Below are 72,089 nucleotides of genomic sequence, written 5' to 3' on the forward strand. Positions count from 1 at the left end.
CACGGTCGATGGGAAGAACAAAGCTAACAAATCTCAGGCCACCACTTCTAAGACTAATCAGAAGGGGAAAGGTAAAATACTACCCCAAGCTAATATTAAGAAGGATAATAAGTGTTTCTTTTGCAAAAAGAAGGGACACGTAAAGAAAGACTGTATCAAGTTCAAGAAGTGGCTTGAGAAAAAAGGTAATCTATCTTCATTTGTTTGTTATGAATCTAATATGGTTAATGTTAATATTAACACCTGGTGGATTGATTCTGGTTCTATAATCCATATTGCAAATTCTTTGCAGGGTATGCAAAACCTAATGAAGCCAGTGGGAAGTGAGTTGAGCATCTTATCAGGTAACAAGATGGGCTCGTATGTGGAGGCTATAGGAACATGCACCCTAACTTTAAGTAGTGGTTTTGTTTTAGTTTTAGAAATGACCTTTTATGTACCAAGTTTCTCACGAAACTTTATTTTTATTTCGAGACTTATGTCGTTTGGTTTTTCCTTTACTTTTAAAGACAATTCTTTTAGTTTATTTTATAAATCAAGTTGTGTTGAAAATGGTATTTTATCTTACGGTCTTTATCGTATTTACTTACAAAATGATGCTACTAATAGTACAATGCATATTCATACTGGCATTAAGAAGTATAATATTAATGAGGACTCTTCTATATTATGGCACCGAAGATTAGGTCACATCTCTATAGATAGAATTAAGAGATTAGTAAATGACGGAGTACTTAGTACTTTTGATTATGCTGATTTTGAGACTTGTGTAGACTGCATCAAGGGTAAGCAGACAAACAAGTCTAAGAAGAGTGCCAAAAGGAGTTTAAACGTATTAGAAATCACACATACTGACATATACTGTCTAGACATGGATATGCCCGATCAGAAATATTTCATCCCCTTTATCGACGATTACTCACGATACATGTATGTGTATTTGCTTCATAACAAGCATGAAGCAATAGATGCCTTCAAAGTCTTTAAGGCTGAAGTAGAGAACCGATCCGGGAAGAAAATACGAATAGTGAGATCTGATAGAGGTGGTGAATATTATGGTAAGTACACTGAGAGTGGACAAGCACCTGGTCCTTTTGCCAAGTTTCTTCAAGAACATGGGATTGTTGCCCAACACACTATGTTTGGATCTCCAGACCAGAATGGTGTTGAAGAAAGAAGGAACCGAACATTGATGGGCATGGTGAAGAGTATGCTTAATAACTCCAATCTTCCTAAACTTTTGTGGGTTGAAGCACTAAAGACGGCTACGTATATATTAAACTGTGTTCCAACCAAAGTTGTCCCAAAAACACCTTTTGAATTATGGAAATGATGGAAACCGAGTTTGCGACATATACGTGTTTGGGGATGTCCGTCTAAGATAAGAATATATAACCCACAAGAGAAAAAACTAGACCCAAGGACAACTAGTGGTTTTTTCATTGGGTATGCTGAAACGTCTAAGGGTTACAGATTTTACTGTCCATCTTACACTACTAGGATTGTGGAATCAAGAAACGCCAAGTTTCTTGAAAATGACATGATCAGTGGGATGGATCAGTTCAGGGACTTAATTCCTAATCATGATCATACAGAAACTCAACCTTCCACGTTTTCAGATAGATTGGTAATAGTTCATAGCACTCCTCAATTTCAAATAAATGTTGAACAACCAACCGCTGAAGTTCCACAAGTTGCTGAGAATCTTCCAATGGATCAACCAGTTCAAGAATTACCTTGAGTTCCTAAACAAATAGTTGAACCACAAGCTTCTCAGGGAGAAGATGGTCCAACATTAAGATGATCTACTCGTGAAAGAAAATCAGCAGTTCCTAGTGATTATATAGTGTATCTACAAGAATCTGACATTGGAACCGAAAATGATCCTGAAACGTTTTCACAAGCCATGAATTGCAAAGAGTCTGATTCATGGGATGATGCTATGAAAGAAGAAATGAATTCCATGAAGAGCAATGGAGTCTATAATCTTGTAGAGTTGCCTAATGGAGCGAAGTCCATTGGCTGTAAATGGGTCTTTAAGACCAAAAGAAATTCATCAGGCAACATTGAGAGATACAAAGCGAAACTCGTTACTAAGGGGTTCACTCAGAAAGAATGAATCGATTATACGGAAACCTTTTCTCTTGTATCTAAGAAGGATTATATTTGTATTATTTTGGCATTAGTTGCACATTTCGACCTTGAGTTGCATCAAATGGATGTGAAAACAACATTTCTTAACGGTGATCTAGAAGAGGAGGTTTACATGAAACAACCTGAAGGTTTCTCTTCTAGTGATGGCGAGCATTTGGTTTGTAAGCTTAAGAAATCCATATACGATTTAAAACAAGCTTCCCGTCAGTGGTATTTCAAATTCCATGAAGTAATTTCTTCATTCGGTTTTGTTGAAAACCATATGAACCAATGTATATACCAGAAGATCAGTGGGAGTAAAATTTGTTTTCTCATTTTATATGTGGATGATATTTTGCTTGCAACTAATGACAATGGTATGTTGCATGAGGTGAAACAATTCCTCTCTAAAAACTTTGATATGAAAGATTTAGGTGAGGCATCTTATGTCATCGGCATCAAGATCCATAGAGATAGATCTCGTGGTGTTCTAGGTCTATCATAGGAAACCTATATCAACAAGGTTTTGGAAAAATTTCGGATGAAAGATTGTACACCAAGTGTTGCTCCCATTGTGAAAGGCGATAAGTTGAGTTTGAATCAATGCCCGAAGAATGACTTTGAGAGAGAATCCATGAAAAATATTCCATATACTTCTGCAGTTGGGAGCTTTATATATGCTCAAGTCTGTACAAGACCTGACATTGCATATGCGGTTGGGATGCTAGGACGATATCAAAGTAATCCAGGTATGGACCACTGGAGAGCTGCAAAGAAAGTCATGAGGTATCTCCAAGGAACTAAAAACTACATGCTTATGTATAGACAAATGGACAGCTTGGATGTGGTTGGCCATTCTGATGCAGACTTTGCCGGTTGTGTTGAATTTCGTAAATCAACGTCTGGGTATATTTTTATTATGGCTGGTGGAGCTGTCTCATGGAGAAGTGTTAAGCAAACTTTGACTGCCACTTCTACAATGAAAGCTGAGTTCATCTCCTGTTTTGATGCTACTTCGCATGATGTATGGCTTAAGAGTTTCATTTCTGGGCTTAAAGTAGTGGGTTCTATTTCTAGGCCTTTAAGGATTTTCTACGACAACTCAGCTACTTTGTTTTTGGCTAAGAATAATAAGATTGGGAGTCGAAGCAAACGTATCGACATTAAGTACTTAGCCATTAGATAACATGTTAAAGAAAAGAAAGTGGTCATTGAGCATATCAACAGTGAGTTGATGATTGTTGATCCTTTGACTAAGGGCATGCCACCATTGAAATTCAAGGATTATGTAGAAAGAATGAGACTTGTTTATACTTTGTAATTGTATATATACATTCAGATTATTGGTGAAACTCTTATATATATATATATATATTCAGATGTTTTCTCATATTTGTGTGCACTTTAATTTATTTGAGAAAATGTACTTTATTCTAGACCTAGAATAAACATAAGGTTTATTCATTAAGTATTGTTACCACATGAGGAACTTGGAAAGTAAAATGCATTGCAATACATAGTTGATATTACTCGCATTTAGATGACCTATCACTATGATTTGTGTATTTTGTTTTCTCAAGAAAGTTATAAATTAACATTTGCACCAAGTGGGAGAATGTAACGTCTTTACGTTACATATTGCACATTCGCACCAGTTAATGAAACATTTTTTACGAACGTACAACATGTAAGGTTATTATGTTAAAAGCGTAGTGCAAATGTAACGTTTAAATGATAAACGAACGTGGTGCAAATAATGGCAATAATGGGAAAAGAGAAGTCGTTTTGATGGTAGACAACTATATAAGCCCATTGTTTTGGTCCTCTCACTACTCTCTTTTGCTCACACACCATCTAAAATTGAGAGAAAAAGTGAGAAAAGTTATCTTGCTGAGTTGGGGCATCAAGGTGGCCGGACATGGGTTCAGCTTTGAGACAAAAATTATCTTGCCAAACAACAAGGACAATGGCCGGAGGTAAGTCAAAGTTTTGTTTTGCATGTTTAGATGCATGTCTTGGGTTTATCGTATCTACTAACATTTCATTCACTTTAGATTAGATTGGACCCAATCCAGTCCATTTATATTTTAATTGGACTGGATTGGATTGCAGTAGGTGTTATATATATATATATATATATATATATATATATATATATATATATATATATATAGTTTTCTCAAGTAATTTTAGCGATTCATTCACTTTGGATTGGATTGGACCCAATATGGTTTGTTTGCATTTTAATTGGATTGAATTGGATCCAATCTAGTACATTTGCATTCTAATTGGATTGTAGCAGGTATTGTAGTTTTTTTTATATATATATTTTGTTCGATTTCTCATGTTATTTTGGTGTTTAATTCAATTTGAATTGGATTGGACCCAATCCGGTCCATTTGCATTTTATTTGGACTGGATTGGACTTGATTTGGTGCAATCCATTTCTAAATAAACCAATATTGGATTGGACCAAGTCCAATTCAATTGACAGCCTATACACAAACTAAGATGGTTTAGACATTGTGTTGGTAAAAAGACCACATTTTTGCATAAAATGATATAATATGCGAACACCCTAACATCATGTGTCAACCTCTTCAGCATCTCCTAGCTTCATGCCACATGAACCATACAACTGTAATATAAGGCCTTGTTTAGTTTGTGGGAATAGGGGTTTGGAATTGGAATCATAATGAGTTATTTTGGTTTCAACTGTTTGGTTGGGTGGAATTGGAATCCCAATCCCATTCTTGGTGGAATGGTATTCCCCCGTTTGAAAGAATGACTATTCCCTCTCTTTCCCTTGGAATGAGATCCCATTCTTGTTTGAATCAAACAGATTATGGGTATAGATCATTTTGATTCTGATTCCGACTGTAAACCAAATGGACCCTAAATCATTGAGGAAGTTGAAATACATTGCCCACTTATAAATAATTATTTCTAAGGTTCTGGGCTTGGATTGGATCTTATTCTGACAAGTGGGGCTGTTATCAGATGGGACTCAGACTGGATGCAGCAAAATCCACATATGATCTGATTACTAAGAACTTGCATCTGAATCTGATTTGAAGTTCAATTGGATTTAAAGATTTGGATTTGGTTTCAAATCCTAATGGGCTCGGGTCAGATTCAAATTTAATCCGATTCCATTATAAAATTTCTAAAATGTCTGAAAAATTAAAAAATTATATATTTTTCAAATTTTATATATAATAAATTAATATAAATATAACATACTATATATACTATAATATATAGAATATATTTTTATAGTTTTAAATATAATTATATTAAAATTAATAAATATTATAAAATAATCGAATATGAGTTCTGATTTTAATTAGATCAGATGAGGTTAATTCCGAATCCAAGATAATGGGAGTTTCGAATATCATTAATAGGCCTACAAGGTCACAAGTAAGCAAGAGAAATTCCCAACTTGGGAAACCGTTCACAAATATAATACTCGAATTTGCATGAGAAATAGGACCGTAACAATCAGAAATATAAAAATTGGGTACGGTCTCATCGAGACATTTATAGTTTTATACAAATAACCCAAAAAATAAGACGGCAAAGGGAAATCTTCAGCAAAGGCTAGAGCCTAGAGGTGCGGCAATCCAATATATATTTTGGACAATCCCATCCTTAGAACTTTGATAGAATATCCAAAAGAAAGGAGACTACGAAGACATCGATGTTTGCATGAAGGTTTTTGGGTTGAGCATGTTATCATGAGTTGGGCACGTTAGCAATTGTATTCTGATTTATTTTGAATAAAAATAAAAGCATGGTCGTAAATTGGTGAATTGCCATAAATATGTCCAACCCGGAAATTCTCTCAAGAGCTGTTGGCCCCGAACAGCCCAAGTTAGTGCTTCGTCCAAGAAGTAAAGAGTTGCTTTCCGTGCTAGTGAGTTTGGAGGAACGATTATTAAAACTTAGGCTTAGTTGAAAAGAATACAAATATAAATATATGCAGTACAAATATATATTTGTATTTGTACTCTTTCCATCTAAATTGAATCTTAGCATCTTTTTTGTATTGGGTATATCAATAGTTTCTTTTTTGTATTTTTTTAGTTTTTTTTTTTTTAATCTAGTTTAGAGGGACCAGTTTTAGGTTCGTCCACCCCCTAAACCAGTCAAAACTAGAGGTATAAATCGGGTCATGTTGCCTATGGCCTGGCACGGTCTGACACAAATTTGGACCGGCCCGGTACAATTGGCACGACAGTCCGTGGGCCATGCCAGGCCTTGGGTTTTAGGTCCACGGGCCGACACAACCCAGCCCATAGCCCGGCCCATATATATTTTATATATAGTTATATAATATTATATAAATTATAATTATATAATAACATATAGTATATAATATATTAATAAAATAAATACTTTTTAATTTTATTCTACTAATTTATTTAATTATTGCATATATAAGCGATTTTGTACACAAAATTCATATAAAATTAAAATTTTAAGTTTTTGTCAATTTTTTTTTAAATAAATAGCTTTGGCCCGATGCACGGCCCAACCTGACCCAAAGCTTGGCCCACGGGCTAGCCTGGCTGGCGGCACGGACCCGCACTAGCCCGGGCCAACCCCCAAAATTTTCACTAGGGAGGGCGGCATAGCCCGCGGGCCAACATGGCATATCCCGCACTTTGCACGGGCTGCCCATGGGCCATGCCGGGCCAGCACGGCACGGCCCACTTTATACCTCTAGTCAAAACCTCGATACACTCAACCGGCCCATTTTATACCTTTAGTCAAAACCCCGATACACCCTCTATAGAAACGTATCAGAAAGCTCCCAATATAATACGTATCGTGCCGAGATAAGTATCGATGCTTTGAACTCCGACGGGTACACAATAAGAGCATTACCAATACCAGGAAGACCAGTCAAAGAACAGGCATCCTCTAGTGTCACAGAAACTCGCCCTAAGTGGTAATGAAGCTATGGCTATGAGACGGTCACCGAGACACCAACACATTCATAGAGTCGAACTTCTTGTTGATTCCAGAAGTAGCCAGATGTCAACTACTTGCCAAAAACCCAAGATTGTAATTCTCTTGGCAAAAGCAACATAAAAGCAGGCTGTCCCAAGTGGCATGCAATATATCTCAAATCTAAGAAGCAAATAGCAGATTTTGTAGGGTTAAAATCAAACGAATAATTGTGGTCAGACCAACAAAGATTAAGGTTTTAAAATTGGATTCAGAAATGAAATTGTTTTGATCACCAATTTTTGAGTCAACGGTTTGACCATCTGGGTTGAATGGTTGAGGCATATATATATATATATAATATATATATATATATATATATATATATATATATATATATATATATATATATATGTCTCATTAAGAAAGAAGTGGGGGTAATTGTCGGCTAGGAATGGAAAGAAAAGATAGTGAAGAAAAAAAAAAAAAGGAAAAAAGAGGAGGAAATGCTCACTGATGATGTTCACCGGCGGCGGTGGCAGCAGTGGTGGGCTGGTGGCGATAGAAAGCAGTGGCAACATTTCTCCCCACCCTTCCCTCCCTCCCTCCCCTCTCTCTCTCTCAGTGATCTCAGATCTTAGAGATCTCGTCTCAGTCCCTCCCCCATCTTTACACCACTTTTTTTTCTTTGTTAATGATCCTTGAAATGAAAAATTAAATATTCTATAAAATCGTGAACTACTATTTGGGTCAAACAGTTTAGTAGTGTAATTGTTCGAATTAACAGTTCTCTAACCATTTCAATAGTTCTTTTTTTTGTTTTTTGCAAAATAACCGTTCAAGGCTAAAATGGACCCGATGACTTGACCAATTCTCAGATCAAATGGTTCAACTGTTCGACTCAATCCGATTTTCAAAACAATAGAAAAGAAGCTTAATAACATTTGCATTTTCACATGACCCATTTTCCTAAAGAATTTCTATAAACAATAACAGGATTCAATGAGGCAATATTGGAGCTTAAAACGTTGGTGAAAATGGCAAAACTAGGTAAGTGAACCATGGAGGGCAAAGATGATATGAGCAAAGAACAACAAACAAAGGCTTGCAATTGGCAAGCAAACACACTAAGAGTTCAGAAATGGTAAAATAATCACCCCTTTTTTTACATATTTTAATGATTACATCAATTCCCGTACCATCAGCCTTTAACAGAAAAAACTTGCTCATTAGGCTTCGGACATTACAGCTTCCTACAGCAATTTTAAATGCAAGGGGACTTTGAGAAATTATCTGCCTCTCTCTTTAACCAATGGCATGTAATGTTTAGCAGAATTTAGTCCAGAAACCTTGTAACTTCAACCCTAACAATACAGGGGAATAATATTTCAAAAATTCTTTAAACATTTTGGGGATCAATGATCAATCTTTTAAAAATCTCCATATAATTTTTGGGGGCTATTTTTTTTTTTAAATTAAACCTTTGAGGTTAATTTTTCAAAAACCTCTACAAAATTTTCAGGGCTAATTTTTCAAAAACCTATGTAGAATTTTGGGGGTTCAAAAAACCCCTTCAAATATTTCTTTTGGAAACTCTACCTCCATGTATCGTTTCCAAAATGAGGTCTAATAGTAGAGAATAGAGGTCAAAATCATTAGTCCAATCTTTTCCCTTAACTATAGCAATCAACCATAATCAAGCAGTGGGGATTAAGAAGCAAAGCAAACGTGCTTCACAACAGGTATCTTAATAATGCAATATTGACAGTCCCGTAGGATCAGGTGAGATCCACTAATAGAGGATATAACCTCGTAAAAGTAGTGATTCTTAAGGCTGTGTTTAGTTGCAATGTAAATAAGCATGTACTGATACAAAATTATGGCAGTGCAAATGATCTGAGTGTAAATTCTGACTTATTTTTGTTTCAAATTTTAATTTATCTTGTTTGATTTCAGTAGAAATGAAGTAAAATAAATTAAGACATGAAGTAGAATAAATTTTAATTTGCATTTTTTACATTTATACTGGTACAAATAAATTTATACTGCAACCAAACACAGTCTAAGGGGCTAAATAGGCCCAATAGTAGGATCTTGCCTAATGAGAACCTTGCAGACTTGATCAGAGAATAATTTTCCTAGATCAAGCCAGGTCAAACCTCATGAGGCCAAGATGAGGATCGTGGCACTAGGAAGGCACTCAGGGTGTCAGGCACATGATCACTCCCTTAGGGAAATCACGGCTGGTTGTACATGGTGGTCATACAGACGCGTGTCATTCCTTGAATGGTTCTTAGGCTCAATTTGGAAGGAGTACAAATGCAAATTTATAGAGCGCAAAACCTTATATCTTATATTATTTTGTATGTATTTGTATGGTACATATTTGTATTTGTACTCCTTCCAAGCTGAGCCTTGAGAACGTAGTTCAATGATCCTGAGGTCCCTTCAGATACATGCCTTAGGGCTCAATTTAGAAAGAGTACAAATACAAATTTGTAAAGTGCAAAACATTGTATTTTGTATTATTTTGTATGTATTTGCATAGAACATATTTGTATTTGTACTCCTTCCAAACTGAGCCTAGAGAATGAAAGGTGGGATTTATCTCCCATATGTCTGTTAAGGCTAGGAATATTGTGGAGTGTGAATCCTCATACACATAGCATGCCCTTCCCATTTCTATAAATAGGGAAATAACCCTAATGATATGTTTGATTTGAAGGAAAATGTAGGAAAAGGAAGGGAAAGATAGGAAAACCTTTACAAACCTTGCATTGGCTTCCCTGTCTTTCCCTTCCTTTCCCTACCTTTTCCTTCAAACCAAACATAACCTAAGTGAAGGACCTTCTTCCCCTTATCAGCTCTTCCCTATCTTCTATGCCAGCGGCGATCTTCCTCTCAATTCAGGACTAGCAAACTACCCTCATTCAGTTTGCTTACATGTTGAACATGGGACTGAAATGATTCTTACTAATACTTGAACCTTTGCTTATCACTGTTTAATTTTATTCGTTGGGTATTCTCACACAAATTGGATGCCCTATATCATTGTTTAGTTTTGTTCACAGTGTAGATGGGCCTTAAGGAACCTTAGGGCTGTATGTTCTTTTCATTATTAGATGTTGTTTCTTTTCCTTTAATAGATGTTGGGCCTTAGCCCATAGTTGTTAGTTGTTTATGGTTGTTTTAGAAGTAGCCATTCTATTACGGGCTCATATGTCATTGTACACATTTTGAAATTGACTAAGTGTACCCCTAACATTTGAAAAATGACTTAAAATATTCCTAAGATTTTTGACAATAAGATATCACCTTTAAATATGGATGGAAAGATTGAAATGTCTATTTTACTCTTCCTTATTTTTCAAATTTTAAAACATCTTTCAACATAAGTTTCCTTCTTTTTATTTTGTTTGCAAAAGCTTTAGGTTTATTTGAAGATTTCTGTTCAGAAAAACCAAAGGGAAGTAATTCTTGTAATTTAGATTAAACCCTTTTCTTCTATTCATATGAGAATCAATAAGAGATAGTTATAATCCATCCATTTCCTTTCCTTTAGGCTATGTTTGGTTTGAAGGAAAAGGTAGGGAAACTAATACAAGATTTGTAAAGGTCTCCCTACCTTTTCCTTTCCCTACATTTTCCTTCAAACCAAACATAGTCTTACATATTACTTCTATTCACTCTCATATCCCTCTGTCCCTTTTGGGTCATTGAAGAAGACCTCCAAAATGAGTTGTGCACATAAGACATGATTGCATTGATCATTCCTGGTGGGTAGGGGGTCAGTATGGGTTGGTTCGTTTCAGTTTCATGGCAGAACCTGGAACCTACTCTATATTGGGGTAGGTTCCTAGTTTTTGGAACCGGAATCTACCCTATGAAGGTCGGTTCTAGCCTTGGTGGTTTAAGGGTCAGTTCTAGGGTCTACCCATGGAACTTGTTCTTTCTTTACTCCCCTGTTCAAAAAGAAAAAAAGAAACATGTTCTTTAAAAACATGATTTTTAATAAAGATAATATATAGTTTAAAACTTATATTATCCTTATTGATTAAATTGAGTATCTTAATATGTAGATTATCATAATATGGTTCAAAACTTATAATTTAAATTTAAATTTTGTAAACATTAACTTTTACATTACTTATCGTACACATTCAAATATTAAAATGAAAATAAACGATCAAATAACTTAAGTAACTCAATGGTCAAGTGAGACCATAACCTTTGTAATCATGCGTTTTTTGTTTCAAATCTTCACACACCCAAGTGTATTTTGGGGTTTATTTAAAGGCAAGTTTGATTCCTAGGTAGGTCCCACCAACGTTGGTTCTACCAAGGCTAACTAAGGTCGGTTTGTTGGGTCAATTTGAAGTCAGTTTCATTCAGTTCCGGGTAAAACCTACTCATTTTATCACCCTACTGGTGGGTGTGATGGTTACTATACAAAGTCAACAATAAAAATAGGGGTGCAAATCGGGCGGAGTGGGCTAGGTTTAAGCTCAACCCATGCCCAACGCCAAGAATTGGGCCTAAGGGCAACCCGAGCCCACACACATTTCTTGCTTAGATCATGTCAATTGACTTTTACATTTTTAGTAATATGAGCAGTGGTGGAGGTTTACCATTCTTTGGAATGTTACATTTGGCATTCTCTTTGCCAAATTTGTGTTCAGTTGTTCACTGAAAAGACAATTTTGAAGACTCACTCTTCACTCTGAATTGCCTAACCACATGCTCCTCTTCGGTGATGGTAGAAATGGGTTTTAATAGTTAGAGATGGTAAAGAAGGAAGAAAGGAGGCAAAATTAGTCTTGTGATATTATAAAAGTCACATAATGTCATATATGAACGGAATGTAACGGAGAATTAGTAAATATGTGGGATATTGTTAGAGAACTTGGTGATAATCGTAAGTATATTTTCAAAAATTTAGGATACAATTAATCAACTTTGAAAAACTCAGGAATAGTTTAAGTTTCCAGCTTAACTCAATTGAGTTTGGGAGGAATATAAATGTAAATATATAGAGTGCAAAACCTTATATTTTCTTTTATTTTGTATGTATTTACACTATATATATTTGCATTTATACTCATTCCAAACAGAGTCATAGATATTTTAGTCGAGCCAAAGCAAGACATGCCCAAATTTATCTATTTTTTGTTTGATCGTACCACTAGCCATGGTTGAAGTTGAACTTGTCAGTGTTGATCTGGGTGCAAGAACAAGATGATCCGGTTTGTTGATAATATCAATGGTTTTTTTTTAAAACAAAATAGGATGGATCACAATTGAAGTGGAATTGGAATTATAGCCGATTCTTAGGTTGAATGGTTCGACTATTTAGGTTAGCAACAGTTAAAAAATGTTAATAATTGTCACTATGCCTCCCGTGTAGGTTGATTGTCTGCATCAAAAACCTCTCATCCATTAACTCTCCTTCCTGTCACATCATATGCGGTTTAAGTATTTTAAAATTTCAGTTTCGCCCTTTTACTTCTTTCTTAGTTTGTTATATCTTGCATCAACAACCTTCCCTCATCAAGAAAGGGCAACATTTTTTGGATTAGTGCCCTGTTGTTTTTCTTTTTCACGTTAGAGAGTTTTCGTACATTTAAATCGGTATTATGTGTTTGTCTTGATTTGATGTTTCTTAATTATTTGTTATTTATTGTGTTGTTACCCTACAATGACAAACAAAAGTGATGGAGGACGATTTGACCCAACCTATGAAACGGTGACACATAGACACTGAATCAGCACGAGTGACAGTTCAACGTTGTAGCCTGGTATGACCAAGTGATGGACCTACAAAGCAGCTCACGAAAGGAGAAGCTTGCCGCAACGCGAGCCCCGAGTTCCCCGAGCTACCTTTGAAGAGATACTTCGAGGCAACTTTAGCTAGCGAGCTAAAGTTATTAGCTCGTCCTAGCTCCCAAGCAGACAAGTCATCCTAAGGACCAATCCTACTAAAGGTAATCCTGGAGTGTTCCAAGCTCGCTAGAAGATAGCTCGTGAATAAGCCGCATGAGCGCTCCTCAGGAAACTTCTGACTAACTGACCATACCAGTCAGACTGCGCCATATCCCTTACTGACGGCGCAGTCCCAGTCCTTTTGACAGTCTGCATCCACGTCTCTCAATAGGCAAAGGCGTGTCTTCCACTTTGGAGACGTGTCACACACCCGGGCGAGACGTACGCCACAACGACCACCTACGCAGCCACCTGCGCAGCCCTGATAGGTAACGGCTGTGGTAGGAGCCCAGTGGCGGTTATGCCCGACCTGACGTGAGTGTCCCTATAAAAGCCCCCAGGGAAGAAGAGAAACTTCTCCTTGAAACTTCTAATCTCTTGAATATAGTGAGAACGCACTATCTGCACTCTTAGCCTTCGTCTCCTTTTTGCTTCTCCTACAGAGTACTAACTTAAACATCGGAGTATCCCCACTGGGTAAACTCCCCGAGGATTCTTCTTCTTCCTCATCTCAGGTACCTTCTAGGAGCCACGTGAGTGCCAGCTAGGAGTGACCGGATCGCGCTACATCAAAAAGTACTGTACAGTGTTTTTAAAATTGGATCGGACAATATGTTTGGACTGAAAAAACTAGGACCAGTCACCTCACATGTTTTATTTCACCCCCAAACCATTTTTTTGGTAAAAACCATTCACTTGATCAGCGAACCACTATCTGAGCTTGAATCGTCAAATTGCCAATCCGGACCATTCGACATGGGAAACGGTCTCTTCTCTACCCCATCTGGTTTTAAAAACCTTGGTAATGTAAGTCTCAGAATACTTCATTTTACCATTATAAATGAAAAAATAATATTTTCAAGTGACCCAAAACTGGGTTTTATATTGCTTCCAAGTATTTTGTTAACCATTTCATTATATTTTCAAGACCTACAAATTGGAATTCAGATTAGTTGAATGCCATAGTAGTTCACTAGGCTGTGGAACCAATGATGAGTTTCCATGCCAATAATAACTTAATGGTCCCACTACTGCAAAAGGTGTGGGTCCCCTGTATTTTGTTACTAGAACCTTATCATTGGTTCCACAGCCCGCTGAACAGCCATGCGTTTAGTTAAACCTTGCTCTACAAATTGGTATCAAAGCCCATAGTTTGGATTGGGCATGAAATTTGCATGTGGTGACTCGTGTGGCTCTACTGGTTCTCCATTGTTGAATGGGTTGGATGGGAGTCGCTGGTGAGTGATTTCAAGAGTTGTATGTGGTTTCCCTGACGTGTGCTTTTTAATTGGACTAGATTTGGTCCAATCCAATCCAGTCCAATGTGAATCCATTATAAATGGACCAGACCCAATTCAATCCAATGAATATTTTGGACCATTTTAAATCGGTCCAATTCAATGTTTGGATCAATCAATATGTTCAATTTTGTTTTAATTTAGACTGGTTTCAACCCAAAAACGGTCCATTGACACCTATGTTCTTATCTTATATCAACGGACCACGTATTAGCTCAATCCAACTCAATCCAATATAAATTCATTAGAATGGAGCAGGTCCAATCCAGTCCAATAAATATTTTGGACCATCGAATCTGGAGTGGTCCAATTCAATATGTCTTGTTGGTCTGTCTAAATTGAATTTGGTTTGGACAGGTCCAGTCCAAAACCATTCCATTGACATTCTTATTTAGATAGGTAACAATTGGTAGTAGGCTCCCTATAGTCGTGAACATGAGGTCGACGTTTGTTCGAGGGAGAGTAGTTAAAAGACTCACACCCGAGGTGGAGATTTGTTGGGATGCACGTGTGAGTCATGAAGGGGTGAAAGAGTCTCACGTTGAAGAAACACAAGACTTATATAAAGAGTGACCAATAATTGAAAATCGTTTTTATGGTAATAAGAGGAAACTTTATTCACTATCACAGCTTAAGGCGTGTACAAATCTTTGAAATAAAGTTGCTCAAAAGGATTAGACCATAGAGTGAAATGGCTATGTTCCTTGGGGACATAGCAACTTTGGCTACAGTGCTGGAAATCAGCTTGGGAACATCACCTTGAAGAACTATTAGTATCAAACCATAGGTTCTTGAAAGGAGAAAACTCTGTAGTCCCCTTTAGGCTGTTTTTGGTTTGAAGGAAAAAGTAGGAAAAAGGAGGAGAAGGGAAAGGTTTTCCTACCCTTTCCTTCCTTTCCCTACCTTTTTCCTTCAAACCAAACATAGCCTTAAGGTCTTGAGCAGTTGAAATAGAGTCCGTTTCTACCAGAATTTTATCAAGTCCACTCTTGAGAGCTTCAAAACAGCTCATCATGGTCTCTGCATCCAAGATGGATTGGCAGTGAATATGAAGTCCTTGAGCCCCAAACATTGCCTCACATTTAGGGGTGTCAATCGACCGGTTTTAGTTTGGATCCAATCCGATCCAAACCTTGTAGAATCAGATTTGGACTGTCCAATATAATTATTGGATTGAGTCAATCCAAAATAAATTGGCCATATTCTTATTGGTTTGAATTAGACCTAAACCAAATTTTCAAAAATCCAATCATGAGACCAAACCTTTGCCCAATTCGAAATCAATAAAAATTGAAAACATCATAAAATCACTTTTATAAAAGTACTTTCGTAAAAGTACTTTTATAAAAACTCATACAAAAGTACTTTTATGGAAGTACTTTTATAAAGACACTTCTACGAAACTACTTTTATAAAAACACTTGTACGCAAGTACTTTTATAGAAGTACTTTTATGAAAATACTTTTATAAAAACACTTCTACAAAAGCACTTTTATGAAAGTACTTTTTTACAAAAGCACTTCTATAAAAGTACTTTTATACAAGTCTATGGAAATAATTTTTGAAAAATATTTTTACAAAAGCACTTTTTCGAAGTACTTTCAATAAAATGCTTTTGTATAAGCACTTTTATGAAAATATTTTTATCAAACTATTTTTACAAAAGTACTTTTATATAATTTTTGATATTTCATTCAGTTTGGATTGGATCCAATCCAATCCATTTACATTTTAATGGATTTGATTGTATTTGATTTCTATTGAATTTGGACCGGATTCAGTCCAGTCCATTTATAAGTAGACTAAATCCGTCCAACTGACACCTCTAGTCACATTGCCCTGTTTTGGTCCCTTGCCATATAGGCTATGTTAGCCCAACTAGAGCTAATGTCAACTCTAGTGTTGTAGTTTATTTTGACCCAAGCTCCCTATTTTGATCCCTTGCGATACCTCTCACCACAGCAAATAGCTTCCACTCACCATTGATAAAGGGCCTCTACATCACCCCTAAAGTAAAAATTTTACGCCAACCATAAATGTAATGCCACCAAATGCAAAGGATACTTTTCATCATCAATCATCAACCATGTAAGAAAGCAGGGCTGCAATCGGATCAGATTCAATAAAATTTGATTATTGAAAACTTGTATCTAAATTCAGTAGAATTTAAAGACCTCATATTTGAATTCGAATCTTAATGGTCTCTAATTAGATTCCTATTTAATACCACTCTGCTTTAATTTTTTAAAATAAGAAAAAATAAAAGATTAATTACTTCTCAACTTTTGTATATAATAAACTAATGTAAATATGACATATTGAACTTATATATATATATATATATATATATATATATATATATATTATATATAAATTCACATATAATATACTTTTTATAATTTTAAATATAACTATATAAAATTAATAAATATTATAACATAACTGAATTGAATGAAATTAAGTCCAAATTCGACCTAATTATTAATCAGACTCAGATTGCAAAATCCATATCCAATCCAATTACATCATTGAAAATGAGATAATCGTATTGGACCTTAATTTTTGGGTATCATTGATAGTTATGTAAAAAATAGGGGTGTTCAAATTTGGTTGATAAACCAAAATCCGAATTGAATCAAATCAAATAAGCAAGTTCGGTTCAGTTAATTTGGATATCAATTCGATCGCTTTTTGTTTTTCAAAAAATCGATTTTTGGTGTCGGTTTGGTTTGGTTGAGATTATCAACCGAACACCGAATTAGTGTTTATTTAATGTAGTATATTAATTATTTATTGTGATCTATTTAATACTTTAAGCTAATTAATTATTATATTTCCCAATGACCAATTTGAAATTTTCTCATTGGGCTTTAATTGTTTGTGAATAACTTTTAATTAATAATTGTTAATTAAAACCTAAACTAATCATTAATTGTTCATTAATTATTAATTGTTTTTGAAAAAATGCCCAATTCGCTAATTCCCCATTGGCATAGGGCTTTCGGGATAGCTTTTAATTAATACTAGCTAATTAATTAAAATCACTAGGTTTTCGGGTCATTGTAACTTTTAATTTATAACACTTATTAATTATAAATTATTTATTAGTTGTTAATCAATGATTATCATTTATATGGAATTAGGGCTCAACCGAACCAAATTCGAATAAGGTCGGTTTGGTTTGATCAGAGAAAATGATCGAATCAAATAGTCAGTTAAATCCTCAGTTCTAACCGAACAAAATCAACCAATTGTACACCCCTAGTAACAAACCGCTATGAAATATAACTCCCATGAGCGAGCTTGAATATACTATCCACAAGTTAGTCCCACATCTCAACCCACAAGACATAACAGCTGCACATTCTCCCTTTTCATTTGTAGGGAGATGCTCCCAAGACACCAACAGTGATGTTGGTTGGGATGGGGGAACATTTAATGCAAGGTTCAAAACTTTGCAACATATTGGACCGTATCGGCTGATACGTATCGTTCCATTACAAACCTGATACACGAAACACATAGAAATGATTTGTAGTGTTCCTTTTCATATGTATCAGTTTGTATCGGACTGTTTCGGGTCTGTATCGGCCGATACGGTTCCAAAACAGTCTGATATAGCCTAATACAAGTCCCCATTTCTCTCATTAATTAGTTAATTATTCCTATAATTAATGCATAATTTTAATTAGTCCTATAATTCAAACCTTAGTCGTTACGCCCATTTTCTTGCTATAAATTTATGCATTTTTATTTTTAAATAAATTCCCTTTTTCTTAGTGTATGCTTATCAATAAATGTTAGAATTAATTATTAAAATTTATGCATTAATAAATATTAAGATAAATTATGTTTATTATTTTAAAATTAATGTATATCATTATTACATTTTAGTTTTTTTTTTTTTGTTTTTCACATTTAGTAATACCATCATTTGCCTATAGTTACTAAGTGTGTCTCAATATCTCGAATTTTATATAGACCATTAAATTACATCTTTTTTAACTTTTAAATAACTTATTTACAATTATATAAAACTTGTAGCTATCCTTATTAATATAATTTTTAGGATTTATTTGAATTTTTTAACATATTTATGCATATCTTGATTTTTCGTCTGTATCGATACATATCCAAAATGTATCCTGATACGTTTCTTAAAATTATCTTTACCTTTACACTTTGATTTTGTAAGCGGCATATCTGGAGTGTCCATGCTCACGTACGTATACGCGAGCTCATAGGCTTTTGGCGACTCCTCAAAACCTTAGACGAACTTTTTCTTAGAGGTTGATTTGCTCCCCCATTTGGATAAGGCCTTTCGATCCACCACCCCTCTCATCCCTTGATTGCGGTGTCTAACTCTGAATTTTGGTAATGGAGGAAGATAGAGAATTCTTGGAGTTCTGGTACCGAGAGCCACTGGGATCTATCGCTAGGATGCTGGCTGATCCACCCACATTCAGCAGTTGTACGAACCAAAACCTCAACGATTGCCTGTGCAAATTGAGAGAATTTATTGTATCTTCTAAGGTATTTATGCGTACAAGTCCGATGCCTCGTTGTTCATTGCCGCTAGAAACCGAGGACTTGGGAAACAATACTGTCAAGTTTCATGGTTTGCTATGCGATTTTTGTGATCTTTTTGCTAATAAGATTACACTTGTAATGGATCTCAGCATAGAAGGGGGGGTCAGATCTACTGAAACATCTTAAAGATGTGATTTCCGATCTAGAGGCAATATTTGATGAGACTGAAGCTCAATTCTTCTGGGTTAGATCCTCTAATCTTGAAGGTCAATTGGTTTTCTTCTTTGAATCTAGCTCACCAGATAGGATTAGCAAGCTCACTTCGAGATTTAAGTCTCTTGTTGACTCAACTGGAATCAGAGTAACAGACAGAACAGAAAGTTTGCGGTTTCCTACTGAATTCTCCAATAAAAAGAATAAAGATTTATTCAAGTGTTGCCTTTTCTGCATATTGTTTCCAGTTGGCTATGAATTTGAGGAAGAAACGTTAGTTCAGCAATGGGTGGCTAAAGGATTTGCTGCAAACGAGCATACAGCCGCTAAGAATCTCGATGACTTGGTGAATTTCATGCTTCGTTTACGCTTTGATTATCGGATCAACCAATCAAGGTATGCTCGTTTGATATTTATAGTACAAAGTATGATATTTACAGTAAAGAGTTTCTTCGAGTGGAGGACCATAATTTGGATGACATCAAACATTTTCTGTTTGATAATCAGGTTTCTAGGCACTTATCATTTCTTTGTGAAGATAATTGCATTTTTCAGGTTATTTTGAAGGCATGTGAGAAAACTAACCAAATACAGACCATTTTATTACTACAGGAGTATGGTTCTCGCATCAAACAAATCCCTCCCAATTGGTTTTGGAAACAAAAGAGCCTACGAGTGTTGGATCTGAGTCGTACTCACATCACAGAGCTTCCAAGTTCAGTTGGAAATCTGATGCATCTACGTTACCTTGATGTCTCCCAAACTCAGGGCTGCAGAGGCATTGATTAATTACCCAAGGGCATGCACAACCTAATTAACCTACGACATCTTGATAGAAAGATGTTTGATCTGACATCTTGTGAGCCCATCTAGTTTAAAAGCTGAATATAAATGTTCTCATTTGTAAAAGAATGTGCATTTCTATGATATAAAAAAGGTCATAGATGAAATTCACCTGCAGCGTGAGTTAAGAGATGGAGTTCAAGAGGAAGAGGAGGAGATCCTTGAATGTCTAAGACCTCACACAAACATCAAAGAATTATGAATGATATGCTATGGTGGTTCTAGATTTCATAGTTGGGTTGGAGATTGCACATTTTCCAAAATTGTGACTCTATACTTGTACAACTGTAGTAATTTACAAACCCCCCCACCTCTTAGGCAATTGTTGTCCCTCAAGTCTCTTTATATTCGTGAAATGCATTCTGTAAAACAACTTGATCATAAATAAATTATTAAAATAGATAAATATCATAAATAAAAAAACTTATAAAATTTGCATAACTAATTTATACAAAAAAAAATCAGTCATCCATACAATATTATATGCTCATCATAGTAAACAAAAAAAATCATATATAAAAAACTTATCAACTTATAAAACATTATATGTAAAAAAATTTGCAAAGCTTGCATTCCTAACTTATACAAAAAAAAAAAAAATCATCCATACATATACTCATTATATTAAACAAAAAAAAAATTGTATGATAGAGAAAATCTTAAGAGAGCAGGCTACTATACAAAACCTATTGAACAAGATCACCATTAAAATTTCAAGAATGAATTCAGATTGAAAATTTTGAAAGAGAAAATCATGTATGTATTTTAGCATTTTTCTCACTTAAAAAAAACTTATGATACCAAATAAATCATGTATGTATTTTATAAGAGAACTTAAGAGCCTATTTTTAAAAAATCAATCATAGGGAGAAATTTTGAAATAAAGACTTCACAAGTTCTTTACTCCATGAATATATATGATATCTTTCGTAATTAAAATATAAAAAGAAAGTTATTGATTTATTGTTGTTCAACTATAGATATAATCTTTTTGTAATTAGCATTGTTGGAATAAAAAAAAAATGGAAGACAACCCTTTCTAAATTGTCTACAATGATGATAATGTGAGGGGCATTTTCAATTAAAAATAAAAGTTTTAAATTTTAAATATTTTAATATAAGAAGAATTACAAAATTCATAGTAAAATATACCATTGAGAAAATTTTTGAACGCTTAGACCTAGATCTCCTTCAAAATAAATTAATGAAGACACTCAAAAAGGAAAATATTTTTGCTTGTATTGGACGATTTGTGAAATGAGAAGCCTTACGACTAGGAGGTCCTATAAAGACTGCTAAAATTTGGATCTAAAATAAATAAAATACTAGTGTCCACTTGAAGTCAATTTATTGCCTTAATTGTGGACTTAGGTTTCACATATTATTTGCAAAGTTTAAGTAAAAAATAAATAAAATGTTGGTCATTTTTCAAAAAAGTTCACTTTTTTCACCACTAAAGTTGATATATCATTTGAAGAAATGCTTTGCTTATTGCTCAATATGTCCTCTAAGTTATGAATTTAAGATAAATTGATCCAACTATGAATGGCAAAAAGGTTTGTCTTTTCAAAAAATTAGGAAAAGAATTAAAGACATTGGTAATGATCTCTTTGCCAGTTTGTTGCCAAGATCATTTTTTCAATGAAAGAATAAAAGGCATATCATGCGTCTCTATACATTCCCATCGTTTACCATTAGCTTATGAACATATTGATATAGGAATATAATTGAACTTTTCAGATTATTTCAAAGGCCTGTGAGAAAACTAATCAAATACAGACCATTTTATTACTAGAGGAGTATGGTTCTCGCAGCAAGGAAATCCCACCCGGTTTGTTTTGGAAACAAGAGAGCCTACGAGTGTTGGATCTGAGTCGTACTCAAATCGCAGAACTTCCAAGTTTAATTTGCGATCTGATCAATCTACGGTACCTTGATCTCTCCCAGACTCACATTAAACGGTTGCCTACAGATCTGTGTCGCCTTTGCTATCTACAGACATTGAAACTAAGGGATTGCAGAGACATTTATGAATTACCCAAGGGAATGCACAACCTAATTAGCCTACGACATCTTGATCTGGATATTCATCAATTGATTTTCATGCCTCCTCTAATTGGAAAATTAACATGCCTCCAAACACTCCGCGGATTCCTTGTTGATAGAAGGTGCCAGATGAGAGAGTTGAAGAACATGAATAAGCTTAGGGAGCAATTCACATCTCGAGGCTGAAAATATCTCCAGTGTGGAAGAGGCTAAGGCAGCTTTTTTGAGTGAAAAGAAGTGCCTAGATGAGTTGTGATTGCAGTGGAGTGAGTTAATAGATGGAGTTCAGGAGGAAGAGGAAGAGATCCTTGAATGTCTAAGACCTCACACAAACATCAAAGAATTACGAATCATATGCTATGGTTTGAGTTCTATTGGATATTCTATCCTTGTCTTCATTGGTTATATGATATAATTGGGACACAATACTCAATACTCAGAAACAGAATTGATATAATCAGTTTGGTTTGAGTTCTATTGGATATTCTATCCTTGTCTTCATTGGTTATATGATAGGTTCTTCCTAAATATTTGACAATCTCCTTTCCCTTCTTTTCCCTCATTCTCTAGCTTTCATCCCCGTGTTTTAGTAGGAAGAAGGGAAGGAGGGAAAACTCTTCACTTTGACAGGAGCAGCTGGAATAGGAGGCAAAGTAAGAGATGAAAAGGGTGTTATAATTTAGACTTTTAGCGGTCCAATAGGTGTCGCTGACTCCACGAAGGCGGAAGTGTTGGCGGCTCTCACGGGAATCACAGTAGTTAGAGTCCTGGGCATTCAAAATTTAACCATTGCAGGAGATTCAACAAATACCATAAAATGGCTTAGAGACAAAGAAGGTGATCCATGGAGATTAAACCATTTTTGACAGAAGCTAGAGAGTTTTTGGAACTGCTGAATGCTAATTTGGTTTGGATTCCGAGATGGTTTAGCTAAAATAGGTGCTAGTTTGCATGTAATATTTTGATTCCTGTATAATTCCTAGGGGTTTCCCCTTTATTTTGTACATTTCCACATGTACTCTCTCTTTCTCTTATTAATAAAACTCTGTTACCTTTTCTCAAAAAAAAATGTAGGAAGAAAATGAAGACATTTCTTCAGAATGTCAAACAAATGTAACCATGTACCCATTAACAGATGATGTATATTCCTAGCTTCTCATGCTTCACATTGTTGGCAGTTAAGTTAATGTGAGGTGGCAACTGAGGGAACTCCTTTTCCCTGACCTCCCTTATTAAGTATTACTACCACCCCACTTTTCAGTAGAACCACTTCTAGTCTTCCATCTTTCTTTCATTTGATTCTCTCAATGGCAACATGTATAACTGGAAAAAACAAAAAAACGTTGTTTCTTTCACTGGACATCCTTTTAACTCTCCAAAAAAGCAAGCACAGAAAGTAGATTTTTGCTATATTATTGCAGTAAAGAAAGGGGGAAAAGAAAAATAAACATACTTGCATATTGTTAACAAATAAATCTTTCAGTTTATTCATGGATTAGCTTTCCTTTTCTTCCTGCCTTCTCATTGGATCGTAACTGTCAAATCAAGGTTATGAAAAAGCTTAGGAAGCATTCTTTTTAGTGATCTTAGAGTTAGTATTTCTATCTAGAGCTGTCACCTGTCAATGGATCGGGACGTGCATCTGGGACAGGGTGAAACTAGTCCCGACTCCCAACCCAATTATTAATTGGATTAATTGGATCTGGCCCGATTTGACCTAAATACACTTGGACATCTATAATTACCCATAATATGAGAAATTGGAACTTCATTTTGATAATATAACCTTAATAAAAATGACAGTAAATAATAAAATGTTTATATGTCGATAAAACAAGTTTTTTAACTAAAATTATCTTATACTGTATGAAATTCACCCTTTTAGGCGTAAAATATGACAAAATGGAGCCTTCTTAATATATCATTAATTACATAATCGGTTGGGGCCTTAATCAGTTCGGAATGGCAAAAATAAGTCCTGACCTACTTATAATTGGGACACAATACTTAGAAACAGAACTAATATAATCAGTTTGGTTCAGTTCTATCGGGTAGCCCCAATTGATTGACAGCTCTTCTATCCAGCTCTATTCTGAGTGGCGTAGTTGAGGGTTTTCTATGGACGTGCCTAAACCATCTTAGTTTACTCTCTTTCATTTTACCACCTATTGAAACTACTTTAGGTTCTTACAAATAAACTTCATTCATAATCCTATCATTTATAGTTTTTTAACACATTCGGGCTTCTGTCACATTCATTTTTTGGACATGTTCCTTGACCACCCAATAAATATACAAAATTTATATATTTATAAAATCAACAATAATTATATTAATTTTCAAAGAATTAAGATGTGCATGGTGTCCATGTCATGCATTGGACGCATCTTAATATTCCATACTTCACATAAGCAATTAAAGTAAGCCTTTTTAATTTTTATTTGCTTTAAAAATAATACTTGGATATTCCTCTTCACATTTCTAATAGTGAAACTATCAACCAGTTGAGCCAATGAGCACCATTAAACACCATAATTTTGTTCTTGTACATATAATACTAGTTTTTTTATTATTCTCTAGAATTATGTTAGCAATTCATAACGAAAAAGATAATAGATGATCATCAAACCTTAGAAGAGAATCATTAATTACCTATTTAGAATCTCATAAATCACTTTCTTTTATCTTATATGTGGAGCCATATGCAATCGGATGTTTATTTTGATAAAAGTTACCTCCCTTTCAACGATAGCCCCTTTATCCCTCCGTGCTTTTTCAAGTTAGGAGTTGGGTAGAAAGCTAGATGATGCAGAATAAAAGAGCACTAATAAGTGCTCTTATCCGAATAAGAGTTTCCCAAGCAACGCTTGTCTTGTATAAATGCATTTTTACCTGAGTCATTTATCAAGTTGAAAACAAGGCATAAATGTGACTTGGGGTGCAATGCAATATATGACAAGGATCAAAATTTTGTCATGTATTGGCCCGTATCAGCCGATACATGTCGTATCAAACCCTTCCTGATATGCCCCTACAGAGGGACAAATTCGAGGATTGCGACTTAGCGAGGGACAAATTCAAGAATGTGGGAAGGTTTCTACCAACGTAAGGATTGCACGAGATTCTAATTAGTTGGGACAGACTCTTGAAGAAAGCTGGAACTGCAGATTTGTTACGAAGGCTCATACACAAGAATCATGTCTTCACATCTGAAAGAACAAAAGGGCGCCTTCAAAGTTCCAGCATTAGCTTCTACATTTTAGAAAGACCCATGAAAAAGACGGAAGGCTTACTTATTATGTTTAATCTAGCAGCAAACGGGCAGATTTCAACCATGAAACCCAGATTTTACCCCACTGAATCCACCATTACAGCAAAAACAGCTCCCTGGAGTTGCAATCAGCAGAATGAAGTAATGAAATTTTAAGAATAATAAATCGACAACATTCATGACAACCGCAAAATCATGTTTATCCCATACACAACGGCTTTTATGAGATCGCTTGGTTTGGTGGATGATGAAGCAGCTCTACCATCTATATTAGCCATCTTCCTCAAAATGTGAAACACAGACGCAGTAAAAGGTGAAGATCTAAAAATAAGGACTAAGAAAACTTATGGGGGGGGGGGGGGGGGGGGGAGGCTAAGCTACAAGTAAAATACAGTAACGGGTTTGATCTCAGATTTTGTTGAAGGCGACAATGTCACAACTTTGAATATGTTCATTGGCAGGCTCGGCTGTGAGATGATCCTCAATTAGGTTATCCACAGAGACCAGGTCATCAACGATGGTCAACATGATCTGCAGCTTCTTAATCCCATAACCAACGGGCGCCAATTTGGCTGCAGCAAAAACAAATATGGAATATTTTCTTAATAATGTCCATAGGTGTCAGTAAAAAGGTAAAGTGAGCGAAAGTAAATCGTACAAGCTCCCCATAAAAGACCCGGCATCTCAATGCTGCGAACAGCCTCTTCAAGTTTCTTCATGTCAGTCTCATCATCCCAAGGTTTAACATCAAGAAGAACAGAGGATTTCCCACCTGAAGCAATTAATCTCTTTGATTGGAATAATAGTAAATAAATAAATAATTGGAAAATATCATGGCCAATAAATTTTCTTGATAGATTGCAAATAAAAAATATTTCATGCATGTTATCCATATTCAGATGAGTAGCAAAAAAACTAGAAAATTGGACAAATAGGTAACTAGCACTGTACAATGTACATGTCTGATAGTTCTAACCGACAGGAATTCGCAGTCCTTTTTTATGCCAAACTAGAACCAATTATGTTTGATAGCTCAAACTAAAAGTTCGGAATTAAATTAAAACCTATTGCAGTGATGCAAATAAAATAACAAGCATCTCAAACATTTAAATCCAGTATCAACAGAATACAGATGACACGAAAATAGACAAACCATGTCAAATGAGTTCTAGGATTACAAATACTCACTCTCTTTCTTCTTGGCAGAAGCCTTAGCAGCTGCCTCCCTCTCTTCTGCTGCCTTCTTATCCTCCTCAGTTTCATCACCAAAGAGATCCAGATCATCATCATCTCCCTCAGGAGATTCCTGGCAAGTAAGAAACGTTTCAGTGATTGGATTATTGAGCTGGTGAGCAGAAAGCTTTCAAGTTCAATGCCTGTGTTGTTTCATCTTAATGGTGCCTGACTTCCAAAACTCTCTCTCTCACACACTCAAAAACCAAGGTTAAGGAGAAGACATGCACCCATTTTGTGTTTTCTGCAACTATGACGCATATTACATATAGGGTAGTTGGGAATTTGTAACCACCACCCGATGCATTGTATTAAGATATGCAGAGTGAAAAAGTAGTTGATGCAAAAAGATCCCAGTATTGTCAAAATCTTATATGATTCACAATTCAAACCATAAGCCCCAAGGGTTTTGATTTAAATCTTATGCATGAATCCTTTATAAACCTTATGATTTATTAATTCATATGATTAACTAATTCAAATCAATTCATTAGAGTTAGTTCTCTACTTTGTCATTTTCTTATATTTAACTTTGTCAAGGAAGACACTTTTTAAAGCCCACAATAGAAAATGATTTACTCACAGTTTTTAAGACCACATACTGAGTTTATTTTCCATTATATGTACCCTAAAAAAGCCATTGTATGTGGATTATTTGACTTTCAAGCCAAATTTGATTAAACAAGTGATAAATCATCTTAGTCTTCTATTAAACAAGTGATAAATTCTAATATTCTATTGTTTTTAGGTACACATATGGTATATATGGATTAAAAATAAGGTAAAACAAGTGATAAATTCTAATAATATGACAATTATGACACTATACACGAGTAGATTCAATTCAATTTTCTCCATGATTTATGATATGATTATGATTTTCAAAATCATAGTTTGTCCATGTTATACCCTTCAACAGATGAACTTTGTGCAAAATTCAGGTAAATAACTGATGGAAATAAGGATATGCACCTTCTTTGCCTCCTTTTCTGGGGCAGACTCAGCTGGAGCAGATTGACCAGCTATCTTCACTCCAACAGCTTTTCCAGGAAACCTAAAAAAGTTTTCACCGAACAAAATGCAATTTCAAGATTATCATTCTCATATGGATGAACATGGAAATCTGACTGCACAAATTTTGGATACTATTCAGCATCTATGGGAATGCTAGTGCACTTTCTTATAATGTACCTGACTCGTTTTCTTCATCTAATTAATAAGGTCGCATATTTACTAATGAAAAAAACATTAAGTTGGTGTTTGAAGTCTGTAGCTTAACATAATACCTCTCAACTCTAATTAGATTTTATTGAGTTAATTGCCTTATGTTTGCCTGAACAGTCAGTCTATTTCGATAGTCTGATTAATTATTTGAACATTGTACAACGGGTAATTATAAAAAAAAAAACATAGGTACAAGGAGAATTGTTTTTTTATTTATATGTTTTAAACTACTAACAGACTAGAGGATATATGCACCACTAATAAGTGATAAACAGTGATCCAGTCACTTATTAACTAGAGTAAAATGCCTGCTATAGACTGGCCTTTCAGAAATTTAACCAAATACCTGAAAGGGGAGGCCACTTAGCATTAGTTTCATACAGAAGTAGCAAACTTCAGATCTTAAAATGCGACCTAAGTGTAATAACCAAAGGCCCTTTAATAAATTCCCTTTTGTATGCAAGATTACCAGAAACTAGATTAGAAAATGAAAGGTAGCAGTGGCATGACACTGCCATGGGAGAATACAGATAATATAATGAATCAATAACACAAACTAGAGTAGTACTCTAGTTCTATGCTGGCAGAGTTTTTATACCCCATTATGTTGTAATAATGCATTAACCAGTCGTGAAGACAATTTCTCTACACTTTTTTACTTTTTGAATTAATGTACAATTCTAGACTACTTTGCCACGTCTTTTTGTTACTAAGTGCCCATTTGGGAGGGCTATCAAACAGTAGCTTCTGGCTTTGCAAGGTGGTTCTCACATGGAAAGCCTAAAAGCTATGTTTAGTGAAAACCCAGAAAGCTCCAGAGTATGCTTTCATCCAGTCATGATACCAACTTGCTGGTGAGGCGGATTTTAATAGCTTCTTCACAGCAGCTCAATCAAAGCTCTGAAGTCCTCCCAAACAGGCTCTAATATATCAAAAAATTCCAAGTGAGGATTTCTAACATTTAAAACATTACCAAAAGTCTACCAGGAAAAGCAAAACATTATCAAACAACTTATAATGATAAGTGGCAATCAAACAACTTCTCTAATCAGGTGTACCAAAAAAGAACAACAAACATGGGCTGAGATCAACAATTTGATAGTTTCAATGATATGCCAACACTCAGTAACCCATAACACACACAATGATGTGCCATTCCAATGATATCGTCCAGAGCATAAAACAACCGGAACTAGACAAATAGGAGCTATACAAATAAAAATTCTAGTTTGGTCAATCAGGGTCACCCAACAACTTAGAGAAGGCCTAGTACAGCTGAACTGAAGATCACGTGAATAATTTAGGGTCCATTTGCTTGGTGGTCAGAATCAGAATTAAAATTGAAATCCCAGAATTGGAATCAGAATCACATATTCTCCCCAACTACTTGGTTCAGGGGGAATCAAAACAGAATTCCATAAGATATGCAAGACTGCCAATGAAGGCTGGACTCAGACAAAGAGAAAGAGCTTAGGAGGTTTTAAGTAATTTGTCTTATTTTTTTACTTGCTGAAATGAGATTCTCATTCCCAAGGGGATGCCAAAATGGCCATTAACTCCTTGGAGGAATGCCATTCCACAAGGAATGGGTATCAGAACCCCATCTTTTCAATTGAACAGCTGGAATATCAAAATGGGTGATTCTGGTTCCTATTCTAGACCCCTATTCCCGCATGTATCAATCAGAAAGGGGGTCTAACATTGTTATGGTCTAGGTTCAGGAGAAATTTCAAATCACATTTATCTTAGCAAGTGCCAAAGAGAAATGGTATCCCAACTAATGACAGAAAAAAAAATACGTAACTGTAGCAAGATCAGATCTTTATTTATTTATTTATTTATTGGAATGGAGCAATGAATTTTGCTGAAGGCAAATTTTTACCAAAATAAAAGAGATTTTGACAACAAAAAAATCTAGTATATCCCAGTACGAATAGGGCCTGAAAAATCACCCAATCAGAGTCAGGCGAGTGAGTCTGAGAATTCAATATTGCAAGTTTCTAATAGTTTTGGTTGCCTGAATTATAAAGAGATCTTGTATCCAGACAAGAAGCTGCCTTGCTTTCTAATTGAATGTAGAAAAAATTACAAGTAGAAAAGATTATTATTAAACAAACCATAACAATTTACTTCCATCAAATAAAAAATATACAATAAATCTGCAAGAAAAAGTCCCAAATGAACAAAAAAGGGAGACAAAAGTCAAAATGTCCCTTATAAACACTCTGTTTCCAGTAAAACTACTAACCAAGATCAGTGTTCCAAATTTATACATCTTACGATTTAATGTAGTTTTAACATTCAATGCATTTAAGTTCACAAGGACAATTGAACAAAAAGGAATCAAAACAAGGCATGTAATTCAATCATGCATCCAATAAGATCATTGAGAAGGATAACTCCCTCCCATCATCTTATAGACAAGTAAATTGGCTAGGCTCTATGGCAAATGAAGAAATTGCCACAAAACATTAAGTACATTGGTTTTGGGACAGAGTGCATTTGCCATTTTCTCGAGCAGCAAGAGATCACTTTGTTATCATCCAAATTAAGTTACCAAATTGAACAAAAGGGAAATGAAAAGAAAAAACATGTAATCCAACCATGTGTCCAATAAAGTCTCTGGGAAGGATCAATAGATCCAATCCCTCCCTCATCTTACCAATGAGTAAATTGGATAGACACTGTAGCAAATGAAGAAATTGCCACAAAACATTCAATGTTTTGGTTTTGGGACAGAGTGCATTTGCTATTTTTTTGACCAGCAAGAGAGTATGTCGCCATCATTTATAGTTATGAAGTAATTAATATGGAGATCAAACCAAGGAGTCCTTGAGGTTATGTACATAAAAAAGGAACTAATCCGAAGATGTAGACGAGTAGCTGAGGTTACTCTTCAATGGAAATGAGCAAAACCTTAAAGGTGTTTTTTGGAACACAAAATCACTAATGAAAGGAAATGAAGAGAACCAAAAGGAACCTAAAAATCAGATAAGTAATAAGTTTATGAAAGAAAAGTTTCAAGACATGTCTAATGTGTGGTAAACACCTAGGGGCAACAATGTCTCAGTATTAAAGGGCCCAAAAAATCAGCAATCAGATTCAGGTAAGTGAAACTGAAAATATAATATTGCAAGCTTTTAGACATTTGATTGCCTGAATCATATAGATCAGATTCAAACAAGAAGCTACCTTGCACTCAAAACTTAACAATGAAATTTTGGGGAAAAATACTTCATAAAAGAAAGCCAAAGCATGAGGTTTCAAGGAAAAAATATAAATAAAAGGTTTCAAGGAAAAAAAGTGTACAGAAGACATTCTTCAAGAAAATAAATAAAATATACAAAACAAAGATCCAGACAAGAAGCTACCTTGCATTCTAACCGAGTATTGGAAAAATACTAAGAAAGACAAACGAATTAAATAAAGGAACTAACAAGAGCAAAAACGGAGAAGATACACTCAAATCTCCAAACTCCGTTGTGGGTTTTCAAGAACAACGGAAAATCATAGGCAACAAGTACGATATGAATTAACAAACCTAGAAGACCAGATCACTCAAACTTGGGCTTGAGTTCCAAAAGCAAAACCGAAAAATCAAAAATCGAGTGATGAAAATTCAATGAGAGACATTTTGAGAAAAAAATCTAGCATATCCCAGTACAAATAGGGCCTGAAAAATCACCCAATCAGACTCAGGCGAGTGTGTATGAGAATTCAATATTGCAAGTTTCTAATACTTTTGGTTGCCTGAATAAAGGGAGCTTAAATCCAGACAAGAAGCTGCCTTGCTTTCCGATTGAATGTAGAAAAAATTACAAGTAGAAAAGATGATTATTAAATAAACAATAAAAATTTACTTCCATGAAACGAAAAACATACATTAAGTCTGCAAACAAAGTCCCAAATGAACTAGAAGGGAGAAAAAAGTCAGAATGTGCCATGAAAACACTGTTTTCAGTAAAACTACTAGCCAAGATCAGTGCTCCAAACATATACATTTTAAGATTTAATATAGTTTAAACGTTTAATGCATTGAAGTTCACAAATACAGGGCATGTAATCCAATCATGTGTCAAATAAGATCATTGAGAAAGATAACTACCTCCCATCATCTTACAGACGAGTAAATTGGCTAGTCTCTATGGCAAATGAAGAAATTGCCACAAAACATTAAGTACATTGGTTTTGGGACAGAGTGCATTTGCCATTATGTCGATTAACATCATCATATTAATGAGTAGCTTAAAGAAAAAAAAAGGAATATAATAACAGAAATCTCAGAGTTTAAATAAACCAGAAGAACAAACCATAGTCTCAACAAACAGAGTAACTTGTTAAAGATCCTTTGAAGTCCCCAGTTGGGAACTTATACTAGAATGATCTATCTGACAGAGAGTGGAACCGATAAAACAAAAGAAAAGTGTACAGAAGACATTCTTCAAGAAAATAAAAATATATATATACAAAACAAATCAGTTACTAATATCAGAAAAAATAATGATATATGGGCATCAAAAGAACTGTACCAGTAGTAAAGGGCCCGAAAAATCAGTGAGTCGGATTCAGGTGAGTGAAACTGGAACTGTAATGTAGCAAGTTTTTAACAGTTTAGTTGCCTAAATCATAAAAAGCATCAAAGATCCAGACAAGAAGCTACCTTGCATTCTAACCGAGTATTGGAAAAATACTAAGAAAGACAAATGAATTAAATAAAGGAACTAAGAAGTGCCATAACAGTGAAGATACACTCAAATCTCCAAACTACGTTGTGGGTTTTCAAGAGCAACGGAAAATCGTAGGCAACAAGTACAAAATGAATTAACAGACCTAAAAGACCAGAGCACTTTAATTTGGGCTTCAGTTCCAAAAGCAAAACCACACATCTACAACAAAAAACAAAAATCAAGAGATGAAAATTCAATGAGACATTTTGAGGAAAAAATCTAGCATATCCCAGTACAAATAGGGCCTGAAAAATCACCCAATCAGATTCAGGCGAGTGTGTCTGAGAATTAAATATTGCAAGTTTCTAATACTTTTGGTTGCCTGAATAAAGGGAGCTTAAATCCAGACAAGAAGCTGCCTTGCTTTCTGATTGAATGTAGAAAAAATTACAAGTAGAAAAGATGATTATTAAATAAACAATAACAATTTACTTCCATGAAATGAAAAACATACATTAAGTCTGCAAACAAAGTCCCAAATGAACTAGAAGGGAGAAAAAAGTCAGAATGTGCCATGAAAACACTCTGTTTCCAGTAAAACTACTAGCAAAGATCGGTGTTCCAAACATATACATTTTAAGATTTAATACAGTTTAAACATTTAATGCATTGAAGTTCACAAGGGGAGCAATCAACACAAGGCATGTAATCCAATCATGTGTCAAATAAGATCAATGAGAAGGATAACTACCTCCCATCATCTTACAGACGAGTAAAATGGCTAGTCTCTATGGCATATGAAGAAATTGCCACAAAACATTAAGTACATCGATTTTGGGACAGAGTGCATTTGCCATTTTCTCAAGCAGCAAGAGAATGCATTGTCACCATCCAAAGTAGGTTATCAACTTGAACAATAGGCAATTGAAAAGGAAAAAACATGTAATCCAACCATGTGTCTAATAAGTTCTCTGGGAAGGATCAATTGATCCAGTCCCTTCATCATCTTACAGATGAGTAAATTGGATAGTCAATGTAGCAAATGAAGAAATTGCCACAAAACATTCAATGTTTTGGTTTTGGGACAGAGTGCATTTGCTATTTTTTGTGACCAACAAGAGAGTACATTGCCATCATTTATAGTTATTAAGTAATTAATATGAAGATTAAACAAAGAGGAGTCCCTGAGGTTATGTACATAAAAAAGGACCTAATCTGAAGACAAATGCATATTAGAGGAGTCCCTGAGGTTGCTCTTCAATGAAAAATGAATAAAACCTTAAAGCTGTTTTTTCGAGCACAAAGTCACTAATGAAAGGAAGTGCATAAAACTAAAAAGAACCTAAAATTCAGATAAATTTCTGGAAGAAAAGCTTCAAGACATATCCAATAAGTGGTAAACAGCTAGAGAAAATAATGTCTCAGTATTAAAGGGCCCAAAAAATCAGCAGAGTCAGATGAGTGAAACTGAAAATATAATATTGCAAGTTTTTAGACATTTAGTTGCCTAAATCATATAAGTTCAGATTCAAACAAGAAGTTACCTTGCACTCAAAAGTTATCAATGAAATTTTGGGGAAAAAAGTAAATCATAAAAGAAAAGTAAAGCATGAGATTTCAAGGAAAAAAAGATAAATAAAAGGGTAGAAAAAGGTTAACAGGATTAGGTATTGCATCTTAACTTTTGAACAAAAGACCATTGATATCAATGAACATCCATGTCAATTAACATTATCATATTAATGCGGAGTTTAAAAGAAAAAAAAGGAGTATAATAACAGAAATCTCAGAGTTTAAATAAACCAGGAGAACAAACAAACGTCTCAACAGACAGTCACTATTTAAAGATCCTTTGAAGTCCCCGGTTGGGAACTTATACTAGAATGCCCAATCTGACAAAGAATGGAACCAAGAAAGCAAAAGAAAAAGTGTACATAAAACATTCTTCAAGAAAATAAATATATATATATATATATACAAAACAAACCAGTTGTTAATATCAGGAAAATAACGATATATGGGCATCAAAAGGATTGCACCAGTAGTAAAGGGCCTGAAAAATCAGTGGGTCAGATTCAGGTGAGTGAAACTGTAACAGTAACATAGCAAGTTTTTAACAGTTTAGTTGCCTGAATCATAAAAAGCATTAAAGATCCAGACAAGAAGCTATCTTGCATTCCAATCGAGTATTGGAAAAATACTAATAAAGACAAATGATTTAAATAAAGGAACTAAGAACACGATAATGGAGAAGATACACATTCAAATCTCCAAAATGCGTTGTGGGTTTTCAAGAACAATGGAAAATCATGGACAAGAAGTAGAAAATGAATTAACAGACTGAGAAAGCCAGAGAACTCAAACTTGGGCTTGAGTTCCAAAAGCAAAACCACACATCTACAACAAAAATCAAAAATCAGGAGATGAATATCAAAACAGAAGTCCGGTAGAAACAAATTAACAAAACAATGTACACACTTATAACTGCATTCTCTCCTCTCCTGCAACAAATCCTACCATGGAAGGGCCAGAGATGACAGTAAGAGGCTCTTGCTCTATAAAGTCCCACTAAAATTGTGTTTCAAAAAACAAATTATTTATTTATTTTTTATGAGCAAACCTTTAATTGTTGACCTAGAACATAAAATCCCACTAAAATTGCAAATACAAGGAAGACGGTCAGAATCACAGACCTTGCAGCGAGATGCGACGAAACACAATCGTACCACCGACTGGCATTAGGAAACGCATTGCTGGGTTTCTCTGGAACGGCCACATAAACCTTGATATCATCTCTCGTAAGTTGATCTCTAAAGATGCCCGCAATAAGAAAACGAAATTTAGTTTAAACTCGAATTTTTGATAAACTTTGATATTGTCTCTCGTAAGTTGAACTCTAAAGATACCCACAATAAGCGATAACGACGGTAAAAAAATGAAGAAATTTAGTTAAAACACAAATTCCATTAACGATCAAAGCATGAATGAAGTACACAGCGAATAAAGTGAGACACGAATAGCACAACGAAATAAAAAAACTATGCTGAGAACTAAGCAAATAAACACTAGGTAATGAAATCAAAATAGCACCATAAATTCAAATCTAATAAGTTTTGTAAAGTGAAATAAGAAAAGTACCCGGAAATGTAAGGTTTCCCTGAGAGGTAGTTTTCGAGAGACTTAAGACCACCTTCGGTGTGTAGATCTGAGAAGGAGACGGCCATTGCAGAGAGTGCGGGGAAATGTTAGTGGGCACTAGAGAGCTAGCTGACCGAGACGCAAAACCCTAATCAGAAAAGAGAGGACTAGAGGAGTGTTGGAGTGGAGGCTTGGAGAATATCCTTTTGCTTGAGTCGCATAAGAACTAGGGCTGACACATACCTGGTCCTGCTCAGCCAGGGGCCAACCCGTTGATCTCGAATCTGCCCACTGCCGCTGGCCACGTCCGTGTGCACCTTAAAACGTCTCATGTCATTCATGGCAACGTTTTCGAACCGCCGTTGACCCGGACGGTCGGACCGTTCGGCCTGGGAACCGTCCAGGCAACCGGTTTCATTTTGCCCCAAATCCGGAATCTGGTCAAAAATCGTTAAAAAAGTCAATAAGCCATTGATCCAGGTGGTCAAACCGTCAATCCGTTCAACGGTTTTTGACTGTTTTTTATTTTTTTTAATTTTGTTATCATAACGGGTCATTCGTTCGAACCAGATGGTCAAACCATTGACCTAGAAACCGGTGCCCAGAATGGTTCCATTTCTGGGTCATTTTTTAAAACGTTGATTCATGGTGAGATGTTCCAACAAGGTTTTTAAAACCGAACCGGACAACGAACCAATCAAGTCTGATTCTCAGGTTGAACGGTCCAACTGTTTGAACCAAATGGATGGCCACAAAAAAAAATATAAATAAAAATAGACAAAACCATTGGACAATTCGAATAGTTTGACCACTCGGGTCAACGGTTTGCTGACCAAATCAACGGTTTTTTGACAAAGTAACCTTTTTGGGGTAAACGGAACTAGCCCGTTTTTTCCAATCCGATCGTCCAGTCTAGTCCGGTTTTGAAAAGCATGGTTCCCAATGTGCAACTATAGATGAGTGTACACAACGTTTTTGTGAGCTCATATGGCCATTTTAATAACAGTTGAACTAGCCAAATTGGTAGGGGTGAGCGAAAAAAAATGAGAAACCAAACTGACCAAAAAAGATCAATCGAACCGAACTAAAAAATTGGTTAACCAAATTAATTGGTTCAATTGCGGTTCGGTGTTTAAAAAAAACGAAGGTATCTGTTCGGTTTTGGTTAACCAATATAGAAAATCAACTGGTATACATATATTTCTTATATATATATATATAATATTTATTTATTTATTTATTTATGCAATGTTTTCAAACCGCCGTTGACTTAGACAGTCGAACCATTAAAGTGACCGGTTTCGTTTTACCCCAAATCCGACATTTGGTCAAAAACATTGAATTAGTCAATGAACCATTGACCCAGACGGGTTAACCGATAAACTGTTCGACCCTGAGAATAGTTTGCTGCTCAAATCTCAAATATAAGAAATCTCATATCTAAGAAATCTCTGAGATTGAGAAATCTTAGTGATAAATCTCATATCTGTCTTTCTCGCGTGAGAAGGTGAGAGAGAGAGTGAGATCTAAGACTCAGAACGTTACCACTGTAGTTCTCCATCACTGTCGTCATTGCCGCTGCAAGCCTACAAGTCCTCCTCCTCCTCCTCGTCTTCTTCTTCTTCTAAACTCTTTCAATTTAGCGGACAGTTTTCTTCCAACTTTCAACCCTTATTTTCTCTTATATAGTATACCCTAATATTCCAATATAATGGGTAAGATGCTCAAACCATTCGAACCATTTGACCCAGACGATCGAACCGTTGACCCAAAAACTAGTGGCCAGAACTCGTTTCTGGGTCAGTTTTTAAACCTTGTATTTATGTATATTATATTATATTGTTTATATATTACAAATTAATAAACATGTATTATATATAAATATATATTTATAATATATATGATATATTATTTATTATTTAAAATATAATACTATATATATTTATAATATATATTATAAATATTTAAAAACTGAAAAATCAACAAACCGATTGACTTCGATTTAGTTTCAGTTACCGATTCAATTACAAAAAAGGCCCATAGACCGAACCATGGGCACGTCTACGAATTGGAGATCGGCTTCAATACTCACAAGATTGTTTGCACAGCCCCTTGCAGCCTTGCATTAGAAATATCTTCGTACTTGTATGTTCTTTCATGGGGAGACATTTCTATATCTCCAATGCAAGGCTGCAAGGAATTGTGCAAATGGAGTGAGCACAATATTGTGAGCATTGAAGTTGATTTTAACGAATTGAATACCTTGTCTTTTAGGCTATGTTTGGTTTGAAGGAAAAAGTAGGGAAAGGAAGAGAAAGGATGTTGAATCCCAATTTCAATCTATCATAAGCTTTTTTTTTTTTTTTATGTCAATCTATAATACTTAAACTTCCCTGTTTTTTTGTTCATGGAGTGAATCATTTCCTGAGCTTTCCTATAAACGGTGCCTTTGCTTAAGATTTAACTTTGTTTTATTTGTTTGTAAAGGGGGTAGCCCTCGGGGGAGATAGGAGTTAAACCCCTATTTCTACCAAGAGATCAACAATCAACCACACCATACCCCAAGTTAAGAATAGATGGCCCTGAATAACACAAATAGGCCATTTGTTAAGACAACATTTATGGCCATTTCATATGGCTATCAAAATTTTTTATGATATCATTTTTACCCCCATCTTCTTCTCTCTTCGTTTTTGTTTTCTTTACTGTGCCATTTTCTTCCCCAGCCTCTCTCTCTCATCCTTCCTCCTTTTCCCCACCAATTGATTGTTTTTTAGGTGAAAAAGAAATGGGGAGATTAATTTTTTACAAGGGCCACACCTAAGAAACTAGATAATGGAAAATTTTATTGGATTTTTCAAGGGAAAATGGGGCAAATGGATTCAATCAAACGTGTTTGCAGCATGGAGAATAAGTATGTTTTAGTTTCATTGGCGTTAAGGGTGTAAACAATATTGGAAAATCCAAATTCGAATTCGAGATTTAAACTATTCGAATTGAATTCAAATTATCCAAATATTATTAACAGTTGAATAAAAATATTTGATTCGATTATATTATAAAATATAAATTATATATATATGTGCATTGATGTTAGTATTAGTCATCACAACAAATGATGACTTTTGACTAATTTTTCTTTTATATTATTTTAATAATAAAAGGTTGAATTAAAACAACTTTTATGATGATTTTTAAATAATATTTTAATATTTTTTATCAAAAGTTGTGGGTTTCATTAATTAGTTTGTACCTTTACCGATTTAGACAACTTCAGCTTTACTTTCTCCGTTCATCCTCTCACCATTTTTCTCTACATCTGCTCAATGTTTCTCTCCGGCGAGTCCTTTGAAACTTTAATTGGTAGCATTCATTTTTGCTTTTTTTTTTACCTTTATTTTGTGTATTTGAGTTTTTTTTGTTGAATATTCATTTCTAAATTGCTTTCTTGTTTTTCTTTTTTCCCTCTTTCTCATGTATGTTGCAGAAGGCATTAACATGGCAATCGATGATTTCTCTTATGTATATTACACCACCGATGATGCTTGTTGTAGGGCATATCAATGTAGTAACACTAAATAGATGGTTATGGTTATTTTTTTTAATATGTTTTTCCTTTGTTTTTTGGAAGTTAGATGAATAGAGAAAGAGAATAATTTTCTAATCAAGTTTCTTCTTCTTCCTCATGTGATGAAGTTGGAGAGATTTTTTTTTTCAAATCGAAATCGAATATTCGATTATCCCAACAAATTTGAATATGGTATATTGTTTCAAAAAACTGTCGGATATTGAATCGAATTCAAATATCTATATATTTAATCGGTTTTGAATTCGAAGAAAGTTTGATTCGATTCGAATTCACTCCGTTTACACCCCTAATTAGCATTTATGGATAGGCCATTTATTTGTACTTTTTTACTTTATATGTTATTGTTTTTGTTGTTTGGTTGAACTTCACTTTAAATGTTTTTTATTCTCTATCTCAGATTAATACCCATTAAAGTGTGTCACATCATCATTTGGTTTCAAAAAATGTTGGGGCATTGGGGGAAACAAGAATTTGAAGTTTCCCTAGGTGCCCCATGCATAAAAATCAAAGTGTTTCACTTTTCTACCGTTTATTTGATAAACAGTGAAACCAAACAGTCACTTCATTTTGCTTCATCTACAATAAATGCCAACGCCTATGTGGTGTTGATGTGGTAGCGCTTTTTCAATAAATGCCAATGGAACCAAATATCCCCTAAGAAGGAGAAGAGGAAAAGAAGAGAAGAAAAAAAAGAAAGAAAGACATGTGTTGAAAAATTAACGAACAATTAAGGACACTTTGGTTCCTTTTAAGTTTCATAGGTAGGATTTAACATTTGAAAGGTCAACAAGGTACATATAAGTAGCTTCTACAAACCTCAAGGTATACAAGTAATTATCCCCTTATTTATGCATAAAGTTGCTTTTCTTTCATACTTGAACTTGAAATTTAATGCTTTCCAATCTAATGTTTTACTATTACATGGAAAAATGGTCCCTATAGAACAGTAACTTAAAAAATGTTATTATTTACTTGAGTTAAATTAATAAATCACATTAATCTAAAATATATTAAATTCATGAAAATGTAAAAGAACTAGGGGTGATCATGGACTAGCATGTCAAACTTAGCACATATGATAAGAGCTATAGACTAGATCCAGCTTTGGGCTTTATTTTGGGCCCATGTATTTATGTATAAAATATTACACACATATAATATTTAATATTATATGGCATATAATATATTTATAAAATTAATTTTATATATTATATAATATAAAATATAACATGAGATGACATGGATGCATATTTAAATATGTTTTGGCCGAGCTAGGCCGAAGATGATCACCCCTAAGATGAATTATAAACTCAATATTCAATGGGCAACATATGCAACTATTATATTTTAATTACTAAATCAATTATTCTATATTTTATTATTTTTACTTTTTATGTTACTAGAAAATAAATCAATTTAATATTGAATTCTTAATATTCTATCTAATGGCTATATCACTTATAAAAAAGTATTAAAAGTGAAACAAGTTAATTTTGTAAATATTTTTTATTTCAATAAATAATAAATATATTGTTATTTATTGTAAATTTACATTATTAACTAATGATTTATAGATAACATATAATCTTAATTAAAAAATATATCCACTAGAATTTCAATGATACATATTATATCATATGCAATTCAAAGATTTTAATTACCAAAATTATTGATCTATTTTTATTTCTCTAAATTACCAATAAAATAAAATAAAATGATACAATCTCCATTTATGTATGAGAATGAATGAAAATAGGCCACAGAAGTTTGCATAAGTATGGATTTGGGGTTTTGGAAGTGGGAAAGAATATGTCACCAAAGAGAAATGGATGAGACTTAGCTTTGGGTGGAATGAATATCTAGTTTCCTTTGAAGATGGTTTCCCTATTTATAGAAGTAATGAGACAATATTATGCGCATGAAGCCAAAATTTCAGAATATTCCCCAACTTGAAAATGCCTTGGAGCAAATCCCATTTGTTTCTCCCCTTGGGACATGTGCATTTGGTTGTGGTGCAAATTTATTTGCACTAGTACAAATGCATGGAAGTGCAAATAAAAAAATGCAAATTCTCGTTTAATTTTGTTTTGGATATTACTTTATTCTGCTTCATGTCTTAATTTGCTTCATCTGTAATGTAATCAAATAAAATAAGCTAAATTTTGAAACAAAAATAGATCAAAATTTACATTCAAATCATTTGCCTTGTCATGGTTTTGCATCAATACCAATTTATTTGCATTGCAACCAAACACAACCCATCACAAGGTTGAAAGTTGTTAGAGCACGATCTTGAGCCTTCTCAAGGAATGATGTGTGTCAGTATAATAACTAGGTACAGTCAGTCATAATAACTTTCACAAGTCACAAAACTCTTATTTTGGCTCCATAACCTTTGTTTGGTCTTTATCTCGCAAGATGTATATGTTTGGCTTTGAAAGCCTCATAGGACTGACAAGGTGCAACTCTGCGAGGCAAAATAGTTTACTCCTACGAGGTGAGGTTATCATGACCTTGCAAGGTAACTTGTGAAGTTAAATACATACAATGACTTTACGAGTAGGAGTGTCAATTGGACTAGATTTGGTCTAATCTGATCCAACCCAATGTGGGTTCATTATAATTTATAAACAGACTAAGTTTTATAATGGCATTGTGATAAGTGTAATACCACATACGGGGAGAATCCATATAATGATCGTTTTAGTTTATACACTTTTCTTTCTTCCCTTTTACTATATATCATTCTGGTTGTTGCATATATATGTCTTCATTGAGTTCATTTAAAAATGCAGTTTTTACATCTATTTGAAATAGTTCCCAACCAAAATAGGCTTCCATAGCAAGTATTATTCTAATGGATGTAAATCTAGCAACTGGAGAATATGTTTATTCAAAATCAATTACTTCCATTTGCATTTAGCCTTTTGCTACAAATCTTGCTTTGTATTTATTTATTGACCCATTGGGTTTTAATTTTCTTTTGAGTATCCATTTGCAACCTATAACTTTTTTATCCTTGGGTTGTTCTTACTAAGTTCCAAACTTGATTCCTAACCATCGAGTCAAACTCTTCGTCCATGGTTGTTTTTCAATTTGCATGATCAACAGAGGCCATTGCCTCTATAAAATTTAATGGATTAGCTTCACAATTTGTTATATAGTCATTTTGAAATGAGTAGAAGTCGTCGTATCTAGAAGAGGGAACTCTTTCTCTTTGTATTCTAGTTATTATGTCCAAATTAGGAGGTTCAAAGCCATTAGGACTTTTCAATAGCATTTTCTTTTTCTATCTCAAAAGGCCAACCAACTTCTTAGGATCATTGGGGTCAATTTCATCTTCTAAAAATTCAATATCCCTACTTTCAACTAGTTCAAAGGAATCATCAGATTTGTGTCTCACAAATTTATAACCCTTTGATGTTTCAGAATACTCAATAAAATGTTGCTCTAAAACTTTTAGGATCCAATTTATTTCTAAGTTGGTTAGGTACCCAAACATAGGCAGTAGATCCCCATATTTTTAGATTTATAAGATTAGGTTTTCTACTTGTCTAGAGTTCATATGGAGTTAGTTTATTAATCTTTGTAGGGACTCTATTTAGTATGTAAACTGCAGTAGATAATGCTTCCCTCCAAAATTGGTTTCCTAAGTTTTAATGACTTAGCATAGATCTAGTCATGTCTAAGAGGGTCTTATTTCTTCTTTCAACCACCCCATTTTGTTGGGGTGTGTAAGAAATAGTTAATTGGTGTATAATTCCATTTTCTAAACAAAAACTATCAAATAGTTCAAAAATGTATTCTCCACCCCTATCACTCATAAGTATGTTTATTTTCTTTTCTGTTTGGTTTTCAGGTAAAGTTTTGAATTCCTTGAATTTATTTAGAACATCAGATTTTTTATTTAATAAATAAATAAAGCCAAATGTTGAAAAACCATCTATAAAAGTCACAAAATACTACATCTTCCTATGGGTTTTCACATTAAGTGGTCCACAAACATCAAAATGTATGATTTCTAAGAGTTCTTCAGATTTCTTAGCTTTTCCAAATGGTTTTCTATGCATTTCTCCTTGCAAGCAAGGTTTACAAGTTTTAAAATCTATGTCCATTTGAGGTAATAAACTATCGTCATACATTATTTTTAATTTGTCTCTATTTATGTGCTAAGCATCAAATGCCATTTGTAATAGTCTTAACAAACAGACAAAGCACAATCAACATAAGTAGATGTAGTAGAAATCTTATTATTAATATAAAGTCGATACAAACCATCTTCTCTCACCCCCCATAACAGAATTCTCCCATGTTTTCCTATGGATACCTTCCTACTTCTAAAACAGACTTCAAAACCCTTTTCATCAAGTTGAGGTACAAAAACCAAGTTATTCCTAAGAGTAGGAACATACAAAGTGTCTGACAAAATGAAATTGATTCCATCTTTTATAGGATTTTTATGGTTCCTACTCCTAAGACATCACAATAAGAGTTGTTTCCCATGAAAATCTTGTGTTGATTAGGTTGCATTTCTCTCAAATCAGTAAAGAATTCTTTTGATCTTGCAACATGTTAAGATGATCCAGAGTCAATCCACCACGAGCTCAAATCAGAATCAGCAATGAACGACTCTGAAACCACACAAACTATGTCTTTGGTGTTAGTACAAGGCTTTTGTTTCTTTTAATGAAAGTGATATTTGGAATGACCTAGAGTTCCACAATTATAAAACGTTATTTACTTCTTCTGTTAAAGTTATTCTTTTTGAACCATTTACCCTTTCCCTTTTGGAACTTGGGTTTGAGTTTCTCACCCAATTTAGATGGTTCAGGTGGAGTAGGATTAGTTACTAAGGCATGGAAATTCTTCTTTTTATTTGTTATCTCAACTTCAATAGAAAGTAACATGGATAAATTTTTCATAGTGACAGATGTACCAGGCAAATTAAGTGAAATTACTACTTGTTCCCTTGATTTAGGAAAGTTATGTAGAATAGTAGAAATCTGAATTTTGTCAGGTATAAGGTTACCAACAGTAGCCAATTCTTTAGCAATGAGAAGCTATATATAAGATTATGTTACGTTTCCATATGTCTCAGTAACAACATCAAATATTGTTTTGGTGTGTTTATGTTCTTCAAATAAGATTTCAACATCAAGTTCCATAAAAGTCAAAATAGTAGAAGGAGCAATCTTATTATCTTTCTCATACTTAGCATATTTTCTAATTTCAGCAAGAAAAGCATTTTCAACAGGATTTGCAAGTACATCAGTATCTAATAAGTCATCCAAATCATCTTGGGCAAGAATATGTTTAGTCCTTCTTTTCCAAATGGAGAAATTAGTGCCATTTATTTTCCCGGTTTTACTTAATTCAGTAATAATAGCCTTGTTAGCCATATGAAAAAAATAACACACTCACTTGATCAAAAAATGCAAATAAGTTAGAAGTACTTATCTTTATCGGAGGTTGTTTGGATCAGATAGTGGTTGTCACCGAAAAAACCTATCTGGCGTTGTTAGTGTTTTCTCACTAATAATGATCTCAACGCAATGCTGATTTCTCACTGGTTCTAGTTCAATCCTAGGTGATGGTATGCCAATAAAGACAATATTGAAACTAACATGAGTATTTTTCTTTGTTAATTAATAAAAAATGAAACGAAGATAAGAAGCCACTCACATTGTAGGGTTTGTTCAAAGTAAGCCCTTAGGGTTTTGTTAAAAGTTTGCAAAAGGCTTCAAATCACTAGTTGTTTGTGAGGCTTTTCTTAGGTCATGAACAAGACGGGTGTTCATCACTATCTTGTCGCCCAAAAACAAATTTAGCCCTTTCAAGAATTCGTTCTGACTTGTAGAAAGAAAAGTGCCTCCACGATTTTTGATACGAAGATGATATCCAAGCTTGCAATGATGCAATATTGCGGGGTTGCACAGAGGAAGCAAACGAAATTATATAGTGTGTTACACCCCTCTTGGATTTGGCTGAAAGCGAATCACCCACCCTCCTATTCTGGTTCGAATGAAGTGGGGTTCTTTCCTCTCTCGTTCAACCACCAAGACAAATGAAAGTAAAGACAAGCTTTAAACCCATATCACTGTTAAACCCATATCTTAATGCAATAACTGTACACCAGAGAAATAAAAGAATCTTGAATGGAAAAACAAGACAACTTGATCATAACTTTGGCAATACACCAAAGAGGTTAAATGACCCAATTTGGCTTACATCCAAAAACACTTTTTCCAAAGGTTGTCACTTGCTAAGTCATCTATGTATATTTCCTCAAGGAGAAGTCCAATATAGACTCTCACTAATGTCAGGAAATGTTATTGTTTGAAGATTCTCAACAGATAAGCGATTAGCTTGGATTTAGAGTTATCACTTAGACTAGTTCAGTCCGTTGGATCAAGTGCAAGTGTCTACTAAGTAGAATTAAGTGTCAAAAGATTTTCAAATACCTAGACAACCTATTGACCAAGCCAAACAAGTTATGTTGACATGGTAATAGTTTGTTAAGTAACAAAATAAACAAGAACAGTTAATAAGAAGATTAATACTACATTAAGCATAAAGACATTTTTACCCATTGTTGTAGGTTATGCCATCGGCTGTAGGATTTATCTTTACACCAAGGTTATTCTAATCGAGGGCATTCGATCGTAGTAGAGTCATGTCATTGTTACCTAATTATTTGTATTTATACATATTAATCATGCAATTAAATGTTAGTGTCTTCAATGATAGAAAACCTTGAACTACACTTTCACCAAATTTATGGTCCACATGTATCATACTTCATACTTTGGCTATGTAAATATATTTGAGAAGTGGGAGTGTTTAAGAGGTGGGAGTGACATGCAATTTGTGCAATTCTATACTTGAATGGTCATAGATTTGGAGAATGATGGATCACATAATCATTTTGGAAATTCAATACCACCATATCCCATTATTTACAACTCTTTAAGATTTTTGTGTGGTTGGAGACTTTCAAAGACCTTTTGTTCAACTATATCATTTTTTATGTAGTTTCACTCAAATTGTAACTATTTAATATATTGCTTATTGTCTAAGTTTGGCTTCCTTAGACTCTTCCATTCCCTCCACATTCTTAAGTTGCAAAATGCAAAGAGTGATTTTCTTAAATTTATCATGTCATTTAACTCTCTTATTTTACACTATACTTTTTGTCTACAATAAATATTTGAAACATTTAGATACTAGTCAATTATTATACCCAAGTCAAGATAGCATAATTTTGTAAGTTTTTTTTTTATCCTTTTTGGTAAATAAAGAAGTCTAAAACAATTTTTGAGTTTTAATGTTTGTTAATTATGAAAGTCACTTATTGATTCATGCAACATTTTGATATAAGTCTTTAGAGAGATCAAGATACTAAAAATGTACTAAGTTGTCAATAGAATTTAATAATTTAGAGATGTAAGTACAACTAAAATCTAGCATACGCAAATATTGTAATCCAAAAAATAGATAATAGGAATTTACCCAATGTTATATCCATATTCATATAATATAAGAAATGTGACCAATCTTTAATATTTAGATAATGTTTTCAACTCAATATGTTTATAAGCTAATATTAAATGATGAGCATGTTTAGGGATGTATGATATACATGAGATATCTTTATCCCCCATTTTAAAACATATATCGTGGAAAATTAACTTAGATACATTAGGAATCAATATCACACTATTTATTAGATTTAAAACGTAAGAGATATCCAAGTGTTTTTAACAATGATTTCTAATTTCACAAGAACATCGAGATTTTTTTTTTCTAAAAGTACACTTTTTTAATCAATTACCAACAATTTTCCTTATTGAAAATTTGCAAATAATATATGGAACATGAGCCCATAATCGATGCAACAAATTGATTTCTAGTGAGCAATAGTATTTTACTTCTTTTGGAGCCAAATTTTAGAGGTCTTTATAGGATATTTTTATCATCATGTTTTTCATCCCACAAATTGTCTAGTACAAACAAAGTTTTTTCCCTTGAATGTCTTCATTAGCTTATTTTGAAAGAGATAGAGGTCTAAGAGCTCAAAATTTTTCTTAATGGCATATTTTATTATTAATTTTGTAATCCTTTTTACATTAAAATCTTTAGGATTAGAAACCTACATTCTTAATTGAAAATGCCTTTACATTTTCAACATTGTAGACAATTTGGGCAATGTTTGTCTTCCAAATTTTTTATAGTCTAATAATGCTAATTACAAAATAATTATATTAATAATTGAACAACAACAAATTAATATTTTTCTCATTATTATCAAGAAGTAAGAACTTGTAAAATCTCTATTTCAAATTGTCTCCCCTTGATTCATTCTTTGAAATATAGGATTTTAGGTTCCTTTACTAGATCATCCAGTTTCACTTAAATCTTAATAATCTTATTTGGTGTCATAAGATTTTTTAAGTGAGGAAACGACCAAAATGCATACATGATTTTATCTTCAAAAATTTCTTAATCTGATTTCATTTTTAAAACTTAAATAATGAAATTGTCCAATAGGTTTTGTATAGTATGCTGCTCTCTTAAGATTTTCTTTATCATACTTTTTTCTTTAATATGATGAATGTATAATACCGTATTGATGTCTGATTTTTTTTTGTATAAGTTAGGCATGTAAGTTTTATAAGTTTATATATATATATATATATATATATATATATATAATGTTTTATAAGTTGATAAGTTTGATTTATATATATGACATTTTTTGTTTAATATGATGAGAGAATAATATTGTATGAATGATGGATTTTTTTTGTATAAATTAGTTATGTAAATTTTATAAGTATTTTTATCTATGATATTACCTGTTTTAATAAGTTATTGATATAATACCATAGAAATGGTTAACTTTTTTATGTATGTTAATTATGTAAAATTTGCAAGTTTTTATGTATGTCAGTTATTTTTCACATTAACATATTTAAATTTGTTAGTAGTTTTTAATAAAATATCCTCGTTTATAATCATTAATTTTTATTTAATATTTATTATGTAGATATAATACCATATATATGCATAGTTAATTTTTTTGTATTAATTTTGTAAGCTTTTATGAAGGCTATAAACTATTGATATGTTAAGTAGTTTTTTATGTGATTTTTTGGCTATACTGATATGCAAGCTACTGGTATAGCGAAATAACTCAATCATAGCTGTGTCAAAACCGGCTTGTGCTTGGTGTTTCAAATGTTAAAAGAGGCTTCAGATTTGCTACCCATTTTCTCCTCCCCACATCTCTCCCAACGAACTACAAAGAGGACACTTGTCCTATGACATGGGTCCAAAGTTCTCATGTGTGAGCAAAAAAGAGAACAAACGTTAAATCCATTTCGTTAAATGATTAAATAATATTAAAAAAAAAAAAGAAAATCCCACTAAACAATTGAGTGTATATTTCTGAAATCTTGAGTCTCTTCTCCCATTCAACAGAATGTTAGCATCATATCTTTAGTTTTCCATATGTTTCTGAACCTTGAGTTTTTTCTCCCATTGAACAGAACGGTGGATTTCTTGTAACAAAACGACAACATCCTCTTCTAGTTCACCGTTGTTCTAAATCACAATGGGTTTCTCTTATAGTAGAACAACAACATCCTCTCCTGTTCTCCGTTGTTTTGAATCAATATTATTCTTTTCCACCGTATAGAATGGAAGGTTTCTCTTGTAGTAGAACGACAACATCCTCTCCAGTCCGCCATTCTCTTGAACCTCCAGTTCATTGTTCTCTTGAATCAAAAGCATTTTTTCTATTGACCTGGGCGAATAGGATTCCTCATGGCTGAACCTTCTCCACTCTATTCCTCCCCAAATTCACGGTGGAGTGTTTCTCTCAGCACTCATTTTAAATAGTAGCGTACTCCTCCTGGTGCCATAATCCCAGTCATATATCTACTTTCACCATTAATCAATTAGTTAGGAATAGATATGTTCATGGGCCAGATAGCCCGAAGGGCCCTGCCTATTATTTTTTAGGCTTAGACAAAATTTCAGGCCCGTGGGCTTGGGTTTGGGCTTTAAATACTAGGCCCAATCATTTTTTGGGTTAGGCTTGGGCTTTCTCAAATAAGCTCGGCCTTGGCCCGATACTATTACATACAATAAAAAAACATTTATGTTATATATAATAAATACATATAATATATATTTGTTTCTTAAATTATTAATAAATATTAACTTATTAAATTAATTTATAATATTAGTTTATAAAAATACATGGAAAATTAAACATTTTGTGTACAGATCAGACTTCAGGCTTTATATATGGGCCGGGCTTGGGCCTGCACATTTTAGTAGTTGGGAATAATTACTAAAATATATTTTAGAAAATAAAACATTTTGGCGATTCTTTAATAAGATACTGGATAATTCTCGCCAATGAACTAGAAGAGCTCCACTTAAAAGACCTTCACAGTAAAATTCTTTTCCACCGAATTAGTAATATTCTTTGACATGAGATACAAATGACAAACTGAGCGAAATTTTGGGAGGAATAGGGTGGAATTTTGGGAGATACAAATCACAATAATATTCTTTTCCACTGAACCAGTAATACAAATGACAAACTCCCGTTCAATTAAGAAGAGGAGATCACCATCGTAAGCCATGTGAGGAACAAGGTGGAGGGAGAAGAAGAATGGATAGGGAAAAGGGAGTAAAAAAAAAAGGATTTATTTACGCCTAATGGGAGGAACATGGTAGAGCCAGAAAGAAGAGTTCACTGCCGTGAACTATGCAACAAACAGAGGAGAGGTTAGGGTTCAAACTATTGTTCGAATGGGAATGAAAAATAAGAGAACCAAAACTTTGTTGCTTAATTACATCTAACGCCTGACGGGACAGTTAAAGAGGTGGGTAGAAGATCCAGAGCTGTTAAAAGAATGCCGAGAGAGTGAGGTGTAAACAGCAAATGTCTGTAATTCCAACTTTTATGATAGTGGCATGGAGGGATTAATATTTCATAGCTGGGAGGAGATGAGTTATGAGGGTTTTGTTTGTGGTGGCTGTTCGCATCGTCTGCATATACAAATCCACCACGTCACTTAATTGTAAGGGAACAGTGAAAAGTTGATAGTTAACGTCCGTTTTGTAATAAACGAATAGTTTATATGCTTATTAATTAAGATTTGAATTTTGAACACTCCACCCAGCCTTTATTGATGCACTCTTTCTTTCTCTCGCTCTCTCTCCTTCTGCCGCTATGTTCTCTCCCCTCCACACCGACCATTGGTGACTGTTGTGCCACTGTTCCACTATGTTCTCTCGCCCCTGTCCTCTCTCTCTCTCTCTCTCTCCCATTTTTGTTGTTTCATCTTCCCACTTCCTGTCTTCCTCCAAATTGGCAATCTAACACTCCGATCAGGCCACCGCTTGCTCTAAGGAAGCTGTTGCAACCACTGGACATCCGACACTACAGAAGGCCGAAAATTTTAGTGTGTTCTTTGGTCTTCAAGGTGTGGAAAAGTCAGACCCTAGAATCTAGGAGAATGTGCCGCACAAGGCCAAAAATATTGCACCGGGGAAAAACTTTGCATATTGGAGATAGCTTGCGGGAGGATTACATGCAATCAAAGAGCATAGGAATGCATGCATTGGATGCATATTTATTTATTTATTTGGATTACTTTACATGAAGGTTAAACGGATTCATTGTGGCTTCAAAAAAAAGTTCATTGCTGATAATTGTTGTTCTTGCCAAGTTTACATTTTGTGCTGAAATTACATATTGGGTGATGTTACCCACTTGGACAACTGTGTTTGTTTTGATAATTCAAACTACAAACGTTTAAGAGGAATGTTTGTCCAATGGATTTGAGGCACATAGTTTTCTCTGAGAATTCTAAGAGAAATAAGACTAAACACATTCCTCTTTTCGGAATGAAAACCAATTCCAATTCTGATCTAAACCAAATAGACATTAGGAATAGACTTATTTCAATAGTGATTCTGGTTCCAATGTAAAATTTAACTTCTCTCCAGCTAAAACTGATCAAAGAAATCTCGCCAGTGAAGGACCTTGCTTATGATTGTTAATCTGTTATATTAATCTTCTTCCTTATATTAATCTTCTTCCTAACTTTCACCACTTATCTTGGACCACTCTTTCCAACGATATCGGAATGAGCAGGAAAAAAACCAAATGAGACTGTAGATAAGAATCCTTTGCATTGAAAAGTTGGAGTTCTCGAGTCCATAGGATTGCAAGGAGGATGCATTAGCACTGAAGGCAAGGAATTCTCTACTCTCAAACATTGAATCACAAGGACTAAGGAACTCTAAATATAAAATAGCTTATTCTCCTCATTTTAGTTTACCCTGAATAACGCAGGCTGCCACTTTGGAGAAGATATAAGATATAAGAATCACATATATAATATATTAAAATAACTTGTCTACCAATGGTTGTTGATGCTGCACAATCCGGGCACTTCTATCTGGCAGCTGATTCCTCATTGGCGACGGGCGGTACCTGAGTGAGAAAAGAGTGGTGAAGGATTCCTGTGGGACTTGCCCGGTGGGAATACTCCGATGCTTAAGTTAGAACGCTGGAGAAAGTAGTAAAGAGTGCAAAGAAGGCTATGAGTGTAGGTCGCACTAGACCACTGAGTTAGCTCGAGAGAAAGTTCAAGATACTCAAGATAAGATACCAGATATTCGAGAGAGCCCTTCCCTTCAACTAGGGGGCTCTTATATATGAGCGTTCTTGTCAAATCGAGCATAACCGCCATTGGACCTCGATCGTAGCCGTTATCTGCCAGGGTTGTACAGGTAACCATTGCAATGTACTACCCAATCGGGTGAGTGACACGTCCCGGAAGGACAGACACGCCACCATCTGTCAAGAGATGTGGGTGCAGTCTTGTCGGGCTGGCAGGGACTACGCCATCGTTTAGGAGACGTGGCGCAGTCTGACGCGTACGATCTTGTCAGATAGAAGCTTTTTGAAAACATTGTGTCACTTAGTAGCCAGCTGCCTTATAGCAACCTACCTTGTAGCGAGCTCCCGAGGGTATTGCGAGGTGATTCCTCTTGAAGTGGCCCTTGAGGCAGTTTTTCTGCCTAAATATTGGAGCGAATTGGTTATCCTAACTCGCGAGTTGGGGTAGATTTGTCTTGAAGTATTCCCTTTTAATACATCAGGGGTCCTTGAGCTTGCGCCATAGCGAGCTCACCCAATGGCAAGTTGTGACGTAGCGGGCTATTTTGAGGGCTCGTCATTTAGTCGCAGTAAGACTGTCGTGCTGAGCTGTTACTTGTGCTTAATCATATCCACGTGTCACTGTCTCAAGGGATCACATCAAATCACCCTCCATCAGTTGTTGATTCGAAGCAAGCAATGACTTGCTCGAAAGGCTAAGTTGCGATTTGGAGAAGGGAAGATGAAGAAACAAGAAAAATATGAGAGAGAGAGTTCTAGCCGGTGGTCAATGTGGAGGAACAGGGGAGTGCTCGTAGCGGAAGCAAGAGGGAGAGAACGAAAGAAAGAAAAGGGAGGGGGGGGGAGCAGAGAGGAGTGCATCTATTAATTTTACAAGGCTGGGCGGGTGTTTAAAATTCAAATCTTAATAAAAATAATAAACTATTCGTTTGTTACAAAACGGACATTAATTTTCAACTTTTCACTTCTCCGTTACAATTAAGTGACGTAGTGGATTTGTAATGCAGATGATCTCGAGGGGAAATCATGAGTTATCATCGTCTGCATCCGGGTTGCAGAAAAATTTCTGTAACGATGAATAAAAAAAGGCCACGTCATTCCATCTTATTAATCATAACTTAACGAAGTCCAAACGGTTAACGGGAGCCTGGACTCCAAAAAAAAACGTTGAAGTCTATTAATCCCGCCTTCACTCTCCCCTCAATCGTTTTTTTTTCCCAGTTCCCACCTCTCTCTCTTTCTCCATTCTCCTTCAACCCAACATTGTCGTCCGATCCATCGCAACCACCAGCGGCTGACGACGAGCAATGCTTCTCTCTCTTCCCTGTTATTTCCCTCTCTCTTGAGATTCTCTCTCTCTCTCCCCCTCCTTCGTTCTCCTTCAGCCGCCACCCTCACCACCCGAACCAGTACGACAAAGATCGCTTTAGATAACGCTTTTGTTTTACAGAATTGCTAGAAAGTTGATCATGTGTTGGATTCAGATATGAGAGAAATTTCTTAGTGGCACAATCCTTTTGGCCCCCATGTGCCTAGGTAGAAATTCAAGTTGAAAACCTCGAGCAGAGCAATCTAAATAACAAACAGTTGATGGGATCTCTTCCACGATCCATCAAAAGCTTATTTGGCAAGCAAAAACTCCTTCACAGTAATTTTTTTTTTTTCAGGTAGCAATACAACTGAGATAGTAAGATTGCAACAAGATGGATTTTAGCAAAAACAAATTCTCAACCCCAATCACCTTAGAGATCAACCAATGCAAGCTGCTAACATTCATTGATCAGAATAGGAGTGAGTTACCTGGTGGGATTCCACCTAAGGTTAGAGGTATACGAGTCTTCGATCAACTGAATCTATTGAGGAATATGAAAAATCATTTTGTAGGGAGAATCCCAATGTCTATCTTTGCAGTGGCAGCACTAGATGGAGGGTTGGGTTGCCGATTCCAAGGAAGAGGGAGAGTTCCGACGGCGCACCAGTAACGGTGGGCGCTGGACGGTGATAAGTTGTGAGAGCCTGAGAGGAGAGAGAAGGCAGGGACAGGGAGAGAAAGGGGATTGGGATTTGGGCGGGTTTTACCAACGTCCGTTAAACCTGGACTCCGTTACTCTTGAAACTTGTAAGTGATGTGGTGCTTTCTCATTCGTGGATCTAGAAAATTTTCTGCATCCCGGATGCAGACGATGTGAACTCCATGATTTCAATCCCAGCAACAATCTGATTGATCTTGGCTCGTGTATGAAAGGGGGTAATGTGGGTAACAACCCAGTCTGTTGAACTATAAGTCATTACAATTTTGTTCTTCAGTTTTGATCCATAGAAGTGAAAAACACATGGAGAACATTGTAGTTTCAACCAAGAAAGAGACAATTGTCTTGTCGTTCCTTGTAATCGTTGTAGGCCACTCAACCCAGACAATGACACAACTCTTAAAGCCACAGGTTGGAACGTTGAAGAATATATCTTGTTGTTCTACTTTGGATTCCAAGATGATGAAGACGTTCACCCCTGTTTGCTAGTAAAGAGAGAGAGGTTGTGCGATGACTCTAATTATCCTATGCCTAGAAATCTTCCTCAGATTAACCACTCAATAAAATGGGAATCAAGGCAAAGCCATTCATTTCATCTTACTTCACTGTATCATCCTCTTCTTAAGCTGATGTACCGGGGAATTCACAAAGTACAAGTTGAAGCCTCTCTTCAGAACAAGTGGCTTCTAGTAAATGTTCAATCTCCCAAGGACTTAAAAGCGCATATATGCCGAACCATGATTACTGCTGTCTTCTTGTAGGTTTATGATGATTTGAATGAAGGTTTGGATGTTTGTAACCGTTATGCTTTGGGACGTAAATATAACCGTTTTGTTTTTACCTGTTGTGGTTAATTTCATGGTTTTCAAAATCGGACTGGACTGGATCGGACAGTCAGATTGGAAAAACTGGAAACCGGTAAGGTGACTAGTTCCGTTTTTCCCTAAAACTAGATTTTCTCCAAAAACCATTAATTTTGGTCAATAAATGCTGACCCGGGTTATTAACCATTCAAACCTTTCGAAAAATTTTAACCGTTATTTATTTATTTATTTGTCAGAACAGGCCGATCATTCGATTTAAACGATTGGACCATTCGACCCAGTAACCGGACTCTCGGGGTCGGTTTTAAAAACCAATCTTATCATGGGACAGATGATGTGTTCATGGGATGGAGTGGTTAAAGCAGTGACTTTGTTGGTGGATCTAGCACATTTTATGGATAATGGTCCCAATAATTAACCATCTCATGACTTCTCTTGTTCATAACGTAATCAGTAGAGTCATCATTTCCCCGTTCATAGGCAGGAAACAGAAGTTGCAGAAGATGAGGAGATGATATTGGGTATGATGGCTTCTATGGAGACTAAAACTTTGTATTCATACAATTGTCGTCGTCATTCTGTTATTCTCAGCTTGAGGAAAAAGGGGCAAGGGCATTCCACTTGGTACAAGCAATTCCAAGGGCTTCAAAGCAACTGGATTATGCCAACAAGCTAGCTCATGTTTGATGCCCAGCACGGGTGGGCCCCACTTGTGAATAAATGGGAATTTTAAGTGGGACATACTTGTAATTAATATTTTTTAACTATTAAATAAAAATAATTATTTACGAGAGGTGTGAACGAGTGGGACCCACATATGATTAATATTTTTAATTACTTTTGTTTTATACTTGGTTACATGTGAATAAGTGGGAATATTAAGTGAAACCCGCCTGTAATTTTTAAGATTTATTTTGAGAGCTACTTCTTAATTTAATTTAATTTTTTTCTATTTCTCTATAACTTTTCTTTTAATAAGAAAACAATAATATTACTTAACTGAAAAATATAAATAAAAAATTGGTAATTAAATTATTAAATACAATCAAATGTTGATAATTATTAAATACTACCTAATAAAAGTTCATAATTAAAGGACCCATCCTACTTCAAGGTGGCCCTACTTTGTTAAAATGCAGTGCATGAGCTATGTAGTCTCTCAAGCCCATCCTACTTTAATGGTCCCACAGTCTAGTATATAAATTCTTATGTAATATAATATGTAGGATACATTTTATAATTTTAAATATCATTATATAAAATTTATATATTAAAATTAATAAAAATTATAATATAATTGGATTTGGATTCTAAGCGGATTAGATGGGATCAAATCTGAACTCGATCTGATTATTAATCAGATGTAGATTATAACATCCAAATCTGATCCAATTATATAATTACTTCATCTGAATCTAAGATAATCGGATTGGATGTCAGATTGGATCTTAGATTTTGGGTATCATTGACAGGCATACGTGGGATATGGTTAAGTTCAATGTCAAGAGAGAGGGAGTGTATGTTGATGCAATGGGCCTAGTGTCAAGAGAGAGATAGGGGGTTGTGTGGGACATGGCAAGGTCCAATGTTAAGAGAGATATAGGGGGGGGTGGGACCCGATGTCATAATTGGGGTGGAAGAGAGAAAGGGGGAGAGAGAATATGGGATTGTGTGGCACCTAATGGGCCTAATGTTGAGAGAGAGAGAGAGAGAGATTGTGGGGTACCTTGTGTCATAACGGGGTGGAAGAGAGAAGGGAAGAGGGGCAGAGAAAGGGTTATGTGGGACTGAACCCGTCGAAGAAGATGGAAGAATATGGGAGTAGGAACGGGGAACAATGTCTAAGAAGAGATTCTCATTTTGCCATCAACTTCCTCATCGACAAATTTGAGAAGGAATCTTGTCAGTCACACTTACCCATTTTCTCTTCCTTTAAATGGTTTTCATTTGATTTCTTGAGTCTTGACATTCGATATTTTATTGTTGTGAAAAATTGGCAGTTCAATTGTCCATTTTGGACAAGGAGCCTATGCAACGGGTTGTAAACCTTTTATTGGTTGATCCATACTTCGCATAATAGATGCTTTTGTTGTCTCCAAGTTTTGCTATGATCTCATCAAAAAGGTCTTCTATGAGTAATTCCCTTAATTCAATGTTTTTTAGTAGTAGTATTGGCCAAGAATATGAATGTGATGCTCAGGGAAACAAAAGCAAGATAAAAATAATTATATGTTTTAGAATATTGTTACCAAAAGCCCATCTAGTTTTGGTTTTTAGTTATAAGGGCAATATTGATATTATAAAAAACATTTAAGGAGGAAGTGGCAACTTTCCTTTGCCTCGTTTTTGGAAGGTTCCCCTCCATTTCACCATTGTGAATCTTTGAGATTGGTTGAGAGGCTGCTGATGTTGGAATATGGGAGGTTTAATTAGATAGGAAAAAAGCAAGAAGGAGAGAGATTCAATGAGAGAGCCGAAAAGGATAAGGGAGAAAAGAGAGAGCATTAAGGAGAAATCAGAAAATGGGGAATAGGAATACGAGGAGAGGGCTGCTGATTTGGCCTATATTGCTATATAATATAGTATAGATTTTATGACCTTTTACCATAAACATAAATGATTTTATATCTTTTAGGGTGATAGTTTTTGAGAGTGGTACCATATCATAGAACTTAAAACTATCACTATATATATTTACAATTAGTGATAACTTCTTATTCTAAGTTACTAATTGCATAACTTTTGGTTAAGGTATTAGTGAACGTCTATATAGACCATTACTAAAATCTCTAATGTTTTTCTTACAAACTTTATTGAAATGTTATTATAGGATAAAAAAAAATTAGATAAAGATCTTAGAGTGTATGGAAAGAAAATCTTAGCATGCAAAAACCTCTCTCTCTCTCTCTCTCTCTCTCATAGCTCTCCCCCTTACAACCAACATTGCGAAACCCATGTCTCTCCCTCTCGCTTTCTCAGTCAGCCAATAGTTTTCCTTTTTGATTAGGGTTTGAATTTCTTTAGACAAACTACAAAGGAGTAGACCTGTTCATGTGCCAGGTCGGGTTTTGTCTCTTTATCAACGGAAAATGTCCAAGCCCAAGCTTGAGCCCGGCCCTTATATAAGGCTTGAAGTCCGAGTCCGAGCCCAAAGCCCAATCTGCATATAAAATGTACTATTTTTGGTGTAATTTAATAAACTAATATTATATTAATTTGATAATAATTTAATAAACAAATATATATTATATATAAATAATATATATATTTCTATTACATGTAATAGTATTGAGCCAGGCTTATTTGAAAAAGCCTGAGCTTGGCCCTAAAACCCGAGCCCATAGGCCTTAAATTTTGTCCAAACCCAAAAAATATCGGACTGAACGGGTCTACAAATGAGATGTCGTTTCTTTCTTTCTTTCTCTCTATTTTTGACAGAGATATTGTTTCAGCTGAGGCAACAAAGTAGCTTAAAGTGAAGAATCTGGATTTGCTCCGCACAGAAAGCTAGATTACTCCTCAAATCAACCTCACACCATTTGCAGCCATAGATCGGGAATATCTCCCATACTAATATTTTATCATTTAAGGGAAGATGTTCCCGATGCATAACTGTGACGTGTTGCGAAGAGAAAACCCGAATTCAAAAGTAAGGGATAGATAATCCCTTGGTCATTATTGCACGTTTGGCCTTGTGACTTATAGTGCAAATAGCTTGATCGCCATTTTATTTTCTGGATGTGAGAACGCACAAATACATTTGCAAAGCAATAGCCAACTCTAATACAACTCCTACAATAGCCATCGCTAAGATGTGTCAGGGCTTTAGTAGTGGCGTCATGGAGCAATGCACAACTTAGCAAAGCAAGAGTTTATATTGTTTGAGACTCATGTCATGAGCAATGGATCTTTAATAGTTGGCGTTTAAAATAGGTCATTCCGGGAACTAGGGAGGAAAATATTTGGCTCCTGGACATCAGTGTTTTTGAACCACTGTTGACCTGAATGGTTGGACCAGTCAGCTTGAGAATCTTTCAAACAAATGGTTCCATTTTATCTAAAATACGGTCTTTATCTAAAAATCGTTGAATTGATCAACAATCCATTAATCTGGGTGATTGAATTGTTGAACTATTCGACCTGTCCAATGGTTTTGACTATTTTTTTATTTTAATTATTTTATTAGAATGGGCGGTCCACTCAAACTGGGGGAGGGAGAGTGGTATTGCATACGGAGAGCATCAATGCATTAGAGGGGGCATAGGTTCGGGTCATATGGATAGGTCGACCTTAGACCTGGGTCAATTCTCAAGATGTCATTTTTTTTTTCTTTTAATTCTTTTATTTGATCTTTTACCTAATAGAAAACAAAAATAAGAAATTGTCAAATTAAGTTTTGTTTAGATAAGCTTTTGTTTTTCAGATTTGACTGTGAGAAACAAAAATGTCACAGAGAATTTTACATTTAGTAAGACTTGCTTTTTAAAAGCATAATAATCTAAAGCCAAAGCACAAGCCTGAAATTGGGGCTTTGTGTTTTTTGGGCTTTAAATTAAAAGCACAATCTTGAAGCTTATTCAAACACAACCTCATTTATTGCCGCATGGGTTTAGGTTTAAACTATAACAAAGAGTGTCAGGTCATTAAAGCTGTGTAGAATTCCTTATTTTCTATCAAACTAAACATAGGTTCAAAATTTTGAAAATTTCCCAAAAGGAATTAAAATTCCAATAAAAATGATGAGAAGTACTACTGCAATACTGTTGGCCTTATATAAGTTCTTATTACAAACATGCCTCTTGAAGATCTGATTATCATATAAAACATCTCTATGATATATGATGCATATATGAAAGTTATAATTAAAAAAACATATCAAATAACTAGAATTTAGAAACGTTTAAATTACTCTTTATATGGAAGTAAATAGGAACTTGTTCAATTTTAACCCATCAAGGATTTATTTAAAAATCCTACACCTTATTAGTTATTATGCAAATTCAACTTTATTTTCTCCGATCAAACATGTATGAAACAATCTGGATTTTCTAAATTTCTTAAAATCCTTTTTGATTATTTATAGACAACCTTGAGGAAATTCTAACAGTCATGCCTCACAACTTCATAAGAAAAGAATATTAAGAACTTTATTTTAATTTTTCTTTCCTCTCTTTTTTTTTTCTTTTGTTTTTTTTTTAAAGGGCATGTTCTTCCTTGTGAATCATGCATGTTGTTTATTATAATAATAGAATTACATAAAACAGTCGATATCCATTTGCGTGTGCATACAAGATCACTTTGATGTGCAATATCTATAATATATAAAGGGGATATTGGCCTTAATTTTAATGCAGGTCATAAAAATTAAATTTAATAACATAATGTTAAACTTATATCTTTACCCTTTACTTATAGACAAAGCACTACACATGCCGTTATACTAGTACTTATCAAGATGGATGGTATAATTGTGTAAATTAGAATGGTTCTATATGGTGATTGCTCATAAGCTAATTAAGTATGTATAAACACAAGAGGGATGAATTATGTAATTATATACATATAATAGGGATGGATTATAGTGCTAAGGGAATTATGCTTAAGAGGGAAAGTTATATCCAGCATAGGGGTGTCGATTGGACTGGATTTGGTCCAATCTGAGTCCATTATAAATGGATCACGTCCAATCCAATCTAATGAATAATTTTCACCATTTTGGACCGGTCTAATTCAATGTTCGGATCGCCAATCTGTTCAAATTCATTTTAATTTAGATTGGTTTCAACACAAACCAGGTCCATTGACACTTATATTTTTATCTTATATCAATGGATTGGATATCGACTTACTCCAACCAAATCCAATATAAATTTATTATGAACAGACCAGATCCAATCCAATCTAATAAATATTTTGGACTGGATTGGTTCAATCTACTATGTCTTTTTGGTCCGTCCAATCCGTCCAAATTGATTTTGGACTGGATGGTCCATTGACACCCTTAATCCAGCCACCAAAATACTAGACCAGAGAAATCTGATAGATGTAGCTTATATTTTGTTCCATATCTTATAAGTTAAAGTGGAAGTTATCAAGTGTGCAAACGAATAAACTTAATAGGGAGTTAATATTATGATTTTATGAATAGGGGAAGTACGATAAATTAAAAGAAAAAGTAATTATAAAACAAACACTATTGTCTTGATGGTAAGATGCTTAGCAGTTATAGGGTTTTGATCTTGCGTATATAGAAACCAGTCTCGGCTGCATAAATAACTTATGAAAGTGAAACCAAGAAGTGTTGTAAGCTTGTTTCATACAGATTGAAGGAGAATATTACTGCATAAGATTCAAATTTATGTTGTAAAGCATGAATTATGGCTATTTTCTAGTTACATTGTTGAGTTTTTATTGCCCACAGACCCAGCACAAAATATTATAAGTATCAAAACGGTGTAAAAAATGAATCACTTTCTCTGGGCTTTGGTATAAATCATTGTTTTAACCGGTATTTTAAAACCTGGCCTAACTGTTTTCCGTATAAAAATTCAAAAAAAAAAAAAAAAAAAACTGGTAACCCACTGAATGGTCAGATGGGTCAACGGTTCAACCGTTCAGGTTGATGGATTTTTGTAAAATAGCGGATCAGACTTTGACCCTAACCGGGATTGTAATTGGATCACCGGTCCGACCAGATGGGTCTACTATATGTATGCATGATATATTTAAACAAATTGTGAAATACAATCATAAGCATTTTATGTATGTCCAAAATTTCCTCCTGTACAAGTGCTAGCATTTGGTGTCATTCCCATTATAAAAAAAGAGAAATGGACAAATCGTCCATTGTCCAAATACCCTGATTTTATAGTTCCAATTCTACCCCTCCCTGATTTTTTATTTCCAATTATATCCCCTCTCCCCTCTTAAAATGACTGAAGCGAATTGGACAAATAGATTTTGGGCATCCTACCCTTCCCCGATTTCTTATTTCCAATCCTACCCCCTGTTAAAATGCCCACAGTGAAGGGGACAATAGATTTTGGGCGAACACCCTCATTTCTTCAATATGATGTTCTTAATTTTTATTTTAATTAAATAATTAGTTTAAGTGGAAATTATATTATAATGTTTTTAAATGTAAACATATTCTCTCAAAAAGAAAATTGAACAAAAAAATTCTCTGAAAGAGAAAGAATATGTAAATGCTTACTCATTATTGATGTATGTATTTTATATGTAAATTTATTTCAAATTTTTGTAACTTTTAAGCATTTTTTACATGAAATTAATAATAACAAATTTAAAACTAATTATTTCAGTAATAAACTACCAAAATGAGCATCTCAGTTTATTTTCGCAAACAAGCTGATTACCATTCTTTCTAGACCTAACAAAAACAAATAATCAAAGATTGCTCACACCATTATCAACACACCTTGAAATAACCAAGAAATTAAATCCAATCCCAAGCTATTCAGTTCTGCATAGTTCCATCTGCACATCCTGAACCAGAAGTGACACCATTATAACTATCAGCTCAGCTCACACAGAGAGAGAGAGAGAGAGAGAGAGAGAGAGAGACCTGTATTTGGAGAAATGGATGAAGCTGTGGAGAGAAAGAAGGGGAGACCCAGTACCCAATACTCAAAATCCAATCCCTATGACCCAATTCCATAAAAAGACTGAATTCAAAAATCACTCTTCCCCCGGCTTTTGCAAATATATCAGCTTTTCCTAACATAAGGCTGATATACATTATATATACCCAACTTGCACCCAGAACAGATCTTGTTTATTTATCCCTTTGCTTAGCCAATGCATCAGTCATTGCATTGGCTATTCTTGCTACCCAATTAAAACTGCAATGCAAATCCCTTTACCACCTTTATCTCCCTCATGATGCTTCAGTATTGTGATTTCACTAAGCTATCACTTCCTAGCCAGCCCAGCAGCAAGACAACATCAGTTCAACTAATAGATGATAGATCTATGAACAAATTGGAACCAAAAATGACACAAAATAACTTATAACAACTGGAGTGTTTAATGATTTTATCACCTCTAAACTTCCTGCCTTGTTATGTTTCTGGTCTGTTTTTTCCAATAAAGATTTCTGATTTATCACCACAGAATGTGGAACCTGAACATCTAGACCTCCCTCCCATCACTCAACAACTGAAATTGCACTCATCATATGACAATTTAGAACTGTTGAATTAAAATATCATGAAAATTAGTATGAACTAAAATATCATGAAAACTGAATTTTGAATTAAAGTATGTTTGAACTTCAGTTCTCTGCACTCTAGATTGTTTAGTTAATGTATTGTTTTAATTTTTTTGAACGGAATTTATTTATATGCTACTTTTTTTGTGATATTAGTCCAGATTGGCCAATTTTTTTTGGGCCAGAAGTAAAGCATAGAAAGTAGAGAACCGTGGTGCTAAAATAAAATATCATGATATTTTGAATTAAAGTTAGTATGAACTAAAATATCATGAAAATTAGTATGAACTAAAATTATCATGAAAACTGAATTTTGAATTAAACTTAAGCTCAGAACTGTGCCATATCTTGAGATTTTCTTAACTTAATTGAGTCCTGGTAATGTTATCTAATGTTGGTCATTCCTCAATTTCTTTTCTTTTCCCCTTTAGATATATTATCTATTAGATTAAGCCCATACAAACATGGGTTAGAAATAAATCCTATAGACAGAGTAGATATGTCAGTCTATAGAGGGCACTTATAACTCTAATGATGAATCTCATTAGCAACCATTCCCCTTTTGCAATGTTAATATTAACCTTTAATTATTGAAAAATTTGGACTCATCTCTTTCATGTTTTTGGCCCCATGTGACAGTGGGTCATCTGGTTTATGCATATTGAACACACTTTATATGATCTAGGCTCTTTAACCTTTTGCTCTAGAATGGTGGCAACACAAATTTTTCAATAAAAGTACATTGAAGTTTCTTTTTAATTCCATTCAACATTTTGTTTGATCCATAAAAATACATTGAAGTTTCTTTTTCTTTTGTTTACTATTTTTGCTTTCCTTAATTTAAAGGAAACATATAGCACAATTGACTTGTTTTTCATTTTCTTTCCCAGATACAAGTTAAACATTCACATGGTTCATACAAGTTATTGTGGAGGGGTTGCTCATATTGGAATTACCTGCACGTGGTAGTTTCTTAACCTTTTGTTAATTTATTTGCCTCGTTGTGCATATACAACTACAGTCACAAACTAAATATAGATGCATCAATTATGGTACTTGTTTACACTTTTTGCATACTTTTATATATCCACATTTACATTATATATTAAGTGGAATCATTAATCATGTTTTAAGTTAATTATGTTTTCTTAACCTTATCAGTTCTGCTCAATTAGGATTAAAGAAATTGAAGTTTAGTTTCATTTTGGGTCAAAGCTTCAATAATCAAACAAATAGATGATAACACAGCCAATCAAGAATCAACCTAAGTGACTACACCCAACTTAGTAAGTTCTATACCTGGTTATGATTAATCATTCACTGGTTTAAATTCCCTGTGCATCGCACGGGCCATTCTACTAGTAATAATAAAATAAAATGACTGTCAGACCATGGAATATCAGGTGGATTTGTGATCCCAGGCCCAGAAACTCACCAAGCTTGAGTTAGACTGATGATCCCATTCAACATTCATCCCCAATAATTACACCATTGGAACAAGACAAATATTATACTTTTTTATTTTTTTAAATTTTCTTGTTCATCTCATATTACTTGTTCAGCTCATTTCTGGACTAATGTAGGAATGACTGATTCTAAATTGATGTAAGGTAGGTTCACTTAAGATGCATTTCTAAAACTAGGCAATATGTTTAAAGTCGTTTAAGGATGAAATTAAGGTAAACAGGTAGGATGGTTTAGGTTAGACAGGGGATATATTGCAAATGCAAAAGTAATAGGCTTATCCCAAAATAATGAAAAGTTTTGAATTGAGGAAAGTAGGTTTATAATGGAGAATTATAAGGGTCCACCAACTTTGGTAGGTTTGGTAGGGTTCTAAGTTCTAACTACATCTTGCATAAAAGGACAAAATATCTCATTATCGTTATCCATACCTTATCCCAACTACATGGGATTGGCTAAATGAACCCTGTTGGGTCAACCCATTCTATTTAATGCCATATCCACCTTAAATTATGAGTGCTTAAATAATTTCTTACTACTTCTACCCATGTCCTTTTTGGTCTACCCCTAGCACTTCTAACCCCTTCAACTTATAATAAATCACTTTTTTTGACTGGTGTTGCTGATGGCCTTCTATGCACATGACCAAACCATCTTAATCCACTTTCTCTCATTTTATCACGCATTGGAACTATTTCTAAGTTCCTATGGAAGATTTCATTCTTGATCCTATTCTTTCTAGTTTTTCCACTTATCCATCTATAAAAGGACAAAATATCTACTTTGTAAATAAAATCTGGAAATTATGGAAACCAGGGTTCTAGGTAAAGTTTTGGGATGAAATTGGTAGGATAGATAGTGATAAAGGCCTATGGGGGAAACCTAAGATGAAGGACAGAGAAGGTTGGGCACAAAAGAACAAACATTTTAGGTTGTGATAGGATTAGGAATGTTCCCTCACCTACAGATATTATGTTTATTTGGTTAAAGATGGGGGGTATCTGGATTAGATTAGTTACCACCCAACCTTAGGGGTGGTGATAGAGAAGAGTCTATCCTCAGGAGAATCTAGCGAAACAACGAGATTTCAAGAATTTTGGCTATGGGGGATATACCTGAACTAAATCCTGCTTCCAAGATGCTGAATAAATTCCTTTTTAAGAAGAACTTGTGAGCTATTGACGGCTGTAGTGATTGCTTGAAAAACTTGAGAGGAGATACGAGTGAGAAAGAAGAGAGAAAAAACCTTAGTCACTCAATCAGAGGCCTAGAATAACTGTAGGTGAGGGAACCACTGACCACCCTTTATGTGCACTCTTTTTTTATTGGTAAGGAGAAAACTTTCATTCAAAGTGGAAAAGCAGCATGCAAGCATAAGACACCACTATCAACAGACATGACAACATAAGACAATACAAACACTAACTGAGGACCAAGTAAACTAATACAAACAGAAAACAAAACAAAAGGAAAACAGAAAATAACAGACATACAACTACAAAACAGGCAATGTAAAAAAGCATTCTATGTGGATCCCCCATAAAATCCTGCGGTTCCATAAAACCTCTTTGGGTGATCAAAATGCACTAACATATATATATATATATAATATATATATATATATATATATATATTTACCTTGGAAAGAAAATAAGCTGTTCCAAATCAGCCAGCATCAATTTCCTTGATACCCTTCAGCATATTTTAACTGGCTACAATTTCTATAGACCATTTAAGAAATTGGCGCTCACTAACCATCATAGCATTTCTGATATTCAATCTTTTCATAACCAAAATACCCTGTTTAACCATAGAAGCTTCACCTTGAACTGGAGACTTTGCCAAGCAAGGACCACAAAAGGCTGCTACAAGAAGACTGTCACCATTCCTGACCAGAACACCATAATTGCATATTTATTCACTTTAAAACCAGCATCCACGCTGATCAAGAAAGAGCTACTTTTGAGGAGAGAACAGATGGTGGTCTCTTATTGGGTCTACAGTGTTGGCCACCACTGTTAGTCTACAGAAAATCCGGACCATCTGAAGCCCTTAACTCCTCTTTTTCATATGTACTCTCTCTAAGAGTGACCAATCCTACCAGAATGATGAAAAACAGAAATTACAGAAATACCACCATCATAATTTAATGCAAGGAAAATTCAGTACTTCTAAACTACTTATACAATGACTAAAATATCAAACATGAACTAATTATGACTAAACTAATTAGAAACCAAGGCTATGCCCAAAAAAAGCAATAAAAGGACCAAATTGTCCTTACTGCTAAAAAATACATAAATTCATAAAAGGTTCAGAAATTTTCAATTTTGACTTGTATGCTCTTCCAGTTAATAAAAGAATACAGGCTGAAAAGTATAGCACATTCAAGATATGGAAAGGTAAGAGGAAACAAGGTGTAGTACATCTTTTTTTGAACTAAAGCCTCAGAGTTAAGAGATCTGTTATCCAAATGAAAAGCATGCAGAGATAAGTTCATTGAGATGATGCAGTATATTTCCCTCAAGTGAATCAACAAGAAAGAACAGGGCTTTTAAGTTTGTTCACATGCTTTTGTCCAACCGTACAATAAAAAAGTTGTGAAGATTAGTTTCTCTAATTATCCATATGAAAATCATGAACATTTAGAAGTCTGAAAGAACCTGTCTGATTAAATAACCACATCTAGCATGCAGTTGTGTGGAAAGGCCACTCAAACATGTCTCAATGGGTATAAGGAGTGGAATATATGGATCAATTTTCTCATATTTTTGAGGTGGGGGTTACTAAAGTGTATTAAAAAACACTATCTGTCACATGTTCAAAAGCAAAATTATTTGTTTGACTTAGCAAAGACTACAACGGAATGAAGGATGCTCAAATCAACTATGATTGTTCAGTGACCTTTTCTTCTCATATTTTGATCTTTCTATCAGAGAAAGGTCCATGCTAATATTCAAAAGATAAAAAACAGAAGAGGAACTTTCTAGTATGGGGTAAAAACTAATTAATAAATGTCACCCATATTTTTTTTTAATTCAAGCATACCCCTGTTCCATTTAAAAGTATATGTTTCTACTTGGTTCCAAAAACAAGAGTGAAAAAAAGATAAAGAGTACAAATCATACGAAAGAAAAAAAAAGGTATTTCTGATTTCCCAAAAGTTTGGGATCAGCTATAAGTAAAAAAAGCAGTCTCTTGTTAGATTTAGAACAACAGAGAATTACCTTCCAAATTTAACAATTAGGAGATTTGCGCTTGCCATCAATCAATATTGTTGGGACATGGGATATTTTGTGCCAATCTTCACCACAGTGATCTTGACACCGGACCACTAATTGTGGACACTTGCTAATGGACAAATGTTGAAGATTGTCTGGAAGCCTATCCTCTGGAAAGGATAAGATTTGAGGACATCCCCAAATTTCAAGAAGTTGGAGAGAAGTAAGATTTTGAATTCCCTCTGGCAAAGATTCAAGCTGTTGGCATTCTCGAATTTCTATGTCCTGGAGGGAAGACAGATTCCCCATTTTCTTGGGTAAGGACCTGAGATTTGGACAATTTGATATCTCAAAATGTTTAAGTGTTGTGGGCAGGACCTCTTCTGCAAGGGATATTAGACTAGGGCACTCAGAAATTTCCAAATGTTCAAGAGATGATAGGTGTTGCAATCCTTGATTCTTTGACAAAGACCTGAGCCCCTCACAATAACTGATGTCTAACTCTTTAAGTGCAGTCAAGGAGTATAGCAGCTCCTGAGGTAGAGAAATTAGCTCTGGAAACCCAGATATGTCCAAGGAAGAAAGATTCATAAGCTGAGGCAAGGACCTCAACAGCATCTCATCACAATACTGCACCACTAAATTGCGGATTGATGGAAGGCTTGGAAGAGTAGTTAAACGCCGACAATTTGATATTTGCACTGTTGTAATGGTGGATGGGAAGTGCAATATCGCCCTCAGCTTTGGGCATAGTGTAAAGGTAATTTCACTAAGGCAGGGGAATTCTCCTCCATTTGGTCCAGTCCATTGCTCCAAAAAGGGCATGCTTGCAAACGTTAGACTTTCTAATGATGGGAACCCCTTCACCGCTCCATCCCCACAGAACTCATGGCCCACATATTTAACCTTATTCATTGCACCTATATAGAGACACTTGAGGAAGGGCAGTTGGCCAAGTGGTGGGAGGAATTCACATTTTCGACAATACAAGAGTCTCAGGCTTACCAGATTTGAGAAGGATGGATCACAAACCCAACTTGGAAACTTGAAACCACAGTAATCTCGTATAGTCAACTCTTTAAGGTTTTCATGAGGTTTTAGGCCTTCAAGTACGTGGTGCTCTGCTATCCCATCTCTCAAGTTTATGGCTTCACCTTGACTCCATATCAACTCCGACTTATGAATGTAGTGCTTATTCAGCAACTTTCCCTCTTGTGTTTCCTCCAACTTTAAAATGTTTTCCAGCTTTGTGATGGCAAGTGATCCTCTAAGGTTCATCATGTTCTTCAACTGTCCAATCCCACATTCCTCATCTTTTCCCACAGTAAATGTGGAGAGTGTTTGAAGATTGGTTAGTCTACCAATATGTGGTGGCATTGAAATTAGTCGAGAATATATTTCTATCTCAAGATGGCGTAGATTGATTAGGTTCATAGTATTCTTGGGTAACTCAAGCAGCTCATAGCAACCCCTAAGTTTCAATGTCTGTAGATTGTAGAGTTTACAAAATGATTCAGGTAGAATTTTAATAAGAGTCTGTGAGAGGTCAAGGTAATGAAGATGTGTCAAATTGTCAACTGAACTTGGTAATTCAGTAATGCGAGTATGACTCAAGTCCAAAACACGCAAGGATCTCAGTTTTAAAAAGAGATTAGGAGGAACATGCTCAATGTTGGTTGTGTGTTCATGCAGCAACAGGAAAGTCCTTAAAATTCTGCACTTGTAAAAAGCCTCAAATACTGTTGGATCTATGTTCTCAGAAAGCAATGATAAATAGTGGAGCCTTCTAGAAATACTGTATGGCCTATTATCCTCCACTTTCAAACACTCATCAGCTGCAATACTTTGAGCAAGTTCATGGATTAGATCATGCATGGTGTAAATTGATTGTCTTTTCTCATAATTATATGAATGCTGGAAAAAAGACCTCCACAACAAATCATCAAAATATTGATTTCCAATATCTTCCATCCTTTTTATTCCATCAGAAATTATGTACCCTTGTGCCATCCATAATTGCACCAACTTCTCTTTATCAAATACATAATCTTTAGGCAATGTGGAGCAATAAACAAAACACCGCTTCAGATGTCCTGGTAGGTGATGATAGCTCAATTTCAACCTAGGCAATATGTCATTAAAACCTTCTGGCAAATCCCATATTTTGCTATTCAAAATAACTTCCCACTCATTTTCATCAGTCTTAGAATGCAAGAGTCTTCCAAGTGTCTTTGCTGCCAAAGGCAATCCCTGGCACTTCTTAACGATTTCTTTACCAATTTTTACCAAGTTGGGATGAACATCAAGAATACCATCTAGAAATGCTCGTTGTGCAAACAACAACCAACAATGTTCATCTGATAAGCCGGGTAAATGGTAAGAAGAAATTGTTCCCATGATTGAAGAAACTATTTTACTCCTAGTAGTCACTATAATTTTACTCCCTCTTTCTCCAACTCTAAAGGGAACTCGTAAAGCATCCCAATCCTTGGATTTCTCATTCCATACATCATCTAGTACTAGCAAAAATCTCTTGTCACTTAGTATTACCTCAAGAGTAACTTGAAGAGGATCCAAATCCATGAGCTCAAAAGTTTTCCTGGTGGCAGATTCTATTATTGATTTTGTAAGCCTTCTTACATCAAAATCTTCAGACACAAAGATCCACATTCTTAGTTCAAAATGTTTCTTTACCCTCTCATCATTATAGACAAGCTGAGCAAGTGTGGTCTTTCCAAGTCCACCCATGCCAACTATGGGAATGACAGAAATATCTTGGCCCCTGTAATTTTCAGATAACAGAAGTTCAATTATCTCCCTTTTCTCTGCCTCTCTACCGAAAATGAATGATTTATCTATTAAGGAACTAGTTTGTGGTCTCTCTTTAATTTCAATCCTTTTATCTCCAACTTCTCTCAGTCGAAGATCACTACTTTCTTTTCGAATCTCACATAATTTATCAGAAATCTCCCTTATTCTATGTGCTAACCCAATCTGACATAGGAGTTGGCTTGAATTGAAGGATGAAAAGAAACTAGTTACCTGATTGTTATCGGATTGAAACCCAGCATGGACTTTGGATTCCAGAGCTTTGGTGGCAACTTCATCCAGCAAATCGTCCACCTCATAAGCCACATCTTTAAGATCTCTCAGCCAAATCTTCACTGCCTCCTCTTTTATTTCCCTCTCCTCGGCATCATTAAGCACTGCACGAATTCTCAACAGTGTCCTTGACAACCCTTTCAGCTCTTTGTCAACACCCAACAGCAATCCAAACTCTTCTATTACAGGAGATGCCAAGTTCTCAAAGACAACTTGCAGAAAAGCAGATAAAATTGCGTTTGCCATACTTCTTCGCACTCAGTAATTCGACTGTTGAGGATCAATTGGGTCAAGAAAGAAGTAGAGCAAACTCTCTGCTTTTTTGTTTTTTTCCACCATTATTGATTTATGATGAGTGGTTCTCCTTAATTTTCTTCACTGGAAAATAGAAAAATGCATGATAGCTATCCCCATTTCTTTAAACAGTGACCATGATAGCGATTGTGACCAGAAATTTTGTGTTGTCAGACGTCTCATCTGGCACCAATCCAGTGGTGAAAAATCGTCCATGTAGTTACACTGATTCCACCCGCCAAAAGCACAAAAGGGTAAAACACAGACCACCACTGTTCAGTCACTCCATTGTTAAAAGTGTGAAGACACTATTCCCAAAACCTGAAAACAGACGTTACATTCAATTTAGACGGACTCTTCTCTCCCCACAAACATTTGATGACTGATTATCATGGAGATTGGTCGGTACAAAAAATTGCTCTTAGAGTTGCAATTATGCTTTGCTAAAGCATCAACCACTCGACTGCATTGTGCCTAAGCGTGGGTAAGATTATCAGGCACCTCGCTTATGAGTTTCAATATCCCTTCCCTTCAACATCCAAAACAGAACCTCTAAATCCAATTCCACCCAATCTCCAACCAATCAAAGATCATCACATAGCCTTGAATTGTTATGAAGAGCTTGACTCTCAACAAGAGTGTTAGAAACAATGCCATAAAAATGAGAGAAGGCCACGACCACGAGCATATCATCATTTGCATCCCAGATGAATTCCACCACCACCTCCTAACCCCGTGCTTCCTCTCACAGCTCCACCTGTGTTGAATTTAAAACCAAGACTTCTTGGTTTAGTCCACTTCCCGCAAAGGCACTTCCTTCGGCTTATGGATGTGATTTAGAAAATTACAATTGGGTCTCAGTTAGCATTTCCATTTGTTTACATGTGACCAAGAATAAAACAAAAATATATTTTTATTTTATTTAATAATTAATTAAAGGTTGGTTTATTCCCACTTGTTCACATCCCTACGGAATTAGAGAGCATTGGAGTGAAGATGACTTGATCGTAGTTGCGCTAAAATCGGCCTGCTTGGTGGCTCAAATGTCAAGAGAGAGTGAGGTATGGACACCTAAATGTTTGTGATTGCAACTTTTA

The 72,089-nt window shown here is 34.8% G+C and overlaps 3 protein-coding genes, 1 long non-coding RNA gene and 1 pseudogene across 4 annotated transcripts; 2 read left to right on the plus strand and 3 right to left on the minus strand.

Annotated features, from left to right (window-relative positions):
• The first annotated feature begins 2,674 nt into the window (after positions 1 to 2,674).
• On the plus strand, positions 2,675 to 3,319 carry LOC148845556 (secreted RxLR effector protein 161-like). Its single transcript, XM_088955880.1, has one exon. The coding sequence runs from the start codon at positions 2,675 to 2,677 to the stop codon at positions 3,317 to 3,319; it is 645 nt and encodes a 214-aa protein (XP_088812006.1).
• A 22,073-nt stretch (positions 3,320 to 25,392) lies between these two features.
• Positions 25,393 to 35,828, minus strand: LOC148845557 (elongation factor 1-beta 2-like). Its single transcript, XM_088953518.1, has 6 exons — positions 35,533 to 35,828; positions 35,088 to 35,204; positions 27,476 to 27,557; positions 26,459 to 26,576; positions 25,929 to 26,042; positions 25,393 to 25,842 (listed from the first exon to the last, which is right to left on the minus strand). Exons 1-6 carry the CDS (start codon positions 35,616 to 35,618, stop codon positions 25,679 to 25,681), a joined length of 681 nt encoding a protein of 226 aa, XP_088809644.1. The 5' UTR covers positions 35,619 to 35,828; the 3' UTR covers positions 25,393 to 25,678.
• On the minus strand, positions 28,513 to 32,615 carry LOC148845558 (uncharacterized). The gene is made up of 3 exons (XR_016101949.1): positions 32,558 to 32,615; positions 32,257 to 32,312; positions 28,513 to 28,649 (listed from the first exon to the last, which is right to left on the minus strand). It is a non-coding gene; the product is annotated as an uncharacterized LOC148845558 (long non-coding RNA).
• Positions 35,829 to 54,104: 18,276 nt separating the features above from the next.
• On the plus strand, positions 54,105 to 54,711 carry LOC148845559 (plant UBX domain-containing protein 7-like; annotated as a pseudogene).
• Positions 54,712 to 65,775: 11,064 nt separating this feature from the next.
• LOC148845560 (putative disease resistance protein RGA3) lies at positions 65,776 to 71,329 on the minus strand. The gene is made up of 2 exons (XM_088952770.1): positions 67,603 to 71,329; positions 65,776 to 66,472 (listed from the first exon to the last, which is right to left on the minus strand). The coding sequence occupies exon 1, from the start codon at positions 70,942 to 70,944 to the stop codon at positions 67,612 to 67,614; it is 3,333 nt and encodes a 1,110-aa protein (XP_088808896.1). The 5' UTR covers positions 70,945 to 71,329; the 3' UTR covers positions 65,776 to 66,472; positions 67,603 to 67,611.
• Between the last annotated feature and the right edge of the window lie 760 nt (positions 71,330 to 72,089).

Source organism: Nelumbo lutea, chromosome 7 (assembly GCF_056320005.1).
Source record: "Nelumbo lutea isolate HS-2025 chromosome 7, American lotus-T2T, whole genome shotgun sequence".
Classification (NCBI taxonomy): domain Eukaryota; kingdom Viridiplantae; phylum Streptophyta; class Magnoliopsida; order Proteales; family Nelumbonaceae; genus Nelumbo; species Nelumbo lutea.

Bases quoted from the DNA above. Each gene is read 5' to 3' on its own strand.
- LOC148845560 (XM_088952770.1), bottom strand. From the start codon at position 70,944: ATGGCAAACGCAATTTTATCTGCTTTTCTGCAAGTTGTCTTTGAGAAC.
- LOC148845556 (XM_088955880.1), top strand. From the start codon at position 2,675: ATGAAAGATTGTACACCAAGTGTTGCTCCCATTGTGAAAGGCGATAAG.
- LOC148845557 (XM_088953518.1), bottom strand. From the start codon at position 35,618: ATGGCCGTCTCCTTCTCAGATCTACACACCGAAGGTGGTCTTAAGTCT. The intron at 27,558-35,087 runs GTCTGTGATTCT...AAACTTTTTTAG, and splicing joins TCGTCGCATCTCGCTGCAAG to GTTTCCTGGAAAAGCTGTTG. The intron at 26,043-26,458 runs GTGAGTATTTGT...TAATTGCTTCAG, and splicing joins TTCTGCCAAGAAGAAAGAGA to GTGGGAAATCCTCTGTTCTT.